The sequence below is a fragment of the Rattus norvegicus genome, chromosome 3, assembly GCF_036323735.1.
Source record: "Rattus norvegicus strain BN/NHsdMcwi chromosome 3, GRCr8, whole genome shotgun sequence".
Taxonomy (NCBI): Eukaryota; Metazoa; Chordata; class Mammalia; order Rodentia; family Muridae; genus Rattus; species Rattus norvegicus.
The window spans coordinates 92985051-93057139 of record NC_086021.1 but is presented as its reverse complement, the minus strand read 5'-3'; the positions used below and the strand labels follow the sequence as shown (position 1 = coordinate 93057139).

Below are 72089 nucleotides of genomic sequence, written 5' to 3'. Positions count from 1 at the left end.
GCAAATAGTGATATTTTGACCTCTTCTTTTCCGATCTGTATCCCCTTGATCTCCTTTTGTTGTCTGATTGCTCTGGCTAGAACTTCAAGAACTATATTGAATAAGTAGGGAGAGAGTGGGCAGCCTTGTCTAGTCCCTGATTTTAGTGGGATTGCTTCAAGTTTCTCTCCATTTAGTTTAATGTTAGCAACTGGTTTGCTGTATATGGCTTTTACTATGTTTAGGTATGGGCCTTGAATTGCTATTCTTTCCAGGACTTTTATCATGAAGGGGTGTTGAATTTTGTCAAATGCTTTTTCAGCATCTAATGAAATGATCATGTGGTTCTGTTCTTTCAGTTTGTTTATATAATGGATCACGTTGATGGTTTTCCGTATATTAAACCATCCCTGCATGCCTGGGATGAAGCCTACTTGATCATGGTGGATGATTGTTTTGATGTGCTCTTGAATTCATTTTGCCAGAATTTTATTGAGTATTTTTGCGTCGATATTCATAAGGGAAATTGGTCTGAAGTTCTTTTTCTTTGTTGTGTCTTTGTGTGGTTTAGGTTTAAGAGTAATTGTGGCTTCGTAGAAGGAATTCGGTAGGGCTCCATCTGTTTCAATTTTGTGGAATAGTTTGGATAATATTGGTATGAGGTCTTCTATGAAGGTTTGATAGAATTCTGCACTAAACCCATCTGGACCTGGGCTCTTTTTGGTTGGGAGACCTTTAATGACTGCTTCTATTTCCTTAGGAGTTATGGGGTTGTTTAACTGGTTTTTCTGTTCCTGATTTAACTTCGATACCTGGTATCTGTCGAGGAAATTGTTCATTTCCTGAAGATTTTCAAGTTTTGTTGAATATAGGTTTTTATAGTAAGATCTGATGATTTTTTGAATTTCCTCTGAATCTGTAGTTATGTCTCCCTTTTCATTTCTGATTTTGTTAATTTGGACCCACTCTCTGTGTCCTCTCGTTAGTCTGGCTAAGGGTTTATCTATCTTGTTGATTTTCTCAAAGAACCAACTTTTGGTTCTGTTGATTCTTTCTATGGTCCTTTTTGTTTCTACTTGGTTGATTTCAGCTCTGAGTTTGATTATTTCCTGCCTTCTACTCCTCCTGGGTGTATTTGCTTCTTTTTGTTCTAGAGCTTTTAGGTGTGCTGTCAGGCTGCTGACATATGCTCTTTCCTGTTTCTTTCTGCAGGCACTCAGCGCTATGAGTTTTCCTCTTAGCACAGCTTTCATTGTGTCCCATAAGTTTGGGTATGTTGTACCTTCATTTTCATTAAATTCTAAAAAGTTTTTAATTTCTTTCTTTATTTCTTCCTTGACCAGGTTGTCGTTGAGTAGAGCATTGTTCAATTTCCACGTATATGTGGGCATTCTTCCCTTATTGTTATTGAAGACCAGTTTTAGGCCGTGGTGGTCCGATAGCACGCATGGGATTATTTCTATCTTTCTGTACCTGTTGAGGCCCGTTTTTTGACCAATTATATGGTCAATTTTGGAGAAAGTACCATGAGGAGCTGAGAAGAAGGTATATCCTTTTGCTTTAGGATAGAATGTTCTATAAATATCCGTTAAGTCCATTTGGCTCATGACTTCTCTTAGTCTGTCTACATCTCTGTTTAATTTCTGTTTCCATGATCTGTCCATTGATGAGAGTGGGGTGTTGAAATCTCCCACTATTATTGTGTGAGGTGCAATGTGTGTTTTGAGCTTTAGTAAGGTTTCTTTTACATATGTAGGTGCCCTTGTATTTGGGGCATAGATATTTAGGATTGAGACTTCATCTTGGTGGATTTTTCCTTTGATGAATATGAAGTGTCCTTCCTTATCTTTTTTGATGACTTTTAGTTGAAAATTGATTTTATTTGATATTAGAATGGCTACTCCAGCTTGCTTCTTTTGACCATTTGCTTGGAAAATTGTTTTCCAGCCTTTCACTCTGAGGTAATGTCTGTCTTTGTCTCTGAGGTGTGTTTCCTGTAGGCAGCAGAATGCAGGGTCCTCGTTGCGTATCCAGTTTGTTAATCTATGTCTTTTTATTGGGGAGTTGAGGCCATTGATATTGAGAGATATTAAGGAACAGTGATTACTGCTTCCCGTTATATTCATATTTGGAAGTGAGGTTATGTTTGTGTGCTTTCATTCTCTTTGTTTTGTTGCCAAGATGATTAGTTTCTTGCTTCTAGGGTATAGCTTGCCTCCTTATGTTGGGCTTTACCCTTTATTATCCTTTGTAGTGCTGGACTTGTAGAAAGATATTGTGTAAATTTGGTTTTGTCATGGAATATCTTGGTTTCTCCATCTATGTTAATTGAGAGTTTTGCAGGATACAGTAACCTGGGCTGGCATTTGTGTTCTCTTAGGGTCTGTATGACATCTGTCCAGGATCTTCTGGCCTTCATAGTTTCTGGCGAAAAGTCTGGTGTGATTCTGATAGGTCTGCATTTATATGTTACTTGACCTTTTTCCCTTACTGCTTTTAATATTCTTTCTTTATTTTGTGCGTTTGGTGTTTTGACAATTATGTGACGGGAGGTGTTTCTTTTCTGGTCCAATCTATTTGGAGTTCTGTAGGCTTCTTGTATGCCTATGGGTATCTCTTTTTTTAGGTTAGGGAAGTTTTCTTCTATGATTTTGTTGAAGATATTTACTGGTCCTTTGAGCTGGGAGTCTTCACTCTCTTCTATACCTATTATCCTTAGGTTTGATCTTCTCATTGAGTCCTGGATTTCCTGTATGTGTTGGAACAGTAGCTTTTTCCGCTTTACATTATCTTTGACAGTTGAGTCAATGATTTCTATGGAATCTTCTGCTCCCGAGATTCTCTCTTCCATCTCTTGAATTCTGTTGGTGAAGCTTGTATCTACAGCTCCTTGTCTTTTCTTTTGATTTTCTATGTCCAGGGTTGTTTCCATGTGTTCTTTCTTGATTGCTTCTATTTCCATTTTTAATTCCTTCAACTGTTTGATTGTGTTTTCCTGGAATTCTTTCATGGATTTTTGCGATTCCTCTCTGTAGGCTTCTACTTGTTCTCTAAGGGAGTTCTTTATGTCTTTCTTGAAGTCCTCCAGCATCATGATCAAATATGATTTTGAAACTAGGTCTTGCTTTTCTGGTGTGTTTGGATATTCCGTGTTTGCTTTGGTGGGAGAATTGGGCTCCGATGATGCCATGTAGTCTTGGTTTCTGTTACTTGGGTTCCTGTGCTTGCCTCTCGCCATCAGATTATCTCTAGTGTTACTTTGTTCTGCTATTTCTGATAGTGGCTAGACTGTCCTATAACCTGTGTGTCAGGAGTGCTGTAGACCTGTTTTCCTGTTTTCTTTCAGCCAGTTATGGGGACAGAGTGTTCTGCTTTCGGGCGTGTAGTTTTTCCTCTCTACAGGTCTTCAGCTGTTCCTGTGGGCCTGTGTCTTGAGTTCACCAGGCAGGTTTCTTGCAGGGGAAAAATTGGTCCTACCTGTGGTTCCAAGGCTCAAGTTTGCTCGTGGGGTACTGCCTACGTCCTGTCCGCTGTGGCAGCAACCGGGAAAATCTGTGCCGCTCCTTCCGGGAGCCTCCGTGCACCAGGGTTTCAGATGACGTTTGGTGTTTTCCTCTGGCGCCTGGATGTGCACAGAGTGCAGTCTCTTCTGGTTTCCCAGGCGTGTCCGCCTCTCTTAAGGTTCAGCTCTCCCTCCCACGGGATTTGGGTGCAGAGAACTGTTTATCCGGTCTGTTTCCTTCAGGTTCCGGCAGTGTCTCAGGCGCAGGGGTCCTGCCGCTCCTGGACCCTCCCCTACAGGAACCCAGAGGCCTTATACAGTTTCCTCTTGGGCCAGGGATGTGGGCAGGGGTGGGCAGTGTTGGTGGTCTCCTCCGCTCTGCAGCCTCAGGAGTGCCCACCTGACCAGGGGGTGAGGTCTCTCTCCCACGGGTTTTGGGAGCAGAGAGCTGCTGCGGGCCGGGATCCGGGGGTGTGGGACTTCGGTCATACTTTTTCTTGTACATTTTTTATTCTAAAGTTATTTTTCAACCTCACCTGAATTTTTTTTACTTTACAGTTATTATTTAATTTTTTGAGAATGTAGAAAATAGGGAGGGGTTTGCTTCAGTAGTCACAGTTGCAAAAAGATATGACAATGCTTTTCTTGTTTTTTCATTATTGGATATTTTTTATTTATATTTCAAATGTTGTTCCCTTTTCTGATTTCCAGACCATAACCCCTGTGTCACATCACCTTTCACCTTCTTCTATAAGGGTGTTTCCCTTGCCCACTACACACCATCTTGCCTCCCCTCACTGACATTCCTTACACTGGGTGGAAGACCCAGGGCTTCTCCTCTGATTGGTGCTCAACTAGATCATTCTCTGCTACATTCGCAGCAGCTGGAGTCATGAAACTGTCCATGTGTAGTCTTTGGGTAGTGGTTAAGCCCCAGTGAGCTCTGGTAGTTTGGTATTATTGTTCTCATGTGGTTGCAAACCACTTCAGCTCCTTCATTCCTTTCTCTAACTCCTCCAACAGGGACCCCATTCTCAGTTGAATGATTTGCTGCTAACATTCACCTCTGTATTTGTCGTGCTCTGGTTGAGCCTCTCAGGAGACAGCTATATCTGGCTCTTATCAGCATGCCCATCTTGGCTTCATCAATCTTTTCTAGTTTTGGTGGCTGTATATATGTGGGGAAGGCTCTGAATGGCCAATGCATCAGTCTCTGCTCCAATCTTAATCTTTTCCTCCTATGAATATCTGTCTATGTTTCCCCTTTTAAAAAAGACTAAAGCATCCACACTTTGGTCATCCTGCTTCTTGAGCTTCATGTGGTCTGAGGATTGTATCTTGGGTAATTAAAGCTTTTGGGCTAATATCTGATTATCAGTGAGTGTATACCATGTGTGTGTGTTTTTTTTTTTTTCGGTTTGGGTTCCTCACTCATGATAATATTTTCTAGTTCCATCCATTTGCCTATGAATTTCATGAAGTCATTGTTTTTGATAGATGAGTAGTACTCCATTTGTTAGATGTTATCACATTTTCTGTATCCATTTCTCTGTTGAAGGACATCAAGGTTCTTCCCAGTTTCTGGCTACTATAAATAAGGCTGCTATGAACATAATGGAGTATGCGATCTTGTTGAATGTTGGAGAATCATTTGGGTATATGCCCAGGAGTGGTGTAGGTGGGTACTCAGGTAGTATAATGTCCAGTTTTCTGAGAAACTTCCAGAGTGATTTCCAGAGTGGTTGGACCAGCTTGTAAACCCACCAAAAATGAAGGAGTGTTCCTTTTTCTACATCCTCATCAGCATCTCTTGTCACCTGAGTTTTGATATTAGTCATTATGACTGGTGTGAGGGTGAATCTCAGACTTATTTAGATTTGCATTTCCCTGATGACTAAGGATGTTGAACGCTTCTTTAGGTACTTCTCATTCACTCTATATGCCTCAGCTGAGAATTCTTTGTTTAGCCCTGTGCCCCATTATTAATAGGGCTATTTGGCTCTTTGAAGTCTAACTTCACGAGTTTTTTGTATAGATATTAGCCCTCTATTGGATGTAGGATTGGTAAAGATCTTTTCCAACCTTTGGTTGCTGTTTTGTCCTAATGACAGTGTCCTTTGCCTAACAGAAGCTTTGCAATTTTATGAGGTCCCATTTGTTGTCTCTTGATCTTAGAGCATAAACCACTGGTGTTTTGTTTGGATATTTTCCCCAGTCCTCAGGTGTCCTAGGCTCTTACCCACTTTTTCTTCTATTAGTTTGAGTGCATCTGTTTTTATGTGTAGGTCCTTAATCCACTTGTACTTAAGCTGTACAGGGTGATAAGAAAGTGTTGATTTGCATTCTTTTACATACTGAACTCCAGTTGAACCAGCAACATTTTTTGAAAATGCTATCTTTTTTTCCATTGGATGGTTGTAGCACCTTTGTCAAAGATCAAGGGACCACAGGTGTGTGGGTTCATTTCTGGGTCTTCAGCTCTATTCCATTGATCTACCTGCCTGTCTCTGTACTAATACCATACAGTTTTAATTACTATTGCTCTGTAATACTGCTTGAGGTCAGGGATCGTGATTACCCCAGAAGTTTTTATTGTTGAGGATGGTTTTCAATATCCTGTTATTTTTGTTATTCCAATGAATGTGCAAATTGTTCTTTCTAAGTCTATGAAGAATTGAGCTGGAATATTGATGAGGATTGTTTTGAATCTGTAAATTGATTTTGGCAGATGGCCATTTTTCCTATATTTATCCGGCCAATCCATGAGCTTGGGAGATCTTTCTATCTTCTGAGATCTTCAATTTCTTTCTTCAGATACTTGAAGTTCTTGTCATACAGATCTTTCACTTGCTTGGTTAGATTCACACTTTAGTATTTCATGTTATTTGTGAGTATTGTGAATGAGGTGTAGTTTCCCTAATTTCTTTTGCAGCCTGTTTAACCTTTGAGTAGAGGAAGGCTACTGATTTGCTTGAGTTAATTTTATAGCCAGCCACTTTCCTGAAGTTGTTTATCAGGCTTAGTAGTTCTCTGGTACATTTTTTGGTGCCACTTAAGTATGCTATTCTATCATCTGCAAATAGTGATATTTTGACTTCTTTCTTTCCCATTTGTATTTCTTTGATTTCATTTTTTGTCTGATTGCTCTGGCTAGGACTTGAGAACTATATTGAATACGTAGGGAGAGAGTGGGCAGCCTTGTCTAGTCCCTGATTTTAGTGCGATTGCTTCAAATTTCTCTCCATTTACTTTAATGTTTAGGTATGGGCCTTGAATTCCTAATCTTTCTAGGACTTTTGTCATGAAGTGGTGTTAAAAGGCTTTCTCAGGATCTAATGAAGTGATAAAGTGTTTTTTTTTAGTTTGTTTACATATCAGATTATGTTGATGTGTTTCTAAATATTAAAGCATCCTCACATTGCTGGGATGAAACTTACTTGATCATGATCGATGATGATTTTGAAGTGTTCTTGGATTGGTTTGCAAAAATTTTATTGAGTATTTTTCTGTCGATATACAGAAGGGAAATTGATCTGATGTTCTCTTTCTTTGTTGGGTCTTTATGTGAATTGGGTAATAATAAAAGGAAATGGGCAGTGCTCTGTTTCTACTTTGTGGAATAGTTTGGACAGTGTTGTTATGAGGTCTTCTATGAAGGTCTGATAGAATTCTGCACTAAACCCATCTGGACCTGGGCTTTTATTGGTTGGGAGACTTTTAATAACTGCTTCTAATTCTTTAGAAGTTATTGAACGGTTTAGATAGTTTATCTGGTAGTAATTTCATTTTGGTCCCTTGTATCTGTAGAGAAAACTGTCTATTTCATCCAGGTTTTCCAGTTTTCTTAAGTATAGGCTTTTGTAGTGCAATCTGATGATTTTATTTTATTTTTAATGCCACGTTTCCATTATGACACCCTTTTCATTTCTGATTTTGTTAATTCAGATACCCTGTCTGTGCCCTCTGGTTAGTTTGGCTAAGGTTTATCTATCTTGTTTATTTTCTTAAAGTACCAGGTCCTGTTTTTTGTTTGTTTGTTTGGTTGGTTTTTTTGTTTCTTGTTATAGTTCTTTTTTTTTCCTACTTGGCTGATTTCAGTCCTGATTTTGATTATTTCCTGCCTTCTGCTACTCTTGTGTCTATTTGCTTCCATTTGTTCTAGAACTTTTAGGTGTGCGGTCAAGCTGCTTAGGTATGGTCTCTCCAGTTTCTTTTTGGAGGTACTCAGAGCTATGAGGTTTTCTCTTAGTACTGCTTTCATTGTTACCCATAAGTTTTGGTATGTTGTGCCTTCATTTTCATTCAATTCTAAAAAGTCTTTAATTTTTTTTATTTTTTTCCTTGATCAAGTTATCATCAATTAGAGAGTTGTTCAACTTTCATGTGTATGTGGGCTTTCTGTCATTTTTGCTGTTATTGAAGACCAGCCATAGTCTGTGGTGATCTCTTAGGATACATGGGATTATTTCAATCTTCCTGTATCTGTTAAGGCCTGTTTTGTGACCATATGGTCATTTTTGGAGACAGTACCCTGAGGTGCGGAGAAGAAGATATATTCTTTTGTTTTAGAATGAAATATTCTATAAATATCTGATAAGATCACTTGGTTCATAACTTCTATTAGTTTCTGGGTTTCTTTGTTTAGTTTCTCTTTCCATGATCTGTCGATTGATGAGAATGGGGTGCTGATATCTTCCACTATTATTGTGTGAGGTACAATGTGTTTTTTGAGCTTTAGTAATGCTTCTTTTATGAATGTAGTTGCTCTTGCATTTGGAACATAGATATTCAGGATTTAGTGTTCATCTTGGTGGATTTTGCCTTTGATGATTATGAAGTGTCCTTCCTTAACTTTATTGAAAACTTTTGGTTGAAAGTTGATTTTATTAGATATTAGAATGGCTACTCCAGCTTGTTTCTTGAGACCATTTGCTTAGAAAATTGTTTTCCAGCCTTTTACTCTGAGGTAATGTCTATCTTTGTCACTGAGGTGTGTTTTCTATATTCAGCTAAATGCTGGGTCCTTTTTATGTATCTACTCTGTAAGTCTATATCTTTTTATTGGGCAATTAAGTGCATTGATATTAAGAGATATTAAGGAACAGTGATTGTTGTTTCCTGTTATTTTTGTTGTTAGAGTTGGAATAAGTTTGAGTGGCTGACTTTTTTGAGGAATATTTCTATATGTTCAACTGCTACCATTGGTGTAAAAGGATTCAAAATGGAGTTTTGCAGGGATTTTAGAGCAGGAAAGATGTGTATACATAATTAAAATAGTCTTTTCAGGTGACTTGTTGTGATTCAATGTCTCATATCTTCCTGTGTTGTTTCTTTCTCTGGACTCAAGTCTCTTGCATCTTTGGAGTCTCCTGAGGTGCTCAGCCAAACTCAAAGAGTTGATGCTTCTTCTGGAGACAATCCCAGGTGAATTTCTCCTCTGCATCTTTCTGTTCAATGTCTTTTGTTCTATGCAACATTTCAGTAAGTTATTTTCAGCTTTGTTCAACATTAGTGGGCTTTCTTTTTCTCCAATCAAGTTGGGTGCCAAATATAAATGTAACTTTATTTCATAGATGTGATTATCATCTCAGGGGCTTACTGCTGAAGAGATCTTACTCTTTCTACTTCTTTCTGAATTCTGGTTTACTGGTTTGTCTTATATATTCGTTGACAAAACTCTTCTCCATGCTGCCTAATTCTAACTGACTTCTCAGTTAGAATTCACTGATTATACAAACTGGCTCTGAATTCCATGAATGGAAACTCACTGACAGCACTGACTTCCACGCATTCCTATGAACTCCATTCCATTGCCCTCACTTTGTCTCTGTTCTTTTCCGTATGTTTTCCTGAGAGTTGGGTATATCTTATATAATTCATTCTGCCAAATCTTTCTCAGATTCATCACTTTGTCTGCCCATTGATTAGCTGTCACTTTCAAACCTTGCTGCTTCTTTTTAAAAACAAACTTTATCTTCATAAATTTTGGTTAAAGATGTATGCTAAGGGCATATTCAAATTCCAGCCAGATCAAATTGACTTAGACTGTCTTTGGATGTGATCCTTTGTAAGAATAATTATATTGCTGAATTAAAATTCCTTTATATTTTATAAAAATATATATCAACATACATTTATCATGGGTATTGGAAAAGAGAGAGAGAAAGAAGAAGGGCTTAGGGTGGGGAAATAAGGTATTGAGACAAGGATTCTCTTTGTAGATCTAGTTGTCTTGGAGCTCACTCTGTAAGATCGGCTTACCATGAACTCAGGGAACCTCCTACCTCTTCCTCACAAAGGCTGAGGAATGATGGATATGTGACATAATACCATTGTTGAAAAGGATAGTTTAAAACCGTGTATAGAAGCTGGTTATTTAAGAGAAGTAAGAACTCTTCTAATATAAAATAGCCTTAATTTTAACTGGAACCTGATATTTTTCTTTCTTCCTTTCTTCCTTTCTTTCTTTCTTTCATTCATAGGATTATATAATTATGAAACAATCACTCATTAATGCATAAAAGCATTAAAAGTTGACTTTCCCTATTCTTTACTAATTATTTCAACATTATATTAGATTAACCATACATCCATATCATAAAATGTGATTCTATTTAAGAAAAAGAAAATATAGCCATTATTTTGGTGTCTTACCATGAAAAGAACAAAAGAAGTCTTTGATAACTCCCGTTGTTACTTTATAACTTTAATATCTATATTTTGAAATTAGATTTGCACAATGTAAGAACTGAAGTTTACATCTAATCTACTGCTTAAAAATAAATATTGATATGGTCTTGCGTGATATATAAAAATGAGTACTCATTGAAAATATATCAACATCCAAGAATATTTAAAAATAACTCCACAAGATTTCTGAAACAGAACATATTCTATTGTGGTTTATATACATAGGTTTATATGTAACAGTGAATGAAGAAAAAGGATCTGTGGATGTGCCCAAGAAAGATGGGAACTGTGCATGGCAAGGGCAGGAAGGAGAGAAGGAAGAATAGGAATTGTGTAATATTGTAACTAAAATAAGAAAATACTGTAAAAATAAATACAGCATGTCTCTTAAGTTATAACATTAACCATCTCAGAAGAAACTTTTTCAATGCAATCATAACATCTTTGTTTCTCAAACAATATATCATGGGGTTAAACATTGGAGTAACAACAGTATAGAAAAGAGAAAGGAATTTGTCTAATCCTGCTGAGTGGCTGGACTTTGGTCTCAAGTATGTAATGATACCTGATCCAAAGAATAACGCTACAACAATAACGTGGGAAGAACATGTAGAGAAGGCCTTGGCTCTCCCAATTGCTGATGGCAGCTTCAGAATGTTTGAGATTATTTTCACATAAGATCCAAGAATCAGCATAAAAGGAATGGTAACCACTAAAAGGGCAATCACATAAATCAGCATCTCTATCATAAAAGTGTCCCCACAAGCTAGGGTCAGGACTGGAGGTATGTCACAGAAAAAGTGATTCAACTGATTTGACCCACAAAATGGTAGAGAGAAGATCCAATATGTGAACCCTATATGAACAGGAACTCCACTTATCCAACATCCAGCTGCCAGTTGTATACAGAGACTATTGTTCATGATGAGAGGGTATAGCAGTGGGTTGCAAATAGCAACATATCTGTCATAAGCCATAGCAGTCAGAATAAAGCACTCAGTGGCCCCAAAGACAAGAAAGAAATACATTTGTGTAGCACAAGCCATAAAAGAAATAATTCTGTGTTGTCTGTAGAGATCTGTTAATAACCTGGGAAGAGTTACTGACACATAACACATTTCCAAGAAAGAAAAATTACTAAGAAAAAAGTACATGGGAGTTCGTAGCGAAAGGTCAACCTTTGTAATAATGATAATAAGGCTATTGCCCATCAGGATAATTACATAGATTATCAAAAACACCCAAAAAAGAAATTCTTGCAAGTTGGGAACATCAGAAAAGCCAAGTAAGATGAATTCTACTAATGTGGAATGGTTCTGTTGAAGACTGTAGAGTGGATCCATCCATGGATGATTGATTTCAAGGTTTTAAAGTTCATTTACTCCATTGAGTTCAGATTTTTTTAAAAAGAAATGAAATCCTAAAAGTGTCAAATCCACAGACACAGGAGAGATGTTCAATCATATTGATATGTGTGAGTTACTTTGAAACTTAGTCCTACTTCTTATATTTTTCTGGAATTTAAAAAAAGAAGTATATTTAAAATCTTTTTGTCCTGCAAGTTTGGCAAAAGTGAAAATGGCAAAACACAGACTAGTGACAAAAGATCTCCATAGGTCAGACTGCTTGTGCCTTGGCTAAAAGCAACTGCTATTACTGTATAGCATTAAGTCACTAAACTCCACCTTTCCTTTAATTATTTGCCTTTTTTGTCACAGAAACTGTTTAGTCATATTTTATTTTTGATAAACTTTCCAATTAAGCTAAAAACATTTTCTTGGAGCTGCATCTCAGGTAAGAAGTTGAGTGGTCCTTTAATAGAGTAATGTCCTATCCTGGTAAAGCTATCCTGGTTTCAAGAAACCTGGGCCAATCACTACGTGGGCAGGCATGTAGACAATGATAACAGAAGTAAACATCTGTTGCATAATCAAAACTCATGTCACATCTCTACAAACAAAGAAGAGGTAATATAGCACAATAAATAACATTTCCTCAAAATGTTGGTTGTGAATAAAAGTGATTTTCTTGTAGTAAATACAGAACCCTTTCATCATCCCTACTAATCTTAACAATTCTACTTAAGTCTGAGATTTGATTCCTGAAGGAATCCTTATTAAAGTTGCGAATTTCACAAAATTAATATGCAAAACAAAACCAAAAGAAATTGAATTTGATCATAAGTATTATATCAGCACAATAATTAAACTGTATATATATAATGATATATACTCTTCTATAGTTCTATAGTAAGAAACTATATATATATATATATATCAAGTGGAATAAATGTTTGTGCTTTAACTCTTTATTTCTCACTACCATATCATAGGTAAATGTCACAGTTACTACCACTTGTGTTTTTATCTTTTATCCAGCATAGATATTCAATATCTACTCCAGTATACCATATCCTAGCTATCATTTTATTTTTCTTTAAATTTCTTTTAACCTGTGTATTGAGCTATGAACTATTTCAGAGTTGTTCATTTTGCAAAACTGAAACTCTCTTGAGTTTTGTACACTGTCCTTTGCATATTATAGATCCCAAACTCATTTTCTTTCCCACACATAAGAGCTTTTCTCTCTGCTATTAAGATTCTAAGTTTCTCTGTGCATGTCACAATGGCCAATGTTACAATGATTTGTAATTTTGACTTGATGCTTAATTTTCACTAACCCCATATTTCTGGCATCAATGACCTTTTAATTTTAAACTTTGTTTTTCAATAATTGCAAATCTCCCAACATCTTCCTCATTCAAAAGAAGAAACATCAAAGATTTCAATTTTCTAGATATGTATTATTTTATGCAAAGGAATGTCAAGTGGAATTTCTAATGTCTTTAATTGCAAACTCTAGTATATATCATAATCTCTAAAATTTGTATATTTTCTTCATATTTTATTGCTTTATAATTACTTTTTTTATTTTATATCTTTGCAAAAACTTTCAATATTTACACGAATTTTCCACACGTGTACACATGCAGCACAACACTAATAAAACTTATATATGAATAAACATCTTGAACATAGAAAATTAGTTTGTTCCAGATATTTTACTGAATAGATGATTTGATTTAATATATATCATCTCTTCATGAAGAATCATGAGGCTGCACAAATTGTATGTGAAAATTCAACAAAGAAAAGAGCTCAGTTTCTGTTCCTATCAAGCTTAGAGAGTAGTACTAAAACCAATAAGATATGAAAGTATCTATAGTAAAAAAATCATAGCTATTCAACATGTCTAAGAGGTAGAGAATGAATGATTTCAAACTTAGAAGTAAATTTGAATTTTTTTTGGATCATAGAATGTCAAAAAAACATTCTGTTAATTTTACATTTTCAAAGAAGATAAAAAATAATCTCTAGGGAAAAACTTTATATTACTACTTGGTTTTTGTGTTCTAATAACAAGATAGTTGTGTTCACAGGTCAGTGTTTGATATATATAACAAAAGCATTGCAGGAATCATTTATCTCTGGCTTCAACAATAGCCTTATAAAAGGAATCAATATTGAATTACATACAGTGGAACTTAGTTCTCTTATAATATCAACATCCTCATTTAAATGTGGCTATTACCTTTTATTCCTGTATCATATTAAGCTCAAGTGGATGTTTTGTCTGCAAAAAAAAAATAGTCTATGAACTATTTGACTTGGAAAATAATTCATTTCCCCTATGTAGGGGAATGTCAGGGTGTTGAGGTGGGAGTGGGAGGGTGGGAGTAAGAGCATCTTCTTAGAAGTAGGGGAAGGAGTAATGAGAGATGAATGAAAGAGACAATATTTGAAATGTAAATTCATAAACTATCCAATAAAAAAGATAGGTGAGTATTCAAATTGAATTTTTGCATATGTTCTGAGCTTTAGAAAATATTTGCCAAGGTATCTTTAAATAAACTATTAATAATAAAAATAAAAATAAATATCAATAAAAGTCATGAGAAACAAAAGAAGATAGTATTTTGGCTTCTATAATCTTAGTAATAGCACTAAATTTCAAGCAATATTAAACTCTTTTTTCAATCACAAAAAGAAATCCTGTTAAGTATATCATTATAACAGTGGGGAGTAATTTCTTTATAGGTATCAAAACATTTACTTTGCAAGAACTTTCATTCTGTTTCATAGTTTTTGATCATGAGGCTATAAAATACACTGCAATTAGCTGATGCAAATATTGCTTACCTTTTATATGTACTGATCAAATAAAAATGTATCCCATTTTTAAGAAGAATAATCATATAATACACGTTTTATTTTCATTCGTATTATTCAAGTAACAAAACTAGACACTTTTTCTAGGTCCTTAAAGCCCATTCTTTAACTTTGATTAAGCTATAGTAAATTTTAGGAAGGAAATGACTCCTTATTCATCAAGATATACTTTCTCTCTGAGAAATACAGTGCTTTTAACCTCAGAAATATATTCATCAAGGAATGATGCACTCAGTGATCAAAGCTGTTTAGTTCTGTTGCTGGATCATTATAATTTTTGTCTCTGAGGAATATGTCCAATGGTAGTAATGTATTGGCCTTTCCTTCCACCTTCATGGCCATCCTCTTATTCTCTGGAGACTAAGCATACACCAAGTGGGACAAGTGTTGTAACCTAACTGTATTTACAAATGTATTTGGTATTGTATGTATTAGTAGAAGAAACTGAATTTTTAATAATTAAATCAATCTTTAAGTAGTGTTTATTTTGAAAACCAGAATACATACTTTTAATAGATATGATGCTTTCAAATCTGTATACATTGCACATTATCTAAATTGATATGAGTGACATGTTTATTACATCAGATACTTGTCTTGTTTTATGGACAGATTATTTACAATGTTTAATCAGCAATTTTAAGTAACACAGCCCTGTAGAATTATTTATAATTCACCAGATTATTTAATAGATTCCTTGAATTCCTCCTAGCATTTTCCTCAATCTGGTATTCATTTTCAAATATAGCTCTCAAACCTGTATTCTTTCCATATTAATTGCTACTCTCAAACATTATTTATTACCCTTAAAAATACAACTTTTGAAATTATAGCTTTATATAAAAAACTTCTTAGTCTCTAAAAATTGTTACTGTCAAAAATTATTTATTAGCTTTAAGTATGTAACTCTGAAATTATGGGTTTATATATAAAAAATATTATTCCCTAAGGCCATCTCTCAAGTCATGAATATAATTTACTTTTTTTCCTTACAAGGATATAAATGAGCCAAAAATTATCTTAGCAGAGGTAACTCAACACAAATTGAATCTCACTTTTTTATGGATAATATTTGAAAGATTGCATCAAAATTTCATGAAAGTAATAGATCTAATATGCAGTGAATTTTACGTGCAGTTATGTAGTATTGCATTATATAAGTTTTATTCACTTATTTTAAACTTCAGTCGAATGAAATTTTAGGAATTATGATGCTATAAAATTCATAAGCAAAAGAAAAATTAGAACCTGTAAATCTCCTGATCCTCTCTAACCCCACCTGCCAATTATCAATATAAACTGGCTAATAATTTCATCAGATAACATTTGACATTTTCTTTTTATTTATATCATAAACATCTTGTCTAATAGCAATTGTCAAATTCCAAAACTGGTCTATACATAGACAGTTATGTTTATTTCCCTAAGTTGGAGCAATATTATTTAATTACTTCAAATTCTTTATATGAAGTTCATCATAATATATCAGATGTAGACCATTTGAATGGAGAGCATAATATACTTTCATATGAACAAGAATAGGAAACAAACAAACAAAACACCAGGGATGTCATTGCTCTAATGATCTATTTGGAAAAATAATGGCCTGTTTAAAATGTTAATACTGTGGAAGGGATTTAAAACTATACACAGATATTATGCCCAAATGTTTTCCCTTGGTTCTCAGTTTTATCACAAAATCAATGATTTGGAAAAATCAACATAATGATTGTTCATGTCTTTCCTTTTGAGGTTGGGGTGACAACACATTATATAAAACAAGCTTATCTGAAATCTGTCACATGGTCCAATATGATTTTAAACTCATAATTTACCTGATTCAGCATCATCAAAGACTGAAATAATGAGTCTATGTCACTAACCCAAGGAGTATATATTTATGTAAACCATGTCATCTAGTCTGACTCCAAAACATCCAGAATGAATATTCTAATATCAATTATTTTATCAACTTTTTTACCTTACATGTACTTTAGTGTACACCCTTGTAATATTTTTAGTATCAAAGTACTATGCAGGATGATGGCTCAACAGACAAACTGCTTACTGTTAATTGTGAAGACTAACTTTGACATAGTGGAAATAGAACCTCCACCACGAAATTATCTTCTGGCCTTCCCATGTCCCAGAAGCCAGTCTTCTCTGCATTTTGCTCTGATAAATTGCTCTATGCTGTTTTATGCTCTGTGTTTCTACATTGTTTAACTAGAAAGAACTTAATGAACTCAGGGAGGGCTAAATATGAAGTTTTTATACAGAGGACTATGCAATTCTTGGAACAAAGTTCACAGATTTCTTTGGATTTTTGTAAGGAATTTGGGGTCCAGATATTTCTCATTCAGAAAATAAACTTAATTATGCATCACAGGACAATTGTAGCTACAGTGAAATGAGGAAGGGCTTTTTTGATACATATTTTTATGCCCCTACCCAAAATGATATGTGCATGTAGGGCAGACTTAGCTAAATGATGTAGACAGTATGACGTTATACTTTATATAGTAAACACAGTATTAATCACTAGTTACTGTGATTAGTAGTTCTTATCAATTAATGAGAAAACACATTTGTACATTTCAATTAATCTTACCTGTATACCTTCAGTGCTACATATAGACAGATTTCATCTACCTTACTCATTACTATGTGTTAAAAGTCACTTCTAGACCCTCAAGGGACTAGAAGACTAGAAAAGAGCCAACATGAAAATCGTTGGAGTTTAAGGAAATGAAAAGGTTTATTAATTCAATGTGATCATTATACCTTATATCAACTATTTAATTATTATACTGCAAACTATAACTATCCAAGAAAACTGTGCCTTAGGAAACATAACATTCTTGTAAGGGAAATCTAAAATTGTTCAAATTGCCACTAAGTTGGTGCCTTTGCTTTCATCATCTGTAATAAAACACTAAACCTACTTAGATTTGAGAAAAACTCCTTTTCTAATGTTGATATCTGGATCTATTATACTTATAAATCTTCTAATAAAACATATAGAATGTATAATATATTCACAGAGTGTAGAGTATATTAGTCATAGTTAGCTAGCAAAAGAGAACTTATAGAAAGAATAGACAGATTATAAATATTGACATACATGATATAAATATAGATAGATGATAGATATAAATATGATTCATAGAATGCAGATACAGATATGATTTATTATAATGGCTTAAAATCTGTAGTACAGCTACTTTAACAATGCCCTGTAGCAAAAGAAGATCCAAGAATGCAGTAGTTGTTAATTAATAAAGTTGGGTTTCTCAGAGGGTCTTCAGTATACACTGGAATCGCTTAGAAGTAGGCTCTAATATCAGCAAAGGAACTGACTTGCTAGCAAGAACTAGAACAAGCAGTGTGTGTGTGTGTGTGTGTGTGTGTGTGTGAGAGAGAGAGAGAGAGAGAGAGAGAGAGAGAGAGAGAGAGAGAGAGAGAGATTCCTTCTTCCTTTATTCCATGTCTTTTATATAGCCTGTCAAACTGGGTGTGACACAGATTAAAGATAGACCTACCTACCTCAAAAGATCTAGGTGCAAGATTAAGATTAAAAGTTGATCTTCCTACTTCAAATGATTTAATGAAACGTGGTGGTTTGAATATTTTTAACAAAGTGAGTGTTGGCACTATTGACAATTGGCCTTGTTGGAGGAAGTGTATCAACTCTGGGGTAGACATTGAGACCCTCTTCCTAGCCATGAGGAAACCAGTTTTTCCCTGGCTTCCTTTGGATAAAGATGATAGACCTCTCATCTCCTCCAGTGCTGTGCCTGCCTTGAAGCTGCCATGGTAATTGAATCTCTGAAACTATAAGCTAGCCCCAGTTAAATATATTCCTTTATAAGAGTAGCTTCAGTCATGGTGTCTCTTGATAACAATGGAAAACATACCTTAGACATGAAACAAAATTCCAAAAGATAGATATGCTATGTATTCACTTATATCTGGATATTTGTCATTATGTACATGATAATCAAACTACAATTGTAGACTCAGACAGGCTAGGCACAGAATAATAGATTACTGGAGACAATGGATCTCTCTGGGAGAGGAAATAGAATACATCTTGAATGTAGAGGAACTCTGGGAATGGGGACAAGAGTAGAAAAATCAGGTGGGAATTGGTCTAGGAGGTGGGATTTCAGGAGGAAAAAAGTTTGAGACATAAAGAGCATTTGAGAGGCAGGATGCAAACCTAGTACAATGAAAAATCACTGTAGGAAAAGAAGGCAATCCTAATGAAGTCTCCAAATAATGAGCAAGATGGAAATCCTATTGGCCATCTCTTGTCACCAAATTAACCTTCCAGTGTTTGAACTAGGTTTAAATCAATTGAGTTCTTGGCTGAGAGGGTCCCATGGAAATCTGCAAACAACTGAGGCTGTTGCCAAGACAATAGGTTGCTTTTTACAAGCTGACATCAAGGCCTCATTGCTGAGCATGACACTTACACAACTCTTTGATCTTGGAGAGAATTAGATGGTCCTAACATGGAACCTGCAACATCACAGACCCTTGTAGAGTTTATTACATGGAAACATACTTTGAAGCCTATCAACAAGAAAACATAAACACCAACCTAACCGTAAAACCTTTGATCTACAATCTATACTTATGGTGGCACAAATTAGTGGGAATAACCCACTAATATCTATTTTGATATAATTCCCACTCCAAGAGATGGAAGCCATACCTGAGAATACTTAGAAGACCAAGATCATACTTTATATATCCCAGACCTATGGAAAAACCAAATATTGCAGGTCTACAAGTACAGTTAGAAAATGACCCCTAATAATATTCTGTTATGCTTATGTATCAGTGACTTAATAAGCCTTCATCAAAGGCTTACTCCTGAGGCAGATGGAAACAAATGTGGAGACTCCCAGTGTCACATTACGTGGGAAAAGAAGGGGGGGACCTTGAAATACACATATATTAGCATCAGTTTCCTCCCCTCAGAATTCACGAATGGAAGGAGGAAGGAGTGGAGGGAGCCACAAGTAATGAAAGGATACTAGCACAACTAACCCTTCAAATTCTGTCCCTCATTAGGGGAAAAAAGCTTCTAAGTAATAAAATAAGATATAACTTAATATAATTTAAAATGTAATAACTTAACCAATAATACAACATGGTAACACTAAACCTGGCAAGTATAATTGGAAAACACGAATGATCAGAAGGAAAAATCTCAACAGAAGTCATAAGGAGTACAAACCCCCCATTTGCCTACTTAGGAATACCATAATAATACTGTAATGGATACTACAGTGATCTGCTACAGAAGAATGTCGATTCTATGCTTGTGCTCAGCCTACATCTTCATATTATCTTTAATCATGTTAATGTATAGGACATTGTGTTCTTGTTGTCCTCCATCATCTATGTCTCTTCCACTATTTCTGTATCCTCTTCCACAGGATTGTCTGAGTGCCAAGAAATGGATTTTTTATACAATTTTATATCTAAATAGAGTGAAGTGTTCCAAGGTTCATCTAGATGTTCTCAATGTTTTAAGTGTGCTTCTCTACATATTGTCTGCCTGTGTGTCTCTATATTTTCCCTGCTGCAGAGGAAGCTCCTTTGATGATGTCTAAGCATAGCACTTATCTGTGACTATATAAGATATCTTTAGGAATAGGTTGTATTACTACACTTTTTGGTAGAAGAGCAGTGTTTAGATTTACCCTTGGTCTTTTGGCTATCTAATATCAGGATCTTGTTCATGGCAGTTTTATGCATGGATTCTCTCTTTACTTAAAAGGCTTTCATAACAGTCAAATATATGGTAACCCAGAAAAATCTCTCTTCTTTCCCTAATAGTTTTAGTTCCACATCTTTACATTTCCTTTTTACCGAAATTGTCACAATATAAGATTTCCTAGAAGTTAGTTTATTTAAAACTTTAAGTCATGAACTTTATTTCATGTGCAGCCAATTACCATACTATTAAAATTGTATGCAAAATGAAACATAGTTATTCCACTTTATGGGGACATTTCTAGAAACAAGTTAAAGAGTTTATAAAAGCCAGGCTATTTTAAGCACTGTAAGTTTTCTGTGAAACACTAAAGTTATTAATAAAGATTATTAGAATATTCTTTTGAACTAAGTTTGTATCTGACTCCTCTAAAGGGACAATATCCCTAAGATTTTAACATGAAATATTTTTAAGTATTTTTTAAGTTTCATAATAATGAAGATTTTTGCTATTTTTTGTTTTGGGGTTAAATTGAAGATTTTTGCCTGATGTATCATAAGAATGAATCAACTATTGTTTATTTTAGATGTGCCACTAATATAATTTTAAATAAAGTGAGTTTGAATATTCATGTACAGTTTTCAGTAACAGGAAATATTCAAGAGGCACTGTTCTCCCTAAAAATCAACCTCTCTGCTGCTTACTTCATATTCTTATTTCTCAGCTGTAATCAGAGTGTTCTACATGGGGATGACCAAGGTGTAAAATACAAAAGAGCTTTTCCTTGGAGTACTGAGAGCTTGGCAGGATATAATTAAAAGTCAAAAGCCCATAAAGTAAAGTCACATCTGTCAAATGTGAGGCACAATGAGAAGGGTTTGTGCCTTCCCTCAACTGAACAGATTACACCAAGGCATGGAGGAACCAGGTCAAATGAAATGAGATGAAATGAAATATAAAATAAAATAACCCAAGTCTGGTTTATACAGTATTATAGATTGATTCTGAACTTGGTGATGCTAGAATAGTATGTTCTGTATCCACTAGTATATTGTAATTCATTGCCAAGAAATACCAAAAAATTATGATGTCAATGTATCAAGAAGATATGGTTTTTTGCAGTTCATGAGACTCCATAGTGATTCTATGTGACATTTATACGGGGAACATGATATGCTCACCTGTCTTTCACCATATTCCATCACTTATGCATGTTCTTCATTGCTAACTTGTCATATCTGGGATAACAAAACATAAATTGAAAAATTATCTATGCCAGATAAGTCTGTGGGTCTGTCTGTGGATATATTTTCTTGATTTCTAATTGATATGAGAAGTTCCAGCCATCTGTGAATGATGCATGTTTTAGACAGGTGGTCCTTGGTTACATATGAAAGATACCTTAACACAAGCTTGGACGAAAGACAGACTTAAGCAGTGTTTGTATTGTTTAGGATTACTAACTTATTACATCCACAAAAAGCAAAACGTAAGAAAAATTAGTCTCACTACAAGATGTTGCTGTGATGGAATGGAGCATGTGCTTTTTTAAGGATTATGAAAATATTTGGTACATTGGACAAGAAAAGGCACTGGGTACTTAGAGCTTATTGTGCTGTTATGGGAACCAGGAAGATCATGATGAGAGTAGTTTAGAGAGTGAAAGCTTGTGCAGTTTTAAATGCAAGCAAAGACTCTATCATCAGCATTTGTGTGATATGTTGGATTAACAATCAGTGGAAATAAAACCTGTAATTCACTGGGTCAATGTATTTTGGTCTTCGGGGTAGTAATTTTTAGAGTTAGCACAAAGAAACTGTAGTCAGTAGTTAAGAGCAGAACTCATGTCTACATCTCCAGCTAGCTGATGAACTAAGTAACATTTAATAATTTCCTACATGGCACTAGTTTTGACAGAATGAAAACTATTAGATTTAAGATGATATCAAGATAACTTGATAGTGTATATCAGGATTAGAGTACCTTAAGAAAGCCAGGAGAGGTGATTCAGCCTCATTAGCAGGTTACAGGATATTGGATATACCAGAAACATTGGCTATATGCCCATGAAATCAGCAGGTATGCATAAGAGTCACCAATAAACTACTAAAAAATATTTGTATGCTGAGGATATCAGGAATCAAAAAGTGGACCTGTCCAATTCTTTTATAGCCAGAATGTTTTGAATGACTCTAAGATTATAAGATGCCAGGCCTTGAGCTCCAAGATTTAGAGTTTACAATGCTGTACTTTGGTTTTGTTTTTTTTTTTTTTTTATTAACTTGAGTATTTCTTATATACATTCGAGTGTTATTCCCTTTCCCCGTATCCGGGCAAACATCCCCCTCCCCCCTCCCCTTCCTTATGGGTGTTCCCCTCCCAACCCTCCTCCCATTGCCGCCCTCCCCCCAACAGTCTAGTTCACTGGGGGTTCAGTCTTAGCAGGACCAGGGCTTCCCCTTCCACTGGTGCTCTTACTAGGATATTCATTGCTACTTATGAGGTCAGAGTCCAGGGTCAGTCAATGTATAGTCTTTAGGTAGTGGCTTAGTCCCTGGAAGCTCTGGTTGCTTGGCATTGTTGTACATATGGGTTCTCGAGCCCCTTCAAGCTCTTCCAGTTCTTTCTCTGATTCCTTCAACGGGGGTCCTATTCTCAGTTCAGTGGTTTGCTGCTGGCATTCGCCTCTGTATTTGCTGTATTCTGGCTGTGTCTCTCAGGAGCGATCTACATCCGGCTCCGGTTGGTCAGCACTTCTTTGCTTCATCCATCTTGTCTAATTGGGTGGCTGTATATGTATGGGCCACATGTGGGGCAGGCTCTGAATGGGTGTTCCTTCAGTCTCTGTTTTAATCTTTGCCTCTCTCTTCCCTGCCAAGGGTATTCTTGTTCCCCCTTTTAAAGAAGGAGTGACGCATTCACATTTTGCTCATCCATCCTGAGTTTCATTTGTTCTAGGCATCTAGGGTAATTCAAGCATTTGGGCTAATAGCCACTTATCAATGAGTGCATACCATGTATGTCTTTCTGTGATTGGGTTAGCTCACTCAGGATGATGTTTTCCAGTTCCAACCATTTGCCTACGAATTTCATAAAGTCGTTGTTTTTGATAGCTGAGTAATATTCCATTGTGTAGATGTACCACATTTTCTGTATCCATTCCTCTGTTGAAGGGCATCTGGGTTCTTTCCAGCTTCTGGCTATTATAAATAAGGCTGCAATGAACATAGTGGAGCACGTGTCTTTTTTATATGTTGGGGCATCTTTTGGGTATATGCCCAAGAGAGGTATAGCTGGATCCTCAGGCAGTTCAATATCCAATATTCTGAGGATCCTCCAGACTGATTTCCAGAATGGTTGTACCAGTCTGCAATCCCACCAACAATGGAGGAGTGTTCCTCTTTCTCCACATCCTCGCCAGCATCTGTTGTCCCCTGAGTTTTTGATCTTAGCCATTCTCACTGGTGTGAGGTGAAATCTCAGGGTTGTTTTGATTTGCATTTCCCTTATGACTAAAGATGTTGAACATTTCTTTAGGTGTTTCTCAGCCATTCGCCATTCCTCAGCTGTGAATTCTTTGTTTAGCTCTGAACCCCATTTTTTAATAGGGTTATTTGTTTCCCTGCGGTCTAACTTCTTGAGTTATTTGTATATTTTGGATATAAGGCCGCTATCTGTTGTAGGATTGGTAAAGATCTTTTCCCAATCTGTTGGTTGCTGTTTTGTCCTAACCACAGTGTCCTTTGCCTTACAGAAGCTTTGCAGTTTTATGAGATCCCATTTGTCGATTCTTGATCTTAGGGCGTAAGACATTGGTGTTTTGTTTAGGAAATTTTTTCCAGTGCCCATGTGTTCCAGATGCTTCCCTAGTTTTCTTCTATTAGTTTGAGTGTGTCTGGTTTGATGTGGAGGTCCTTGATCCACTTGGACTTAAGCTTTGTACTGGGTGATAAGCATGGATCGATCTGCATTCTTCTACATGTTGACCTCCAGTTGAACCAGCACCATTTGCTGAAAATGCTATCTTTTTTCCATTGGATGGTTTTGGCTCCTTTGTCAAACATCAAGTGACCATAGGTGTGTGGGTTCATTTCTGGGTCTTCAATTCTATTCCATTGGTCTATCTGTCTGTCTCTGTACCAATACCATGCAGTTTTTATCACTATTGCTCTGTAATACTGCTTGAGTTCAGGGATAGTCATTCCCCCTGAAGTCCTTTTATTGTTGAGGATAGCTTTAGCTATCCTGGGTTTTTTGTTATTCCAGATGAATTTGCAAATTGTTCTGTCTAACTCTTTAAAGAATTGGATTGGTATTTTGATAGGGATTGCATTGAATCTGTAGATTGATTTTTGGTAAAATGGCCATTTTTACTATATTAATCCTGCCAATCCATGAGCATGGGAGATCTTTCCATCTTCTGAGGTCTTCTTCAATTTCCTTCTTCAGGGTCTTGAAGTTCTTATTGTACAGATTTTTTACTTGCTTGGTTAAAGTCACACCGAGGTACTTTATATTATTTGGGTCTATTGTGAAGGGTGTCGTTTCCCTAATTTCTTTCTCGGCTTGTTTCTCTTTTGTATAGAGGAAGGCAACTGATTTATTTGAGTTAATTTTATACCCAGCCACTTTGCTGAAGTTGTTTATCAGCTTTAGTAGTTCTCTGGTGGAACTTTTGGTATCACTTAAATATACTATCATATCATCTGCAAATAGTGATATTTTGACTTCTTCTTTTCCGATCTGTATCCCCTTGACCTCCTTTTGTTGTCTGATTGCTCTGGCTAGATCTTCAAGAACTATATTGAATAAGTAGCGAGAGAGTGGGCAGCCTTGTCTAGTCCCTGATTTTAGTGGGATTGCTTCAAGTTTCTCTCCATTTAGTTTAATGTTAGCAACTGGTTTGCTATATATGGCTTTAACTATGTTCAGGTATGGGCCTTGAATTCCTATTCTTTCCAGGACTTTTATCATGAAGGGGTGTTGAATTTTGTCAAATGCTTTCTCAGCGTCTAATGAAATGATCATGTGGTTTTGTTCTTTCAGTTTGTTTATATAATGGATTACATTAATGGTTTTCCCTATATTAAACCATCCCTGCATGCCTGGGACGAAGCCTACTTGGTCATGGTATGATTGTTTTGATGTGCTCTTGGATTCGGTTTGCCAGAATTTTGTTGAGTATTTTTGCGTCGATATTCATAAGGGAAATTGGTCTGAAGTTCTCTTTCTTTGTTGGATCTTTGTGTGGTTTAGGTATAAGAGTAATTGTGGCTTCGTAGAAGGTATTCGGTAGTGATCCATCTGTTTCAATTTTGTGGAATAGTTTGGATAATATTGGTGTGAGGACTTCTATGAAGGTTTGATAGAATTCTGCACTAAACCCGTCTAGACCTGGGCTCTTTTTGGTTGGGATACCTTTTATGACTGCTTCTATTTCCTTAGGAGTTATGGGGTTGTTTATCTGGTTTATCTGTTCCTGATTTAACTTCGGTAACTGGTATCTGTCTAGGAAATTGTCCATTTCCTGAAGATTTTCAAGTTTTGTTGAATATAGGTTTTTATAGTAAGATCTGATGATTTTTTGAATTTCCTCTGAATCTGTAGTTATGTCTCCCTTTCATTTCTGATTTTGTTAATTTGGACGCACTCTCTGTGTCCTCTCGTTAGTCTGGCTAAGGGTTTATCTATCTTGTTGATTTTCTCAAAGAACCAACTTTTGGTTCTGTTGATTATTTCTATGGTCCTTTTTGTTTCTACTTGGTTGATTTCAGCTCTGAGTTTGATTATTTCCTGCCTTCTACTCCTCCTGGGTGTATTTGCTTCTTTTTGTTCTAGAGCTTTTAGGTGTGCTGTCAAGCTGCTGACATATGCTCTTTCCTGTTTCTCTCTGCAGGCACTCAGCGCTATGAGTTTTCCTCTTAGCACAGCTTTCCTTGTGTCCCATAAGTTTGGGTATGTTGTACCTTCATTTTCATTAAATTCTAAAAAGTTTTTAATTTCTTTCTTTATTTCTTCCTTGACCAGGTTATCATTGAGTAGAGCATTGTTCAATTTCCACGTATATGTGGGCATTCTTCCCTTATTGTTATTGAAGACCAGTTTTAGGCCGTGGTGGTCTGATAGCACGCATGGGATTATTTCTATCTTTCTGTACCTGTTGAGGCCCGTTTTTTGACCAATTATATGGTCAATTTTGGAGAAAGTACCATGAGGAGCTGAGAAGAAGTTATATCCTTTTGCTTTAGGATAGAATGTTCTATAAATATCCGTTAAGTCCATTTGGCTCATGACTTCTCTTAGTCTGTCTACATCTCTGTTTAATTTCTGTTTCCATGATCTGTCCATTGATGAGAGTGGGGTGTTGAAATCTCCCACTATTATTGTGTGAGGTGCAATGTGTGTTTTGAGCTTTAGTAAGGTTTCGTTTACGTATGTAGGTGCCCTTGTATTTGGGGCATAGATATTTAGGATTGAGAGTTCATCTTGGTTGATTTTTCCTTTGATGAATATGAAGTGTCCTTCCTTATCTTTTTTGATGACTTTTAATTGAAAATTGATTTTATTTGATATTAGAATGGCTACTCCAGCTTGCTTCTTCTGACCATTTGCTTGGAAAGTTGTTTTCCAGCCTTTCACTCTGAGGTAGTGTCTGTCTTTGTCTCTGAGGTGTGTTTCCTGTAGGCAGCAGAATGCAGGGTCCTCGTTGCGTATCCAGTTTGTTAATCTATGTCTTTTTATTGGGGAGTTCAGGCCATTGATATTGAGAGATATTAAGGAATAGTGATTATTGCTTCCCGTTATATTCATATTTGTATGTGAGGTTATGTTTGTGTGCTTTCATTCTCTTTGTTTTGTTGCCAAGTTGATTAGTTTCTTGCTTCTTCTAGGGTATAGCTTGCCTCCTTATGTTGGGCTTTACCATTTATTATCCTTTGTAGTGCTGGATTTGTAGAAAGATATTGTGTAAATTTGGTTTTGTCATGGAATATCTTGGTTTCTCCATCTATGTTAATTGAGAGTTTTGCCGGATACAGTAACCTGGGCTGGCATTTTTGTTCTCTTACGGTCTGTATGACATCAGTCCAGGATCTTCTGGCCTTCATAGTTTCTGGCGAGAAGTCTGGTGTAATTCTGATAGGTCTGCCTTTATATGTTACTTGACCTTTTTCCCTTACTGCTTTTAATATTCTTTCTTTATTTTGTGCGTTTGGTATTTTGACTATTATGTGACGGGAGGTGATTCTTTTCTGGTCCAATCTATTTGCAGTTCTGTAGGCCTCTTGTATGCCTATGGGTATCTCTTTTTTTAGGTTAGGGAAGTTTTCTTCTATGATTTTGTTGAAGATATTTACTGGTCCTTTGAGCTGGTTGTCTTCACTCTCTTCTATACCTATTATCCTTAGGTTTGATCTTCTCATTGAGTCCTGGATATCCTGTATGTTTTGGACCAGTAGCTTTTTCCGCTTTACATTATCTTTGACAGTTGAGTCAATGATTTCCATGGAATCTTCTGCTCCTGAGATTCTCTCTTCCTTCTCTTGTATTCTGTTGGTGAAGCTCGTATCTACAGCTCCTTGTCTCTTCTTTTGGTTTTCTATATCCAGGGTTGTTTCCATGTGTTCTTTCTTGATTGCTTCTATTTCCATTTTAATTCCTTCAACTGTTTGATTGTGGTTTCTTGGAATTCTTTCAGGCATTTTTGCGATTCCTCTCTGTAGGCTTCTACTTTTTATAAATGTTTTCCTGTGTTTCTCTAAGGGAGTTCTTCACGTCTTTCTTGAAGTCCTCCAGCATCATGATCAAATATGATTTTGAAACTAGATCTTGCTTTTCTGGTGTGTTTGGACATTCCATGTTTGTTTTGGTGGGAGAATTGGGCTCCGATGATGCCATGTAGTCTTGGTTTCTGTTGCTTGGGTTCCTGCGCTTGCCTCTCTCCATCAGATTATGTCTAGTGTTACTTTGTTCTGCTATTTCTGACAGTGGGTAGACTGTCCCTATAAGCCTGTGTGTCAGGAGTGCTGTAGACCTGTTTTACTGTTTTCTTTCAGCCAGTTATGGGGACAGAGTGTTCTGCTTTCGTGCGTGTAGTTTTTCCTCTGTACAGGTCTTCAGCTGTTCCTGTGGGCCTGTGTCTTGAGTTCACCAGGCAGGTCACTTGCAGCATACAAGTTGGTCTTACCTGTGGTCCCAAGACTCAAGTTCGCTCGCTGGGTGCTGCCCATGGGCTCTTTGCGGCGGCAGCAACCAGGAAGTCCCGTGCCGCCCCTTCTGGGTGCTTCAGTGCACCAGGGTTCCAGAGGCTTGTCTGCCTCTCTGAAGGTTTAGCTCTCCCTCCCACGGGATTTGGGTGCAGAGAACTGTTTATCTGGTCTGTTTCCTTCAGGTTCTGGTGGTGTCTCAGGCAGGGGTCCTGCCGCTCCTGGGCCCTCCCCCACGGGAGCCCAGAGGCCTTATACAGTTTCCTCTTGGACCAGGGATGTGGGCAGGGGTGGGCAGTGTTGGTGGTCTCTTCCGCTCTGCAGCCTCAGGAGTGCCCACGGGATCCGCGAGTGTGGGACTTCCGGTAAACACAGGAAGTGCCCGGTCCTAGAGGAATTCTGCCTCTGTGTGTCCCGATTTCACCAGGCAGCTTTCTTGCAGCAGACAAGTTGGTCTTACCTGTGGTCCCGAGGCTCAAGTTTGCTCGTGGGGTGCTGCCCACAGGCTCCTTTGGTTTACAATGTATGATTAGTTTAATGCTCTTGTTTTTCATGTTATGAATAAAAATATTTTTAGCTTAATACAATTTTTATAAGAGCCCACAAATAAGAGACAAAAATTTCTAACATTGAAAAATTTGAAGAATGTGAGACTTTTAAAGTTGACTATGTTTTATATTGGGATACCCAAAGATCTTGGGGTTAAGGAAGGGTTATTGTTCAACTGATAGATTTATAGCAAGTTGTCAGGTGGTAGAGTTGTTATGAATAATCTGCCTTGTCAACTTGACTATCCCATTGAAAGGGAAGGAATTTAAATATTATACTCATCTGATTATCCTGGAGATATGTCTGTGAGACATTTCACTGGTGCTCAAGAATGTAAGATGGTCAACCACACTATAGATAGCCCTATTACTAGGCAGGAAAAACGATGCCATGTAAGAAAGTTAGCTGATTGCACACCTGAAAGCAAGCCAATGAGCAATGACTTCAATGGTTTCAGCTTCAAGCTCCTTCCTCAAATTTTTGCTTTGACTTCTGTGATAATAGACTGTTTCCTATAAATTGAAATAAGCCCTTTCATACTCATGTTTCTTTTAGTCACAGTGTTTTTCAAAGCACGAAAATCCAAACTAGATTACTTGGTTAAGATAATATTTGGGGTCTCTATCAGTGCTGCAGAGTTAGTTAACACTGTGGCACAAACAGCTTTCCATATTAAAATACTGCCTGGAGAGAGCTGCTCTCTGAGGAGTGCTGTCACTCCTAAGACCATGGGTGAGAAGAAATTATTTTCTCTTCTAAATGGCCAAAGAGGGAATTGCTAGGAGACCACAGGGCTCAGGAATTGTGGAGCAACTGGGGCCTTGATCCTTCCAGTCTCCATCTGTGCCCCACAGTGAACTCTGTGTCACAGCTCTCTGGAACCAAATTCAACCAGGAAATATTGAAGATCACAGGATCAGAGGCACACAGAAGGAGCAGTCTCCAATCAGAAATATCAAGAATAACTAACATCAGAGATAATCAAATACTAAGAGGCAAGCACAAGAACATAAGCAACTGAAACCAAGGTTACTAGGCATCATTGGAACCTACTTCTCCCACTATATCAAGTCCTAGATACCCCAACACACACCACAAAGGCACAATTTGGATTTAAAATCACATCTCATGATGATGATAGAGGACTGTGAGAAGGACAAAAAAAAACTCTCTTAAAGAAATACAGGAAAACACAGGGAAACAAGTAGGAGCCCTTAAAGAGGACACACAAAATTCCCTTAAAGAATTAAAGGAAGGGTGTTGGGGATTTAGCTCAGTGGTAGAGCTCTTGCCTAAGAAGCGCAAGGCCCTGGATTCTGTCCCCAGCTCCGAAAAAAAGAACCAAAAAAAAAAAAGAATTAAAGGAAGACACAATCAAACAGGTGAAGGAATTGAACACATAATAATAATCAAGACACTAAATACACAAAACAGGAAAGAAGATTAAAAGCAATAAGGGAAAAAGTTCAAGTAATATATAAAGGTAGTACTATCAAATTATACCAGACTTCTAACCAAAGACACTAAAAGCTAGAAGATCCTGGGAAGATGCCATACAGGTCCTAAGAGAACACAAATGCCAGCCCAAGCTACTATATCCAGAAAAGTTCCCAATTGACATAGATGGAGAAACCAAGATATTCCACGACAAAACTAAATTTACACAATATCTTTCTACAAATAGAGTCCTACAAAGGATAATAGGTGGAAAACTACAACACAAGGGGGAAGACTACACCATAAAAAAACTAGCAAGAAAGTAATCTTTGGGTTTGCAACAAATCCAAATGAAGAGAGACACACAAACATAATTCCACCTCTAATAACAAAAATAACAGGAAACAACAATCACTATTCCTTAATATCTCTCAATATCAATGGATTCAATTCGCCAATAAAAAGACATAGACTAACAAACTGGATAGTTAAAGAGCACCCAGCATTTTTCTGCATAGAGGAAACACACCACAGAGACAAAGGCAGACACTACCTCAGAGTAAATAGCTGGTCGACAACTTTCCAAGCAAATGGTCCCAAGAAACAAGCTGGAATAGCCATTCTACTATCCAATAATATCGACTTTCAACCAAAATCTATCAAAAAAGATAAGGAAGGACATTTTATATTCATCAAAGGAAAAATCCACCAATATGAACTCTCAATCCTGAATATTTATGCTCCAAACGCAAGGGCATCGAAATTCATAAAAGAAACTTTACTAAGATCAAAGTACACATTGCATCTCAGACTATAATAGTGGGAGACTTCAACACCACACTCCCAGCAATGGACAGATGAGGGAAACAGAACCTGAACAAGGACACAGAGAAACTAACCGAAGTTATGAACAAAATGGATTTGACAGATATCTACATGACATTTCATCCTAAAAGAAAAGGAAATACCTTCTTCTAAACAACTCATGATACCTTTTACAAAAGTGACCTATAAGAGATCTCAACAGATACAAGAATACTGAAACAATCCCACAAATCCTATCAGAGAACCACAGCCTAAGGCTGGTCTTCAATAAAAACCAAAATGACAGAAAACCCACATACACATGGAAGTTGAACAATGCTTTGCTCAATGATAACTTGGTGAAGAAATAAATTAAAATTTAAATATGTTTTAGAATTTAATGAAAATGAACAAACAACATACCCAAACTTATAGAACAAAATGAAAGTAGTGCTAAGAGGAAAACCCACAGTTCTGAGTGCCTCCAAAAAGAAACTGGATAGAGCATTCAAGAGCAGCTTGACAGCATACCTGAAAGACCTAGAACAAAATGAAGTAAATATACCCAAGAGGAGCAGACAGCAGGAAATAATCAAACTCAGCGCTAAAATAAACCAAGTACAAACAAACAAACAAACAAACAAACAAAACTATTTAAAGAATCAATAAAACCAGGAGCTGATTTTTTGAAAAAATCAACAAGATAGATAAACCCTTAGCCAGACTAACCGGAGGGCAATTAGAGAGTATCCAAATTAAAAGCACCAGAAATGAAAAGGGACACAAAATAACTGAAATGGATGAAATCCAAAATATCATCAGATCCTCCTACACAATCCTATACTTAACAAACTGGAATATCTGGATGAAATAGACAATTTTCTATAAAGATAACAGGTCCCAAAGTTAAATCAGGATCAGATAAACTATCAAAACAGTACCATAACTCTTAAAGAAATAGAAACAGTTATTAAAAGTCTCCTAAACAAAAAAGTCCAGGACCAGATTAATTTAGTGCAGAGTTCTACCAGAACTTTACATAAGACCTAATATCAGTACTCTCCAAATTCCTGCACAGAATAGAAAGAAGGAACACTACCTAATTCATTCATTGAAGCCAATATTCTGCTTATATCTAAACCACACAAAGACCCTACAAAGAAAGAGAACCTCAGACCAAATTCCCTCATGAAAATTGATGCAAAAATACTCAATAAAATCCTTGCAAACAGAATCCAAGAACACATCAAAATGATCATCCATCATGATCAAATAGGCTTCATCCTGGGGATGCAGGGATGGTTCAATATATGGAAATCCATTAATGTAATCTACTATATAAACGAACCCAAATGGGGAATAAAGCACATGACCATCTCATTAGATGTTAAAAAATCATTTGACGAAATTCAACACCACTTCATGTAAAATGACTTAGAACGATATGAAATTCAAGGCCCATACTTAAAGAGCAATATATAGTAGCCAACATCAAAGTTGAAGCAATTCCACTAAAATCAGGGATTAATAAATACTGCCGACTCCCTATCTATTCAATTTAATACTTGAATTCCTAGCCAGAGCAATTGGACAACAAAAGGATTTGAAAATCATACAAATTGGAAGGGAAGAAGTCAAAATATTACTATTTGCAAATGATATGCTAGTATACTTAAGTTACCCCAAAAATTCCACCAGAGAACTCCTACAGCTGATAACTTCAGCAAAGTGCATGGATATAAAATTAACTTAAGCAAACCAGTAGCTAGCTTTCCTCTTTTCAAAAGACAAATGTGTTAAGAAAAAATTAGGGAAATGACACCACTCACAATAGTCAAAAATGATATAAAAATATCTTGGTGTGATTCTAACCAAACAATTGAAATAGCTGTTCAACAAGAACTTCCCCATCAAAATACCATAAGAATAGTTTTTGGATATTTTTAAATTTCCATTTCAATGTTATTCCCTTTCCCAGTTTCTTGTCCATAGACACCTTATCCTTCATGACCTCCCCAACCCCCGCTTCTTCTCTGAGGGTATTTCCCTACTCACATATCCTCTCCTTCCTGCCTCCCTGTTCTGGCATTCCAGTATACTGGGGCATTGAGCCTTGGCAGGACCAAGGGCTTCTCCACCCATTGACGCCCAACAAGGCCATTCTCTGCTATATATGCAGCTGGAACCATGGGTCTGTCTATGTGAATTCTTTGGATGTTGTTTTAGTTCCTGGAGCCTGGTTGGTTGGTAGTGTTGTTCTTATGGGCTTTCAAACCCCTTCAGCTCCTTCAATCCTTTCTCTAACTCCTCCAATAGGGACTCCATTCTCAGTTCAATGGTTAGCTGCTAGGATTTGCCTCTGTATTTTTCATGCTCTGGCAGAACCTTTCAGGAGATAGTAATACCAGGCTCCTGTCAGCATGCACTTCTTGACATCAACAATATTGTCTGGGTTTGGTGGAAATAAATATATATATATATATGGGCTGGATCCCCATGTGGGGCAGTCTCTGTATGACATTTTCTTCAGTCTCAGGTCCAAACTTTGTCTTCGTATCTCCTGTATGAATATGTTTTTTCCCTCTCTATGAAGGACTGAAGCATTCACACTTTGATAGTCCCTCTTCTTGAGCTTTATGTGGTCTGTGGATTGTATTTTGGGTAATCCAAGCTTTTGGGATAATAACCACTTATTAGTGAATGTATAACATGTGTGTTTTTTGTGATTGTGTTACCTCACTTAAAATGATATTTTCTAGTTGAATCCATTTGTCTATGAATGTCATGAAGTCATTGCTTTTAATAGCTGAGTAGTACAAACACACACACACACACACACACACACACACACACACACACACAATTTGCTATAGCTAAGGATATAAAACCAAACATTCTAGATCAGTACGGTAAGATCTGGAAAGGGTACGATATTTTATATAATAATATCTGATGGTACTAGACATTATAAAAGCTAAAATATATGTAATTTTAGACATACTTTCAAGAAGGGAAGACTGAATATGCTATTGAATATTATCATACGTATTTCTAATTTTGCCAAAATTTTCCAATATGTGTGATTCTTATTTTTAGAATGAACTGGAATTTATTAGCTGTTCCAAAATCTTTTTTCAATTTAAACAATTATCATATTTCAAAGTGCTATTTATCAATTATACAAGTAAAGGAGAACAAGAATATAAAATTACATGTTATGTGGTATCCAGGGAAGTAAAATTTAAAGTATGTTTCTGATCTTCCTCATTTGTAGCTTATGAAAATTAAACAACAATGTATTTGCAAACTAGTGAAAATTTTATGATTTTATATAGTGTAACGCATCTCAAAAGAGTCACCACTGAAGATTTTAGAGTATGTTGATGAAATGCTTTATTTGGTGTCAAAATAAGAATGAACATTTATAGGAAATACATGTATACCTACAGTAATTTTGGAGACATTTGTTTCAATTTAAGTTACTTTATTACCAGAACATTTTTAACAATCTTTCAAGTGATGTACATAGAATTACAATATCTTTGTTCTCAACACCTGCTTCTTCTTGCCATGTATTTATTGACCATTAAAACAAGATGCTTTATAGAATGTTCCAGATGATTTTAAGATGTATGTGAAGGATAGCATTTTACTTTTTCATTCTAGCAGGAAGAATTATCAACTGACTAGACACCAGAAGGTCTGACAGTTTTCTGGTTAGTTTCACACTTGGGATATAAGAAAAATGCTAATGACGATCCTGTGGACAGCTGAGACTTATGCACACACACACACACACACACACACACACACACACACACAGAGACACACACACACACAAGGGGTTACAGAGTGTTTCCCCCATAGAGTAGAAACTACCATCAGCAACCTTCTTCCAAATAATAAGTCCTTAAAGATTTATAAAAGCCAGGTCTCTATATAATGTTCATTCTTATATTATCATCAAGTAAAAGGTGCCAGATGTGTTGCTGCTTCAAGCTTTAGCAAGTTGTAAGTGCTCAGTTTATATTTAAAGATTTTGACATTTTCCTGAACACTAATGGAAGCTCATTGCCATCTGTCCAACTGAAGAAACAACACAGTCAAGAATATAAAGCATTATGTTCTAACTTGTAGGTTTGTTCTCTCTATATATTTCAAATCATATCTAATAGACAAGAGCACTATTTAAATTTTATTCATTTACATTAATATATTTATATGTTTATTTATATATTAAGGTTTTTGAATATGTTATTTACATATTGAACAAATGTATTAATTTTATTGTTACACATTTTGCTGAATATTGTAAGTACAACTGTGCATTTAATATTATATTCATGGATTCCTTTAAATATATTTAAACACCACAAGTTTAAGGACAAGACAATATATATCAATTTATATATAATATACATGATTTATTACCAATTTAATAAAATAACACAACTTATTTTTTCAGAAACATTTGTATATATTTATTGAAAAATGAACTAGAATTTTGGCCAATTGTTCTCAAAACATTTTTTACATATTTTTATAATTTTTATAAAAAAAACAGAACTTAAAAACAATTTAATATGCATTTTTTAAGAATTTCAGTCTAAGAATTATTTTCTATTTCCTTCCCTTTGTTTTTACATCCTAGTGAATGTTCATAGTTCTGACTTTATTTTTTACTTTTTAAAAACAGAATTATTTTATTTATGTATGCATGTAAGTGAATCACATGTGTATGTGAGCACAGAGGTTGGAAGAGTGTGATAACCCAAGGTTCTGAAGTTGATTTTAGGAGCACTCAGAGTCTTTGTCAACAGCTGCTCACTTCTTCCCCATGATTTAATTTGTAGTTTTGTCTCATTTACTTTCTTTTATTGATACTGATTATAGGACTTAAAAGTTTATTTAGTCACAGTGTTAAATTCTATAATACCATAAATGTTATGTAATATTTTTCTTCATATTTTTAAATTTTCAAGTATTAAGTAGTAAATATGTATTGTTTTTATGTCTATAAACCTAAATTGACATAATTTTGAATATATATAAAATATTTCATGTATAATATAGTTATTTTTTTAAGTTTAAAACATGAATAGTATATTAATCACACACACATACTTTATAAAATAGTTTTGATAAATACATGTCAACTTGCTCATATATTTTGAGGTTATATGTCTAATTGCTTGAACAGCTCTGTCCCTGCTTATGAAGGTAATAACTTGTTGATACTCATTAGCTCTTTAAATAAGATTTTCTGGATTTCTTTTTTAACTATAGTGAAAAACATTCAATGGTTCTATCTACTCTCACTGTGTTCTTCTTCATCAATGAACATGCATTCTGATTTTTGTTCTGGAATAATAAAGCAGCTATGAAGGAATTCTATATTCTTTTTAAAAGTTAATTAATTAATTTTTATACTCCAGATTTTATTCCGCTCATAGTACATCACTCAAGGGTTTCACATCCCATACCTCCCAACTCCTCCCTTCTACACAAGGATGTCCCCACCCTGCCCACCCTACCAGACCTCTAAACTTCCTGGGGCCTCCAGTCTCTTGAGTATTAGGTGCTTCTTCTCTAACTGATCCCAGACCCAGGAGTCCTCTGCTATATTTGTGTTGGAGGCCTCATCTCAGCTGGTGTATGCTGCCTGTTTGGTGATCCAGTGTCTAAGAGAACTCACGGGTCCAGGTTAATTGAGATCACTGCTCCCCCTACAGGGTTGCTCTCCTCCTTAGCTTCCTCCAGCTTTTCTTTAATTGAACCAGAGGGGTCAACAACTTCTGTTCTTTGGTTGGATACACGTATCTGCAAATGACCCTTTCATCTAACTGCCTCTTGGGTCTTTCAGGGGACAGTCATGATATGTCCTTATTTCTGAGTTTTCCATAGCCCCAGTAATAGTGTCAGGCCTCAGGGCCTCTGCTTGAGCTGGATCATCCTTTGGACTTGTTGCTGGACCTTCTTTTCCTCAGGCTATTCTCCATTTCAATCCTTGCATTTCTTTCAGAAAGGAAAAATTATGGGTCAGAGATTTGGCTGTGAGATTGCAACCCCATCCGTCACTTGGTGCCCTGTCTTTCTGCTGGAGATGGGTTCAATAAGTTCTCTCCCTCCATGTAGGGCCTTTCATCTATGATTACCCTCTTTGAGTCCTAAGAATCTGTCACTTTCCAGGCCTTTGGTACATTCTATAGGGTCTTCCCAACCTCCCTCTCCCAAGGTCGCCTGTTTTTGTGCTGGTCCTCAAGGCTTCCATCCTTTTCTCCCACCCCACACCAGATCATGTTCCTCTGTCACCGCAACCCCATCCCCTTTCCCTCCCATGTCCTTCACTCCCTCTCACTTTGTGGTTGCTTTCTTCTCCCTCTCAAGTAGAACTGTGGCATCCTTACTTGGGCCCTTCATCCTGTTAACCTTTTTGAGTTCTGTGAACTCTGTCTTGGGTATTCTGTACTCATTCTTTTAAACAGGTTTATTTGTAATGATACATCAGCCTGGTTAGATGACGGTTTCAAATCAAAATGAATGTTTTTTTAGAAGTAAATTTTTTGAGGACAGAATACTACAGTTATTAGTGTTGTGAATCAGCCCTTTATTTCTGTCAAGAGGACCAGGTCAAGTAGAGAAAAGCCCCAAGTTTAATGTATAGGCACTTAGGTTCCAGTGCACTAGGTTCTAGTTTCTAGTTATAATTATGACATCACAGAGGTTCTCCATATATTGAGGGATGATGATAAATTTCTGTATTCATCATTTTCTACTTTGAGCTTAGTGGATAATGCCATACATCGAACTTAAGCATACTGTCACCACACATGCTTTTCTCTGCTTGTATTGAGGTAATCACCAATCAAATCATCTTTTCACATACAATATGAAAGTTCAGACATAATCAAACTTTCCACTTCATTCTCCCCCTCCCCCTTCTCCCTCCCCCCTTCTCTCCTTTTCTCTCTCTCTCTCTCTTTCTGTGTGTGTTTGTGAATAGGTCTTTGGTATTAACTGGTAGTATTATACAAGGTGATGTCTTTGGTTTTCATTTGGGGATATGGATTTAAGAAAAATATACAGATGTTCAAAAGAGGGACTGTAACATTCTATGGACTGGGGTAGTTGGATTTATATATTTAGGAATGTATGTTTATGTGCCTACATACATAACAACAATAAGTTGAAAACAGGCCATGGATTTGATAGAGAACAAGCTGGGTATATAGGAGGATTGAAAGAGAGGAAAGGGAGGGGGAATGATTATAGTACATTATAATCTCAGAAAATTTTAAAAAATTAAAAAAAAATTGATGTTTAAAATGCATCTTTTTTGTCCATAGGATATAGAGAAATTGGATTCATTATTCTTCCTAAGGCCACTGATAGAGAACATAGACTGTGATTAAGGTACATTTCTACATTTTAAGAGTCTAGGCTTGTGCTGATCACTTCAATGTTGCTGCATCAATATATATCAATGTAGAAGTGTATGGAAGGCGTACCTATATCTGGACTAGTAAAGGAAATTATTTTACTGATGTCTCAAATTCCTCACCTACTGCCATAAATAAATGATGTATTAAACAGATTGTAAAATACTGTGCTTAATGATGTAAACACACTCCCCAGATAAAACAGATGAATTTACATTCATTTGTAAAATTCAATACAGGAGTTTATTTGAGTAAAAACATCCATTTTATGAAAAATTATATTTTTATACATAGTAAAAATACAAAATGGTAAAAGAGAGTGTGGAAAACAAAATACTTCTGTAAGCTTGAAATATGAAATTTCTGATCTGTGATATCTCATGCAAATATTTTCCCAATCTCATTGTGGTCACATTTCAATGACCACAGAAACAATACCTTTAATCCTCAGTATTTACTCTTGCTTTTTTTTTCATTAAAATATATTTTCATTTTCTTTAAAAAATATTTAGAACTGTCTCTATTACAGAAAATTCTACTGTAGTTGTTAAATGTAGTGTATTATTTTATTGGATCACTTCACTTTTTTTTACACACCTGAATATTTCATTAAATTTCTTGATCATGAATTTTTGATCAGTCCTTCTTTGGATATGTTGCATGATACAGACTGAATGATGCTTCCTCTTATTCTTTAAATCTCAATGGATTTAGGATCCATAAATGCTATCACATAAGGAAAAACAGAACTTTGACATGTGAATCAGAGCAATACTATGAGACAAAGATCACATTGGATTATGAAAGGAGGATTTATACATAATTCTGTTGCCCTTTCACTCTGAGAAAGGAAGGAAGCACAGTGATCAAGGCTGGGAACATTTTATTCATTTCCTAGAAGAAAGAGTCAGGTTCTGCAAACATAATCATCTGAGGCTCAAAACAGGGCACTGGATGACAAAAATTCTTCCTCTCTTAGGGCCTTTAATAGGAGTATAGCCTTGTAGTTATGTAGATTCCACTTAGAAAATCAAATAGTGCCATGCTTCCCTTTTCCACAGGGTAGGTAAAGGAATATTTGTTACTTTAAGCCACTGATTTTTCAGTGAATTCCTGTAGAACCTGAAATAAAATAGGAAATTAATACCATTTATAATATAACACTTAACATTTGTTTCTATTCCCTGTCATACTCTTAATTCTGCTAGTTATTATATTTTCTTATATCGATAGATATATTTTTCTAGAAAGATATCATCTCTTTGAAGACAATATGTTGATGATTTACATGCTCCATCTTTTCATAAAGGAGGTGATATATGGTTATGGTCAACTGTGTGCTTAAGCTGGCAATTAAGCATCTGGTGTGTGATGATTATAGGTCTTGATAGCAGTCTGGGTTTGTCTTTGATGGGTAGGTGCCTTGCTCCGTGATTTCTGTTTTCTTTTTGGTCTTCTAGTTGGTGTAACCGGTAGTTGAGCATAGGGTCGACTACCTGATTTGTGGGCAGGAACTGATTCTGGTTATTAGTGTGGCCTCTTATCAGCAGGGGTCAACTCTAAGTTGAAGGCTAGCGTAATCCTAGAAACCCGGTAAGGAGTGTCTGCTCATCAACACTGGGATAGGGTGATAAGAAAGGAAGTGGGACTTGTGATAGCATATGGAACCTATTTTGTCAACTCTCAGGCATAGGTGGATGGGAGTTGTCTACCCAAGGACAGCAAGATATTCAGGGAGCTCCATGTTAGTTCCTTACCTAGTTTTCTCTCAGGCAAAGCCTATTGCTGCGCAAGGGCTCTATGGTGTTCTGGCAGGCATGGCCTGTGGTTGGGATTTTAGGGAGTTACTCGTTTTTGCCTGAGGTCACCCAAAATGTGATGAGGCCCATGGGAAGGCTATACCTGCCAGAAAACTATCTCCTACCTCTGGTGGGGCTCCTTGCTGGACCAGAACCAGAGACATGAGTTTGAACTATGCCTTTTTTGATTAATTCATTGTTTGTTTTTGTTTGTTTTTTTTTTTGTTTGTTTGTTTTATTTTTGTTTCTGTTTTTGTTTTTGGCTTGGGGATTTTTTTTTTTTATTAAGTTGAGTATTTCTTATTTACATTTCGAATGTTATTCCCTTTTCCGGTTTCCGGGCAAACATCCCCCAAGCCTCTCCCCCTCCCCCTTTATATGTGTGTTCCCCTCCCCATCCTCCCCCCATTACTGCCCTCTCCCCAACAATTACATTCACTCGGGGTTCAGTCTTGGCAGGACCAAGGGCTTCCCCTTCCACTGGTGCTCTTACTGGGCCATTCATTGCTACCTATGAGGTTGGAGCCCAGGGTCAGTCCATGTATAGTCTTTGGGTAGTGGCTTAGTCCCTGGAAGCTCTGGTTGGTTGGCATTGTTGTTCATATGGGGTCTTGAACCCCTTCAAGCTCTTTCAATCCTTTCTCTGATTCCTTCAACGGGGGTCCCGTTCTCAGTTCAGTGGTTTGCTGCTGGCATTCGCCTATGTATTTGCTGTATTCTTGCTGTGTCTCTCAGGAGAGATCTACATCTGGTTCCTATTGGCCTGCACTTCTTTGCTTCATCCATCTTGTCTAATTGGGTGGCTGTATATGTATGGGCCACATGTGGGACAGGTCCTGAATGGGTGTTCCTTCTGCCTCTGTTTTAATCTTGGCTTGGGGATTTTATAGGAGTACTAGCATGACTCTGACTCTTGTCTGCCCATGGGATGTTTTTCTTCCTGCTGGATTATCATAGTTCAGCTTTGATATGAGGGCATATGCATAATCTCATTGCCTTTTATTGTGTCCTGTTTGGTTTATGTCATTGGGAGGCCTGAACTTATCTGAAGGAAAATGCAGGAGCTGTGTATACAGGGTAGAGAGAAGGTTTAGTGTGTACATGGTATGGTGGGAGGTTAAGAAGTCTGTGATGAGGTACATTTGTGACTGAATAATAAAGGGGAATATTAAATCAAAAATTAATATCCTTAGGAAACTAATGAAAGGGAAGAAAGAAGGAAGGGAGGAAGAAAGGAAGGAAAAAAATTACTGGCTCATAGTATTAAGGAAATCATATTATCAGCTCTTTGAGTAAGGAGGAATAATTTATTTCTCTGAGATTTACACTAACTATTCTTGTGTTGAAAATAAATAATTTTTAAAATATGTACGAAGTTCTACCTTATCTTTTTGTAAGGAAAATATATTGATAATTGAAGGTTTTAGGGTTTCACCAATTTATTTCCTCCTCAAAATATATGTTCTAGATTGTATTATTATAGTTAATTCTGAAAAACAACACTAACAATGTGCAAAAAGAAAATTGACCAAAAATAAGAAGGCAGAAATTCTCATATGACACTTACTCTAATAAATAAATTTTAAAAGAAAAAAAAAACACATGAAAACATCCATCTGTATTTTTCCAGACCCTTTATAGGTCCTGTCAATATGCTGGAATTACTCACAGGAGTCACACGATCCAGGCAAAGGGTGAGAATATATTTGAGGTGAGGTTTCTGGAAAGGGGAATGTGACATGGTATTGAAGCCAGTGTGTTTAGATTAATCAAATGAGAAATATGTAATATTTATCCACAGAATTTTGGAAGTTCCCTTGTCACAAGACTGCATCAAGTTTATATTCCATTTAGGCAAAGGCTGACATATAGGAGAATAAGACTGTTGGGTATGTCTCTCTAAATTCTAATCTCAATTCTACCATTTCAGTGCTTTGTGATAAAACAAAGGTTATCTTATCATTTTCTATTCTGAGATAATTGATGATGGGACAAAATACGTAAGTTACAGCCATTTGAGTCTCATTATATAGATTTAGTAGCACACATATGGGCTACTGTCGAGATTTCTTTTTTCGCTTCATCTAACACAGAACAACCACTCATAATAAGGCTACCAGATTCTGAAGAAAAGCCTTTTATTTCATTATTGATTAAGTCTCATGATCCTATCTTGTAACAAGAACTGTAGACTATTGACAGCATGGAAGTTTGGAATTCTACAGGTGTGAAAGAATTCATACTGATTGGCTTAACAGAAAATCCTAATTGGCAGGTTCCTCTCTTTTTGCTTTTTTGCATAATTTATTTTATCATTCTTGTGGGTAATTGTGGGATGATCTTCCTGATCTGGTTGAATGTCCAACTTCATACCCCAATGTACTTCTTTCTTAGTAACCTCTCCTTCTGTGATATCTGCTATTCCACTATCATTGCTCCTAAAATGATCATCAATTTCCTATCAGAACACAAGTCTACTAGGCTGTTTGCTTGTATTCTGCAGAGTTTCTTTTTTGCAGTATATGCAACCACAGAAGTAGTCCTCCTGTCTATGATGGCTTATGATCGCTATGTGGCAATTGCAAACCCCTTAATGTATACAGTTATTATGACACAGAGCATCTGCACTCAAATGATTCTTGCAAGTTACTTGACTGGCCTCATAAATTCCTTGATTCATACAATAGGTTTACTCAAACTAAATTTCTGTGGTCCCAACATTGTGAATCACTTCTTCTGTGATGTTCCTCCTCTTTTGAAGCTTGCATGCTCTGATTCACACATCAATGAGATACTGCTCTTAGTCTTCTCTGGTATAATTGCTATTTCTACTTTGATCATCGTCATAGTATCCTATATCCACATTATCATTGCCATCCTGAGAATCCGCTCCGCTATGGGGAGAGGCAAAGCCTTCTCAACTTGTGCCTCACACCTGACAGCTGTGGCATTATTTTATGGATCTTTGACATTTAGCTACATCCAGCCAAGTTCTCAGTACTCCATGGAACAGGAAAAAGTCTCTGCTGTGTTTTACACATTGGTCATCCCCATGTTGAACCCTCTGATTTACAGCCTGAGAAATAAGGATGTGAAGGAAGCAGCCCAGAAGTTGATGTTGGGGAAGAGAAATGCCTGTTGAATCCATCATTTCTTTAGGTGAAAACTTGGTGTGAATCTTCAAACTGGCATTGTTAAAATGTATTAGTTTCTTAAGAGAGTAAAATGGAATTTAACCAAAATGTAGTTTACTAATATTTATTTATTAAATATTATATTATCTCAGAGAAATCTTAAAATTTTCAAATGGCATAACTTTCTTGTATCCTTTACTTTCATCTATATAAAGTTTCAGTAAAAGTTGAAACAATTATATTCCAGTTTGCATATAATTGTAATAGTATGGTAACAGGCTGCATAAAAATTAAGCTCATTACATAAATTTTTAAATAAACTAATTTTAGGAAATATTTGCATTGTGTAGAATGATGTTCATATAATTTAACTATCAGATAGAACTAAAATTGTTAGATAAATAAAGAAGGAAGAGATGTTCTTCAGTTTGGCAGTCATTTGTTCCCTTTAAGTAAAGATATCATCCATTTCTGACAATGCCTAGGTAAGTAAGATCCTGAGACATACCCCAGGGACCAAGAGTAAAACCAAATACTGCAGTCCTGATAAAATAAGGTAACAATGAAAAATACTCCTCACAACACCATATGTAGTCTTAAGTGAGTGCCTTGATCACCCATTCACAAAGAGGCTTCTCACTAAATCAGTTGGGAAAAACTTTAGAGACCCAAACCAAGATAATACTTTGGGTGTGAGAGATCTTGGAATCCTTACCATTATGTGGGATGTCTTGGTCAAATTTGACTTCTCAGCGCTTGGAGAACACTGGGGAAGACAAGGCAGAAGGATTACAAGAGCCAGAGATGATAGAAGACATTAAATACACAAAGCGTTCTAAACAAACATGATCAAAGATCACGGGAACACATGGGGGCTGAGAAAGAATGTGTAGGAGATGTACTTTTGTGTTCCAAGTTATGAATTAGACCTAATACATACATACATACACACACATACATACATACATACATACATACATACATATATAATTTACAGCATATAGTTTAGTGGTTTTGGTGTTTTCCAAGTGTGTAAATGAGAGAGTCTGTAGTTCTGTATTCTGTTAAATTCATTTCCTTCTGTTTGCTTGTCTTTCTCCAATTATAATGTATTAGATTTCGTTATCATCATAGTATACTAATTGATTATGTTGTATTAGTCACTATCCATTAGAACCTGGTTAGTTTCTTATTGAGAGACAGAAATAGTTAATTTGGTGATTTGTGCACATAAATTTAAAAAAAAACCAATGTATTTCATTATATGCTGGTCAACTATTTCTGAATATAGACCAATAAACTGATATTCCCACTTGTAGCATGTATTCCCTCCTCATACAGTTCAGTTTTTAAATTTTACCATATTATCTTAGTTTCCATCCATTCATTCTTCCATTCATTCACATTTTAAAAATATATCAAAATAAAATATAAAGTAAAAGAGAAACTATCATATTTCACCTGGACAAAATAAATGCACAGAAAAAAACAAAGCCAAGAGAAGATACAAGAGTCATAGTTTAGCTCATTTGGTCACTCAGGAATCCCATAAAAACACTAAACTGAAAGCCCTAAAATAAAGAAGAGGTTCTGGTTCACACCTGTGAAGGCCTTATACGTTTTATTTCAAACTTTGTGAATTCTTATGATTTTTGCTTATAATATTGTTGGTCTAAAGGGGTGGTTTTCTTGGTGATCCCTTTTTCTTCTGGCTCTAACAATTTTTTTTAACTTTTAAGCAAGGGGCCTTGAATAGGTCCAGTTGTCTTTATACAGTATTTCAGAACATTCAAACACAGTTTCAGATTGTCCTTACCAAGAATCTCGGTAGTACTTATTAAAAATCATTTTAAATATTCCTTATTTTTTTCTAGGCAGTGATTAACCCTTTTCCATAGCTAAGCAGTACAGTATTATAATCCAAAGAATTAAGTCATAACTCAGCACTATTGAATATTGCAAGAAAAATAATTGTATCTAGTCAGACACATCTAGCTTGTGTACAGGCCAGCAGTAGATGTGAAGTTACAAAATAAAAGACAAATGGGATCCAAACAACTTTAAACAGAAATATAACCTGTATGTTTTATCACCTACTATTTCAATATACCCACTATGTATTGTAAGTTGTCTTTTATATCATAATCTGTCCTAGTTTTATAGTAATTTTTATTGGATATTTTATGTATTTTCATTTCAAATGTTATCATCTTTCCTGGTTCCCTCTTCAGAACCTCCCTCTCCCATGCCCCCAATCCCTGCTTCTATGAGGATGTTCCCCACACACCGAACCATTCCCACATCAGTGGGCTAGCATTCCCCTACACTAGGGAATCAAACCTTCACAGGACCAAGGGGCTTCACTTCCTGTTGATGCCAGACAATGCAATATTCTGCTACATATGCAGTTGGAGCCATGAGTGCCTCCATGTGTGCCCTTTGGTTGACTATTTAGTCCTTGGCAGCTCTCGGTGGTGGTCTGGTTGGTTGAAAATGTTGTTCTTCCTATGGGGTTTCAAACCCTTCCACTCCTTTGGTACTTTCTCTAACATCAAGGGTTCCCATGCTCAATCTGATGGTGAGCTACAAGCATAATCATCTGTATCAGTACTGTTCTGGCAGAGCCTCTCAGGAGGCCCATATCAGGTTCCTGACAGTAAGCACCTCTTGGCATCAGCAATAGAGACTGGGTTTGGTGACTGCATATGGGCTGGAGTCCAAGATAGGGCAGTCTCTGTGTGGCCTTTCCTTAAGTGTCTGCTCCACTCTTTGCCCCTGTATTTCCTCCCATGAGTATTTTGTTCACCGTCCTGAGAAGGAATGATGCATGCACATTTTGGTCATCCTTCTTGTTTATCTTCATATGGTCTGTGAATTATATCTTCAGTGTTCCAAGCTTTTGGGTTAATATCCACATATCTGTGGGTGCATATCATGTGTATTCTTTTGTACTTGGGTTACCTCACTCAGGATGATATTTTCTAGTTCCATCCATTACCATAAGAATTTCATGAAGTCACTGTTTTTAAGAGCTGAGTAGTTCTCCATTGTGTAAATGAACCATATTTTCTGTATCCATCACTCTGTTGAAGGAAATCTGGGTTCTTCCCAGCTTCTGGCTATTATAAATAAGGCTGCTATAAACATAGTGGAGTATGTGTCCGTGTTATATATTGGAGCATCTTTTGGGTGTATGTGCAGAAGTGCTACAGCTGGGTCCTCAGGTAGTACTATGTCCAATTTTCTGAGGAATCCCGAGACTCATTTTCAGAGTGTTTGTACCAGCTTGCAATCACACAAGAAACAGAGGAGTGTTTTTATTTCTTCCAATCCTCACCAGCATCTGCGGTCACATGAGTATTTGTTCTTAGCCGTTCTGACTGGTCTAAGGTAGAACCTTGGGTCTATTTTGATATGCATTTCCCTCAAGACTCAGGATGTCGAATATTTCTATAGGTGCTTCTGGGTTATTTGATATTTGTCAGATATAAGCCCCCTATCAATGTAGGATGGGTTAAGATCTTTTCTGAATCTGTTGCTTGCTATTTTGTTCTACTGAGAGTGTCTGTTGACTTACAGACCCTTTTCAGTTTTATGTGGTACCATTTGTTGACGCTTTTTAAATCTTTTTAATTTTTAATTTTTTTATTTTTTTATTAACTTGAGTATTTCTTATTTACATTTCGAATGTTATTCCCTTTCCCGGTTTCTGGGCAAACATCCCCCTAATCCCTCCCCCTCCCCTTCTTTATGGGTGTTACCCTCTGTCTCGCGCTACGTCTCGCCAGCAGGAACGACGTGGCACACACAGGATCCTACTGCAGAAAAGCTTTAATGCGTCTTGAGAGGGAGAGCATAAGCTTACAATGCGGAGACGCCGAGTGAGGAATAACCGTCCCTTACATAGGAAACTATCCTCGCCTAGGACGTGTCACTCTCTGACTGGTCGCTGCCAATTATGCCAGATGACGTACCAAAACGTACGTGTCCCTTTGAGTAGGGAAGTTACCAGGCGCCTGCGTATTGCCCTTTTTACTAGGTGCGTTCTGCCGGATGCCGTTGCCATCTTGTAATGGAGTTTGTGAGGACCGCTCCTCACATATGTGAGGACAGCTCCTCGAACAGCTCCTCACATCTGTGAGGACAGCTCCTCGGACAGCTCCTCACATCTCCCCCTTTTCTGTTTTTTTAAGCAAACAGGACACCCAGATATAGGAGGGCGAAGACAGAGGTCATATCCTCATACAAAGTTGGCGAACCTGTACAAGAGAGATACCCTTAGGCTGTTGTTGGGACCCAGGGCACTCCCGACCCGTCGCACTGCCATTTTTCGAGGGAGGGAAAACTGGGGCAGAAACCCTCATGTAATATGACATGCCTTCCAGGGAGCGTATTTGGTAGAACTTCCCTGTGCGATGCTAACCTCGTCACCCCTCATGGGCTGCTCAAGCCGGACACTCTAATCATGTGCAATGAACCAAGGTTCTAGGAGTGCAAGAGCTGTCCAGCCGGCGACCTGTTGCTTGAGCATGGTCAGCCAGATATCTGCTGACGCTCCTTGTTCAAGGGCTACAAGCACCTGGGTGATCACTACTTTGTCCTTTCTTGTTTGAGATCTCAATTTGCAAAGCAACCAGAGGAGTAACACTAATCCACAGCAGAGGATCACTCCAAAAAGTCCCACTCCCACCCACTCCGTGAAATAAGAGACTGCTGAGGTGATCCAGGACGACAATCCCTCCGTCAAAGACAGGTCCAGTCGGGTAGAATTTACTTGAATGATGGTCGCTCTCAGCTCTCGAAGTGTCTGTTCAAACTCCGAGGTCCAATTCTGTAACAGATGCTGTGAAAGACTCTTAGACAGATTAGCAGCTCGGGTAAATTTGTCATATTATATGGAGGTGACACAAAGGCCTGGGAGTTTTTGCTCACAGCCAAGCTGGGCCAGTTGCCATAGGATGTCTAATTGCTCTCAGACCAGATCTATACGTTGGTTGACAAGCATAAGGCCTCCCTATATCTGAGTATTGGCCGAGGCCTGTCTGTCCCGAGCCACAGAGATGGTGGCCGATAAATCATTGATAGTTTGGGTTGTCTGTACTGAATTTGACAAGGCCAATGCCGAGGCAGTAACCGAGGCAGCGACTGCTGTCATAGCAATAATGCCAGCAATAATTGCAGAAGTACCAAAATCTCTTTTTCCTCTAAATAAGGTCATGGTCCCCGAGGTATCAACAGGGATCGGGATAAAGCAAGGCATGCGGGTAACTACTGCAATATTTTATATGAGTACCTGTCCAGACAGAGGCAGCAGGTTTGATGTTCCCCATCCAGGAAAATGACAACCGTCCCTTTTCGCCCTTTCCTCCAAGTAGCATCGCCATGGGCGTAAGATCAGTGCAGCTACCATTAACACAATGTAAGGCCACCACCATAGAGAACTGTGGCGTTAGCCACAATGTCCTCCTCACCAGTTCCCCACGTGGCCTCCCTTAACCAAGCAGAAGATTGATTATATAACATAATGCAAGGGAGATCAAAAGATGTTTTGTTGAATATGCCAAAACAAAGGCTGCCCTTAAGGGGAATAGTCCTATTTTCTTTTAGTCGTTCAACCTGTGGATCCTTAGGTAAATAGGCCAACCCTAAATCCCTGTTAGTGGTACATCACCAGCATCGGGAGTGGAAAGGTTGACATTCTTCCCCATCGTAGCTCATCCTGCACTGTTGCTGGCATCCATGGAAGAAGAGTGAGGAGGTGCAGGAGTCCCAGTCCCTTCTTGATCACTTGCTGTGATGCTCCGAGTAAGTCATCCTGGGATCCATATGGGATTTTCATTGTCCTGTGGAAAAACACAGACAGCTCCCCTGGATCTTATTAACACAGGATCCGGGCCTTTCCATTCATTTGTTAATACATCCTTCCATTTGACTAATTCTTTTGTCCTCTTGGGCTCTGAGCAATGTCGCTCAGCCGCTGTTTGTCCAGCTTCATCAAGATTTTAAAAATTTAAGGTAAAAAGGACCAGAGCAGTGGCCACTCGGGGTGTTGGGGGGAGTTCTATCATAATTCCCCTTCTTTGTTTTATTAAATATGATTTGAGCGTCCGATGAGCACGCTCTATGATTCCCTGTCCTTGAGGGTTGTAGGGCAGGCCCGTCAGGTGGGTAACCTGCATCTGAGCACAAAACTGACGGAATTTTTGAGATGTGTAGGCGGGGCCATTGTCAGTTTTTACACATTTTGGCTTTCCCCAAGCACTCCATGCTTCAAGGCAGTGCTGAATGACATGTGTTGTTTTTTCTCCTGTAAGTGGGGTGGCATGTAGAATGCCAGAACATGTGTCTATAGATACATGCACATACTGTAATTTTCCAAAAGTAGAATTATGAGTAACATCCATTTGCCAGATTTGCAATGGCTGTATTCCTCTCGGGTTGACCCCAATGTGAGGAACTGTGAGGAACTGGCAGCACTGTTGGCATTAGGTGACTATATCACGTGCCTCTTTTCTAGTTATAGAGAAGCGGCGGCGTAAAGTTTCTGAGGTGACATGGAAATTGCCATGAAAGACTTTAGCGGCCTCTAAAGGAGAGGCCAGGGCCACAGCTATCATTTTTGTGGCTTTGTCAGCCAAATCATTCTCTGAACTCATTGGGCCAGGGAGTCCAGAATGGGCCCGCATATGAGTAATGTATACAGGGAATCTTCTATTTAATAGGATAATTTGGATTTTTCGGAAAATATCTGCCACCTTACTAGTGGTTTTAATTATACCGGCGGTTTCAAGAATACTAAGAGCACTAGCTCGGCCTCCTCCTCTGAGTCTAAGGTTTTATTTTCAGAGCTTTCAGAACTGTCGAGGTTCAGCGCTTCTAGCTCTTTCACAGGGTATAGGCTGGCTCCCCCTCCTGGTTTATGTGTAGAGGAGGAAGTGCTGGAATCTGAAAATTTCAACGCTCCCTTGTCTGCGGACTTACCGGGAGGGCACTTTTTCTTTCTTAGGACGTCTTTTTTCTTGCGCGCGCCCAACCTCTCACTACGTTCGGTTTCTGACAGACTTTCCCGGACTACCTCGAGAGTGGCCTGTCCTTCTACTACTGCTGCCTTACACGTTTCATCCTTTAAACAATTCTTAACCAGCTTCCATATAGCTTTTGTCCCTAGGCGCAGATCCTCTTCCGCCAATTTTCTGTCAAAGTCTTTTCCAAGTTTGTTCCATGAGGCAATCGTAAAAGAGCCTGAACAGGCAAACCAAGGCGCCACCCTCTCCACCTCCTTCACAAAGTTTTTAAGTGTTCTTCCTCCAAGTTTGATGTCCCTCTGCTTTAACACTGTTTCCAAGGCCGTGACCACAGACTGTGAGGATCCCATGATGGGCCAGGAACGCCGGCGGCTTATCTACGTCTGTCTGACAAAGCGTGAGGTGAAAGGGTAGAGACGGACGCGCTGCTCTCTTATGTACGGGAGTCTTACACGCGCCTCCCCGGACGGTGCCGCTTATCTACGTTGGCCTTATCGCGTCCTTGTTCCTCAACAGTCAAAATCGAAGGTAAAAGGGAGCTGCACGAAGCTCACTTATATACGAGAGACTGAGACGCGCCTTCAGCTGCTGTGATCGTCCTTTTAACAGCGAAAACGGTGAAAACAGAACATAAAGAGTAGGGTGGCTCCCAGGACAAATACTATAGCCTCAACAAATCCCTTCCCAAGGCGGTGACAACCCCAGACCAAAGTCCAAGAGAGGGCTGCCTCTCCGAACGTATCTACCTGCAGTTCTGAATCCTCCTTGTCGCCAAAGGATCTCCGAAGGTGCTGACGATTGCGAGGTCTTTCCCGGGTTTTCCACACCAGATGTCCCGCGCTACGTCTCGCCAGCAGGAATGACGCGGCACACACAGGATCCTACTGCAGAAAAGCTTTAATGCGTCTTGAGAGGGAGAGCATAAGCTTACAATGCGGAGACGCCGAGTGAGGAATAACCGTCCCTTATATAGGAAACTATCCTTGCCTAGGACGTGTCACTCTCTGACTGGTCGCTGCCAATTATGCCAGATGATGTACCAAAACGTACGTGTCCCTTTGAGTAGGGAAGTTACCAGGCGCCTGCGTATTGCCCTTTTTACTAGGTGCGTTCTGCCGGATGCCGTTGCCATCTTGTAATGGAGTTTGTGAGGACAGCCCCTCACATATGTGAGGACAGCTCCTCGGACAGCTCCTCACATCTGTGAGGACAGCTCCTCGGACAGCTCCTCACAACCCTCCCCACCCTCCCCCCATTACCGCCCTCCCCCCAACAATCACGTTCACTGGGGGTTCAGTCTTAGCAGGACCAAGGGCTTCCCCTTCCACTGGTGATCTTACTAGAATATTCATTGCTACCTATGGGGTCAGAATCCAGGGTCAGTCCATGTATATAGTCGTTAGGTAGTGGCTTAGTCCCTGGAAGCTTTTTTATTATTGGATATTGTTTATTTACATTTCAAATGTTATTCCTTTTCCCAGTTTCTCTGCCTAAGGCCCCTATCCTATTCCGTTTCCCCCTCCCCAACCACTGCCCTCCTGCCTTCCCCCTGATATTCCCCTACACTGGGGGGCGGGTACAGCCTTGGTAGGATCGAAGGCTTCTCCTCCCATTGGTGACCAACAAGGCTATTCTCTACATTCCCTCAGCTGGAGCTATGGATCTGTCCATATGTAGTTTTTGGGTAGTAGTTTAGTCCCTGGGAGCTCTGGTTGGTAGGTATTATTATTCTTGTGGGGTTACAAGCCCTTTCAACTACTTCAAAGTTTCTCTAATTCCTCCAATTGGGACCCTGTTCTCAGTTCAGTGGTTTGCTGCTAGCATTTGCCTCTGTATTTGACATGCTCTGGCTGACTAAGTCATTAGTGTCCTATTTAGGAAATTTTCCCTTGTGCCTATGTGTTTGGGGATTTTCCCAACTTTCTTTTTATTAGTTTGAGTGCATCTAGTTTTATGGAAGGTTCTTGATCCACTTGAGCTTTGTACAAGGAGATAGGAATGGGTCAAATTGCACTCTTGTACATGCTGACCTCTAGTTGAACCAGCGCCATTTGTTGAAAAATTGTCTTTTTCTACTGGGTGGTTTTAGCTCCTTTGTCCAAGATTAAGTGAACATAGGTGTGGGGTCTTTTCGAGGTATTCATACTGGTCTCTGTATGAATAGCACACAGTTTTATCATTACTGCTCTGTAATAAAGATTAAGTTCAGGGATGGTAATTCTCCCAGAAGTTCCTTTACTGTTAAGAATAATTTTGCTATTCTGGAGTTTTTACTATTCCATGAATTTGCAAATTGCTCTTTCTAACTCTACAAAATATAAAGTTGGAATTTCGATGGGAATTGCATTGAATCTGTAGATGGCTTTTGGCAACATGGACATTTTTTTCCTATATTAATCCTGCCAATCCATGAGAATGTAAGGTCTTTCCATCTTCTGAGACCTTCTTAAATTTCTTTCTTCAGGGACTTGAAGTTCTTGTCATGTAGATTTTTCACTTGTTTGGTTAGAGTAATACCAAGGTATTTTATATTATTTGTAACTATTGTTAAGGGTGTCATTCCCCTAATTTCTTTCTCGCCCTGTTTATCCTGGAGTAGAGTAAGGCTACTGATTTGTTTCAGTCAATTTTATACCCTGCCACTTTGCTGAGGTTGTTTATCAGGCCTAGTAGTTCTCTGGTGGAACTTTTGGGGTCACTTAAGTATATTATCAGATCATCTGCAAATAGTTTTATTTTGACTTCTTCCTGTCAAATTTGTATCTGTTGTCTGATTGCTCTGGTCATGTCATTGAGTACTATATTGAATAAGTAGGGACAAGGGGGCAGCCTTGTCTAGTCACTGATTTCAGTGGGATTGTTTCAACTTTTTCTATATTTAGTTTGATGTTTGCTATTGGTTTGATGTATATTGTTTCACTATGTTCAGGTGTACGCCATGAATTCCTCATCATTCCAAGACTTTTATCATGATGAGGTGTTGAATTTTGTCAACTGCTTTCTCAGCATCTAATGTGATGGTCCCCTGCTTTTTTTGCTTTTTTTTTTTTTGTTTTTTGAGTTGTTTATATAGTGGATTAAGTTGCTGGATTTCCATATATTGAATTATTCCTGCATCCCTAAATGAAACCTACTTGATCAAATGATTTATCCTTTTGATTTGTACTTAGACACAGTTTGTGAGAGTAATGTTGAGTAATTTTGCATCAATATTCATAAGAGAAACTAGTCTAATTTTTCTTGCTTTTCAGGGTCTTTCTGTGGTTTAGGTATAAGCATTATTGTCGCTTCATAGAATGAGTTGGGTAGAATTCTTTCTGTTTCTATTTTCTGGAATAGTTTGAAGAGCATTGGTATTAAATCTGCTTTGAAGACCTGTTAGAATTCTGCACTAAACCCATCTGTTCCTGAGATTTTTTTTTTTTTTTCGGTTGGGAGACTTATAATGACTCCTTCTATTTCTTTAGGTATAATGGGACTGTTTAGATGGTTTATCTGATCCTGATTTAACTTTGGCACCTGGTATCTGTGTAGAAAATTGTCCATTTCATCCAGATTTCATTCAATTATGTTGATTATAGGCTTTTGTAGAATGATCTAATGATTTTTTTTTAAATTCCTCACATTCTGTTGTTATGTCTCCCTTTTCATTTCTGATTTTGTTAATTTGGATATTCTGTCTTTTCCCTCTAGTTAGTCTGGCTAAGGACTTATCTATCTTGTTGATTTTCTCCTAGAATCAGCTCCTGGTTTTGTATAGTTCTTTTTGTTTCTATGTGCGTGATTTCATCTCTGAGTTTGATTGTTTCCTGCCCTCTACTCGTCTTGGATTTATTTGATTCTTTTTGTTCTAGAAATTTCTGGTGTGCTGTCAAGGTGTTAGTGTATGGTCTCTTCACTTTCTTTGTGGAATCACTCAGAGTTTTTGTTTTACTTTTAGCACTGTTTTCATTGTGTCCCATAAGATTGGGTGTGTTGTACCTTCATTCCAATTAAATATTAAAAAGTTCATTCATTATTTCTTTCTTGACCAAGTTATCATCAAACAGAGTGTTTTTAAACTACAATATGTATGTGAGTTTTCTTTTGTTTTTTATTGAAGTGTAGACTTAGTCTATGGTGATTCTATAAGTTACATGGGCTTATTTCAATCTTTTCATATCTGTTGAGGCCTGTTTTGTGACTAACTATACCATCAATTTTGAGAAGGTACCATGAAGTGTTGAGAAGAAATATATATATAGTTTTAGGATGAAATAGTCTATAGATTTTTTGGTTCTTAACTTCTGGTAGTTTTACCTTGTCTCTGTTAAGTTTCTTTTCCTATGATCTGACCTTTGATTAGATTGACATATTGAAGTCTATTATTGTGTGACTATTGTGTGTGGTACAATATATACTTTGAGTTTTAGTGAAGTTTCTTTTGTGAATGTGGGTGCCCTTGTATTTGAGCATAGATGTTCAGAAGAGAGAGTTCATCTTGGTAGATTTTTTCCTTTGAAGGTATAAAGTTCTTTATCTTTTTTGATAAATTTTGGTTGAGAGTCCATTTTATTTGATATTTGAAATGCTAATCCAATTTGTTTCTTCGGACCATTTGCTTGAAAATTTTTTCCCAGACTTTTACTCTGAGGTAGTATCTGTCTTTGTCCCTGAAATGTGTTTGCCGTATGCAGAAAAATTTCATGTCCTGTTTACATATCCACTCAGATGGTCTTTTTTTTTTTAATTGGGGAACTGAGTCTGTTGATGTTAAGAGATATTAAAGAATAGTACTTTTTGTTTCCTGTAATTTTTGTTTTTATATAAGTATTTCGTTTGTGTGGCTATGTTCCGCTAGGTTTGTTGTAAGAAGATTAATTTCTTTCTTTTTCTAATATGTTGTTTTCCTCCTTTTTTTTTTTTTTAGAATTTTCCAACCATTAAACTATGTACGGCTGGATGTGTGGAAAAATATTGTGTAAATTTAGTTTCGTCTTGGAATATCTTGGATTCTCCATCTATCATAATTGTGAGTTTTGCTAGATATAGTAGCTTTGGTTGGCATTAGTGTTCTTTTAGGGTCTGTATGACATCTACTCAGGATCTTCTGGCTTTCATACTCTCTGTTGAGAAGTCCTATGTAATTCTTATAGGTCTGCTTTTATATGTTACTTGACTTTTTTCCATTTCTACTTTTAATATTCTTACTTTGTTTTGTGCATTTACTGTTTTGACTATTATGTGATGGAAGGAATTTCTTTTCTGGTCCAATCTATTTGGAGTTTTGTAGGCTTCTTCTAGATTCATGGGTAACACTTTCTCTAGGTTATGGAAGTTTTCTTCTATAATTTTGTTGAAGACATTTACTGGCCCTTTAAGTTGGAAATCTTTGCTCTCTTCTATACCTATTATCCTTAGGTTTGAACTTCTCATTGTGTTCTGGATTACCTGGATGTTTTTGGTTAGGAGCTTTTGGCATTTTACATTTTCTTTTCCTATTATATCAATGTATTCTATGGCATTTTCTGTCCCAATGACTCTCTCTTCAATCTCTTGTATTCTGTTAGTGATGACAGAGTAACAGAATCTATGGCTCCTGATCTCTTTCCTAGGTTTTCTATCTCCACTGTTGGCTTTCTTTGTGATGTCTTTATTGTTTTTCTATTTCCATTTTTAGGTACTAGATGGTTTTGTTCAAGTCCTTATGGTCTTCTACTTGTTTACTTGTGTTCACTTATAGTTCTTTAAGCAAGTTATTTATTTTCTTCTTAAGGTCCACTGTCATCTTCATGAGATGTGATTTTAAATCCAAATCTTGCTTTTCTTGTGTGTTGGTGTATCCAGAACTTGCTGTGGTGGGAGAACTGTGTTCTCATGATGCCAAGTAATCTTGTTTTCTGTTGCTCATATTCTTGCTCTATCTTCTTGCCATCTGTTTTTCTCTGTTGTTAGTTGCTCTTGCTGTCTTTGGCTGGAGTTTGACCCTCCTGTGGGTACTTTGAGCCTGTATTCTTAGAAGTGACAGCACTTCTTGCATACTAGCTCTCTCCAAGCATGCTTACAGGTGGAGACAGGATCCTGTCCCAGTCTACTTGGTGGTTTCTGTGCCCTGAGTGCTCCTTGTGGATCCCTCTTTGAACAGTTAGTGGAACAAAACTGAGTGTCATCTCTGGGCTTAGAAGTGACAGCACTCCTGGGAGACCAGCTATCTTTGGGCAGGTTTTGTGTCTGGAGGGCTGTGGGACAGTCTTAACTCTTGGTTCAGATGGAGACTGGAAGCAATTCTAACAATTTTTAGGTCTATTCTTCTAACACTGTATATTTGACCGGAACATGAGTGTAGGTAGCAGGTGAAACTAAGAGAACAGCAATTAATATTGTTTAAAGTTGAGTTATAAAGTGAGCCATATTTCCTGTTCTCATAGACCAATTTTCCTCAAACAGAAAAGACTGAAAATCAGAGAAACTTCCTTGTGCAGCATATAGCACCAAATATAGAGATCCACAGGCAAAATTAAAAAACATGATAGATCTTGAAGCACTCAGACATAAATGAATGTTTGCATCAAATTATTCACCTCAGAGAGCAAAGAATCCTAAGGGCAACATTTTTTTTTTTTCGGAGCTGGGAACCGAACCCAAGGTCTTGCACTTGCTAGGCAAGCACTCTACCACTGAGCTAAATCCCCAACCCCAAGGGCAACATTTTTTATTACACACTGTATTTCTTGATATTTCTAACATTAGCTACTTTTAACATGATCTAGTACTATCAGGATTGTTTCACTGGAAATGAAGATTAAATTTACATCATCAGTTCTGTGTCATCAACTAGGATATTTATTCTTATAAAGATTCAGTTTAGATTTTATGTACACATTAATTATCACACTTAAGTATAATATTGATTTATTATTTTATTTACATTATTTTCTAAGAAAAAATTAAATGATCAGTGTTTCAAAAACATAGAAACTTTTTAGTTTGTATGTTTATATGCAGGAAAATCAGGATAGAAAATATTTTAATTCTCTAGTTTCAGATATTCCACTATTGCTGCCAATTTACCTGAATTTCTGCTATTAACTTGTTTCAATACACACAATTAGACAGCAGATGTCAACTTCACATTAGTGAATGAGTTGTACTTTTAGGACTGAAGATTCTGATGAACTAGTATGTTTTGATTCATATTGTTCCTTTTGGTCTATGTCATCACCTATGTCTTCTGATCCTTTCATTCACAAACTCCACACATCCATGTTCTACTTTATTCTCTTGTCCAATACTTTGCCTTCATGAATACTTGTATAACATTACAAATTTGAAATTTTTGTTACTTTAGGTTCACACATATCCACAAGTGTTTGTCCTTCTTAGATACTTCTCCATTTGTTTACATCTATTTGTTCTAACTGTATATCTAGAAACTCCACTTGATTTACTGATATTAGCTGTTGTTTTTTTTAAATATAGTCTTCAAGATTTTCTGTACATAGGTCAATGCCATTTTTTTTTTTTGTCAATGCCATTTTTAAGCAGAGGGAACTTAAGTTTCATCTTTCCAAAAGAGGTTTATAATTTCTACATTGTAATTATTTTGTCTTGCATTTCTATTATTCTATTACATAGAAATAACAGATATAACTGTCAACTTGAAGAAAACATCAGTTGTTATTTTATTATACTCAGTTTTACTGGTCGAAGATAATAAATTTTTAACTCAAAATATTGATCATATGTATTCATATTAGTGATCTTAAAATACACCTACTACATTTAAAATTTCATCGAGGTAATGAAGAAAGTCAATTAGTAAATTTTATAATTATGATTCTACATCACTGAGTTACTGACATAGTCATAATATCACCTTATGCAATGAAAATAACTCATTGGGTATGTTTTCATTATTATGACTTTGTTTGATTTTGTTTCAGGTGTTAAATGAAAAAATTCAAAGAAAGCTCTTGAGATATAACATTCAGTTGTAAATTGAATTTCATAAATTGCATTGGCACATTTGAAACCTATAAAAATCCAATGTGAGTGTGTGTGTGTGTGTGTGTGTGTGTGTGTGTGCTCACGCGCGTGTGCGCACTTCTGTATGTGTTAGTATAGGTGTTAGTATAGGTGTATATATACAGGTAAACATTCACCTGTGTTCATGTGCAAATTTAGGCCAACAATGGATGATAGTTTTTTTTCAATTAAACTCCACCCATCACTAAGTGTGAGGATATCATAGTTCAATGACGTAGGGTAACCCACAACCTCCTATAATTATCCTGTCTCTATCTGTTTAGTTCTATGATTGGAGATGCAAACCCACCACGCCAATCTTTTCAATTGCTGCTCAGGGTCAGATTTAATTTGTCCTGTTTGATTGGCAAATATTTTCTGACAGAGCTATTGCTTTAGTTTTGACCCACTATTAATCTATAGGTATCAAGGTCATGGACAGCATATTAAAGGGATTAGGTTGAAATACTTTGATAACTCTTTAATGTCATAACTTTAACAACCTGATTATATGCATATGACAGTATGCAAACTATTTTGAAACTTGCATAATTACTGTAATCAAACTTTAATCTTGAAAGTTAGAAAGATATCAATTTTCCCAGATGAACATTTAGTTTAATAGATAGTTAAGTTATCTTCTAAACTAAGCGACTAACTAGATAAATAAAGGTATATGTCCTTAGGGGAGCAGGTAGGTAATACAATTTTACAATAAAGAATAATGAGAACCTTTCCAGTTCTATTCATATATTTGTGATTATGAAGCTCTATTATGACATAATTTTGAATTCTTTCTTGAGGCATTCATTCTATCAGTATTTATCTTTAAATAGAAATATGTGGTCTGTGATACACAGTAGCCACCTGCTTTTATATCTCATTGTATTGCATGAATGAAGCAAAATATAATTTAATTTGCTATGATAAATAAAATGACCAAAGGCAACATGAGGCTGGAAGCATTTATTTCATTGAAAGTGAAGTCAGGACAGTGGAGATATATGGATCTAGAAATGTGACAGGGTGGTGACAGAATAGAAGGTAGTTGGGATCAAAACACTGAATCTGTTTCCAGTTTCCATTTGTGCCCTGGAGCTGTCCCTGTGCCACAGCTTTCTGTACCAAAATTTCTCTGGAAAGGAGCTGATCTCCCAGGAGATCACCTGATATAGCTGATATAGCTTTCTCCTGAGAGACTGTGACAGATCCTGACCAATACATATGTGAATGCTTGAAGTCAACCATCAGACTGATCAAAGGGTCCTCAGTGGAGGAGTTATGGGAAGGACTGAAGGAGCTGATGGTGTCTTATTTGGCATCAGTAGGAGGGGAGGCTCTAGGTCCTGTGAATGTTTGATGCACCCGTGTAAAGGAATGCTAGGGTGGTGAGGGAATGGTTAGGTGGATTGGGGAGCACCTTTGCAGAAGCAGGGTAAGAGGGAATGAAATAGGGAATGTGCAGAGCAGAAATCAAGAAAAATTTACATTTGAAATAGAAATAAATAACATATCCAGATAAGGAGGCTTACTGCTAACCATAGGACTGAGCACAGGGACCCCAGTAGAAGAATTAAGGAAAGGAATGAAGGAGCTGAAGGGGTTTGCAACCCCATAGGAAGAACAAAATATCAACCAACCAGACACCCCAGAGCTCACAAGGACTAAACCATCAACCAAAGAGTACACATGGAGGGACCTATGGCTCCAGCCACATATGTAGCAGATGATGGCTTAGTCTTGCTCCTGTGAAGTTTCATTTTTCCCAGTATATTGGGCGAGTGGGAGAGGGAGCATCCTAATAGAAACAGGAAGAGGTGGGATAGAAGAGGGGGAACATTTGAAATGTAAATACATAAGATATCCAATAAAAAAATGAAAAAAATGGTTTCTTAATGGAATATCTTGGATTTGCCCTCTATGTTGAGAGTTTTGCTGAGAGTATAGTAGCCTGGCCTGGTATTTCTGTTCTCTTAAGGTCTGTATAACATCTGTCCAAGATCTTCTTGCTTTTCAAATCTTCTTTGATCAGTCTTCTGTAATTCCGATGGGTCTCCCTTTATAAGTTACTTGACCATTTTCCCTTTCTGCTTTCAATATCTTTCTTTATTCTGTGCATTTGGTCTTTTAATTATTTGTTACTAGGGGAATTTCTTTTCTGGACCCACCTATCTGGTGGTCTGTAGGCTTATTGTATATTTATGGGTATGCCTTTCTTTAGGTTAGGGAAATTTTCTTCTATAATTTTGTTGAAGATATTTGCTGGCTCTTTGGGTTTGGAATGTTCACTCTCTTTTATACCTATTATTCTTAGTTTCATTCTTTTCCTGTTTCTCAAGATCGTTCTTTAAGATTTTTTTTTCTTTTCTTTTTTTTATTAACTTGAGTATTTCTTATATACATTTCAAGTGTTATTCCCTTTCCCGGTTTCCGGACAAACATCACCCTCCCCCCTCCCCTTCCTTATGGTTGTTCCCCTCCTAAACCTCCCCCCATTGCCACCCTCCCCGCATAGTCTAGTTCACTGGGGGTTCAGTCTTAGCAGGACCCAGGGCTTCCCCTTCCACTGGTGCTCTTACTAGGATACTCATTGCTACCTATGAGGTCAGAGTCCAGGGTCAGTCCATGTATAGTCTTTAGGTAGTGGCTTAGTCCCTGGAAGCTCTGGTTGCTTGACATTGTTGTACTTTTGGGGTCTCGAGCACCTTCAAGCTCTTCCAGTTTTTTCTCTGATTCCTTCAACGGGAGACCTATTCTCAGTTCAGTGGTTTGCTGCTGGCATTCGCCTCTGTATTTGCTGTATTCTGGCTGTGTCTCTCAGGAGCGATCTACATTCGGCTCCTGTCGGTCTGCACTTCTTTGCTTCATCCATCTTGTCTAATTGGGTGGCTGTATATGTATGGGCCACCTGTGGGGCAGGCTCTGAATGGGTGTTCCTTCAGTCTCTGTTTTAATCTTTGCCTCTCCCTTCCCTGCCAAGGGTATTCTTTTTCCTCATTTAAAGAAGGAGTGAAGCATTCACATTTTGATCATCCGTCTTGAGTTTCCTTTGTTCTAGGGATCTAGGGTAATTCAAGCATTTGGGCTAATAGCCACTTATCAATGAGTGCATACCATGTATGTCTTTCTGTGATTGGGTTAGCTCACTCAGGATGATGTTTTCCAGTTCCAACCATTTGCCTACGAATTTCATAAACTCATTGTTTTTGATAGCTGAGTAATATTCCATTGTGTAGATGTACCACATTTTCTGTATCCATTCCTCTGTTGAAGGGCATCTGGGTTCTTTCCAGCTTCTGGCTATTATAAATAAGGCTGCGATGAACATAGTGGAGCACGTGTCTCTTTTATATGTTGAGGCATCTTTTGGGTATATGCCCAAGAGAGGTATGGCTGGATCCTCAGGCAGTTCAATGTCCAATTTTCTGAGGAACCTCCAGACTGATTTCCAGAATGGTTTTACCAGTCTGCAATCCCACCAACAATGGAGGAGTGTTCGTCTTTCTCCACATCCTCGCCAGCATCTGCTGTCACCTGAGTTTTTGATCTTAGCCATTCTCACTGGTGTGAGGTGAAATCTCAGGGTTGTTTTGATTTGCATTTCCCTTATGACTAAAGATGTTGAACATTTCTTTAGGTGTTTCTCAGCCATTCGGCATTCCTCAGCTGTGAATTCTTTGTTTAGCTCTGAACCCCATTTTTTAATACGGTTATTTGTTTCCCTGCGGTCTAACTTCTTGAGTTCTTTGTATATTTTGGATATAAGGCCTCTATCTGTTATAGGATTGGTAAAGATCTTTTCCCAATCTGTTGGTTGCCGTTTTGTCCTAACAACAGTGTCCTTTGCCTTACAGAAGCTTCGCAGTTTTATGAGATCCCATTTGTCGATTCTTGATCTTAGAGCATAAGCCATTGGTGTTTTGTTCAGGAAATTTTTTCCAGTACCCATGTGTTCCAGATGTTTCCCTAGTTTTTCTTGTATTAGTTTGAGTGTGTCTGGTTTGATGTGGAGGTCCTTGATCCACTTGGACTTAAGCTTTGTACAGGGTGATAAGCATGGATCGATCTGCATTCTTCTACATGTTGCCCTCCAGTTGAACCAGCACCATTTGCTGAAAATGCTATCTTTTTTCCATTGGATGGTTTTGGCTCCTTTGTCAAAAATCAAGTGACCATAGGTGTGTGGGTTCATTTCTGGGTCTTCAATTCTATTCCATTGGTCTATCTGTCTGTCTCTGTACCAATACCATGCAGTTTTTATCACTATTGCTCTGTAATACTGCTTGAGTTCAGGGATAGTGATTCCCCCTGAAGTCCTCTTATTGTTGAGGATAGCTTTAGCTATCCTGGGTTTTTTGTTATTCCAGATGAATTTGCAAATTGTTCTGTCTAACTCTTTGAAGAATTGGATTGGTATTTTGATGGGGATTGCATTGAATCTGTAGATTGCTTTTGGTAAAATGGCCATTTTTACTATATTAATCCTGCCAATCCATGAGCATGGGAGATCTTTCCATCTTCTGAGGTCTTCTTCAATTTCTTTCCTCAGTGTCTTGAAGTTCTTATTGTACAGATCTTTTACTTGCTTGGTTAAAGTCACACCGAGGTACTTTATATTATTTGGGTCTATTATGAAGGGTGTCGTTTCCCTAATTTCTTTCTCGGCTTGTTTCTCTTTTGTATAGAGAAAGGCAACTGATTTATTTGAGTTAATTTTATACCCAGCCACTTTGCTGAAGTTGTTTATCAGCTTTAGTAGTTCTCTGGTGGAACTTTTGGGATCACTTAAATATACTATCATGTCGTCTGCAAATAGTGATATTTTGACCTCTTCTTTTCCGAACTGTATCCCCTTGATCTCCTTTTGTTGTCTGATTGCTCTGGCTAGAACTTCAAGAACTATATTGAATAAGTAGGGAGAGAGTGGGCAGCCTTGTCTAGTCCCTGATTTTAGTGGGATTGCTTCAAGTTTCTCTCCATTTCGTTTAATGTTAGCAACTGGTTTGCTGTATATGGCTTTTACTATGTTTAGGTATGGGCCTTGAATACCTATTCTTTCCAGGACTTTTATCATGAAGGGGTGTTGAAATTTGTCAAATGCTTTCTCAGCATCTAATGAAATGATCATGTGGTTCTGTTCTTTCAGTTTGTTTATATGATGGATCACGTTGATGGTTTTCCTTATATTAAACCATCCCTGCATGCCTGGGATGAAGCCTACTTGATCATGGTGGATGATTGTTTTGATGTGCTCTTGAATTCGGTTTGCCAGAATTTTATTGAGTATTTTGGCGTCGATATTCATAAGGGAAATTGGTCTGAAGTTCTCTTTCTTTGTTGGGTCTTTGTGTGGTTTAGGTATAAGAGTAATTGTGGCTTCATAGAAGGAATTCGGTAGGGCTCCATCTGTTTCAATTTTGTGGAATAGTTTGGATAATATTGGTATAAGGCCTTCTATGAAGGTCTGATAGAATTCTGCACTAAACCCGTCTGGACCTGGGCTCTTTTTGGTTGGGAGACCTTTAATGACTGCTTCTATTTCCTTAGGAGTTATGGGGTTGTTTAACTGGTTTATCTGTTCCTGATTTAACTTCGATACCTGGTATCTGTCTAGGAAATTGTCCATTTCCTGAAGATTTTCAAATTTTGTTGAATATATGTTTTTATAGTAAGATCTGATGATTTTTTGAATTTCCTCTGAATCTGTAGTTATGTCTCCCTTTTCATTTTTGATTTTGTTAATTTGGACGCACTCTCTGTGTCCTCTCGTTAGTCTGGCCAAGGGTTTATCTATCTTGTTGATTTTCTCAAAGAACCAACTTTTGGTTCTGTTGATTCTTTCTATGGTCCTTTTTGTTTCTACTTGGTTGATTTCAGCTCTGAGTTTGATTATTTCCTGCCTTCTACTCCTCCTGGGTGTATTTGCTTCTTTTTGTTCTAGAGCTTTTAGGTGTGCTGTCAGGCTGCTGACATATGCTCTTTCCTGTTTCTTTCTGCAGGCACTCAGCGCTATGAGTTTTCCTCTTAGCACAGCTTTCATTGTGTCCCATAAGTTTGGGTATGTTGTACATTCATTTTCATTAAATTCTAAAAAGTTTTTAATTTCTTTCTTTATTTCTTCCTTGACCAGGTTGTCATTGAGTAGAGCATTGTTCAATTTCCACGTATATGTGGGCATTCTTCCCTTATTGTTATTGAAGACCAGTTTTAGGCCGTGGTGGTCCGATAGCACGCATGGGATTATTTCTATCTTTCTGTACCTGTTGAGGCCCGTTTTTTGACCAATTATATGGTCAATTTTGGAGAAAGTACCATGAGGAGCTGAGAAGAAGGTATATCCTTTTGCTTTAGGATAGAATGTTCTATAAATATCCGTTAAGTCCATTTGGCTCATGACTTCTCTTAGTCTGTCTACATCTCTGTTTAATTTCTGTTTCCATGATCTGTCCATTGATGAGAGTGGGGTGTTGAAATCTCCCACTATTATTGTGTGAGGTGCAATGTGTGTTTTGAGCTTTAGTAAGGTTTCTTTTACATATGTAGGTGCCCTTGAATTTGGGGCATAGATATTTAGGATTGAGACTTCATCTTGGTGGATTTTTCCTTTGATGAATATGAAGTGTCCTTCCTTATCTTTTTTGATGACTTTTAGTTGGAAATTGATTTTATTTGATATTAGAATGGCTACTCCAGCTTGCTTCTTCTGACCATTTGCTTGGAAAATTGTTTTCCAGCCTTTCACTCTGAGGTAATGTCTGTCTTTGTCTCTGAGGTGTGTTTCCTGTAGGCAGCAGAATGCAGGGTCCTCGTTGCGTATCCAGTTTGTTAATCTATGTCTTTTTATTGGGGAGTTGAGGCCATTGATATTGAGAGATATTAAGGAACAGTGATTACTGCTTCTCGTTATATTCATATTTGGAAGTGAGGTTATGTTTGTGTGCTTTCATTCTCTTTGTTTTGTTGCCAAGATGATTAGTTTCTTGCCTCTAGGGTATAGCTTGCCTCCTTATGTTGGGCTTTACCCTTTATTATCCTTTGTAGTGCTGGACTTGTAGAAAGATATTGTGTAAATTTGGTTTTGTCATGGAATATCTTGGTTTCTCCCTCTATGTTAATTGAGAGTTTTGCAGGATACAGTAACCTGGGCTGGCATTTGTGTTCTCTTAGGGTCTGTATGACATCTGTCCAGGATCTTCTGGCCTTCATAGTTTCTGGCGAAAAGTCTGGTGTGATTCTGATAGGTCTGCATTTATATGTTACTTGACCTTTTTCCCTTACTGCTTTTAATATTCTTTCTTTATTTTGTGCGTTTGGTGTTTTGACAATTATGTGACGGGAGGTGTTTCTTTTCTGGTCCAATCTATTTGGAGTTCTGTAGGCTTCTTGTATGCCTATGGGTATCTCTTTTTTTAGGTTAGGGAAGTTTTCTTCTATGATTTTGTTGAAGATATTTACTGGTCCTTTGAGCTGGGAGTCTTCACTCTCTTCTATACCTATTATCCTTAGGTTTGATCTTCTCATTGAGTCCTGGATTTCCTGTATGTTTTGGACCAGTAGCTTTTTCCGCTTTACATTATCTTTGACAGTTGAGTCAATGATTTCTATGGAATCTTCTGCTCCCGAGATTCTCTCTTCCATCTCTTGAATTCTGTTGGTGAAGCTTGTATCTACAGCTCCTTGTCTTTTCTTTTGATTTTCTATGTCCAGGGTTGTTTCCATGTGTTCTTTCTTGATTGCTTCTATTTCCATTTTTAATTCCTTCAACTGTTTGATTGTGTTTTCCTGGAATTCTTTCAGGGATTTTTGCGATTCCTCTCTGTAGGCTTCTACTTGTTCTCTAAGGGAGTTCTTTATGTCTTTCTTGAAGTCCTCCAGCATCATGATCAAATATGATTTTGAAACTAGGTCTTGCTTTTCTGGTGTGTTTGGATATTCCGTGTTTGCTTTGGTGGGAGAATTGGGCTCCGATGATGCCATGTAGTCTTGGTTTCTGTTACTTGGGTTCCTGTGCTTGCCTCTCGCCATCAGATTATCTCTAGTGTTACTTTGTTCTGCTATTTCTGATAGTGGCTAGACTGTCCTATAACCTGTGTGTCAGGAGTGCTGTAGACCTGTTTTCCTGTTTTCTTTCAGCCAGTTATGGGGACAGAGTGTTCTGCTTTCGGGCGTGTAGTTTTTCCTCTCTACAGGTCTTCAGCTGTTCCTGTGGGCCTGTGTCTTGAGTTCACCAGGCAGGTTTCTTGCAGGGGAAAAATTGGTCCTACCTGTGGTTCCAAGGCTCAAGTTTGCTCGTGGGGTACTGCCTACGTCCTGTCCGCTGTGGCAGCAACCGGGAAAATCTGTGCCGCTCCTTCCGGGAGCCTCCGTGCACCAGGGTTTCAGATGACGTTTGGTGTTTTCCTCTGGCGCCTGGATGTGCACAGAGTGCAGTCTCTTCTGGTTTCCCAAGCGTGTCCGCCTCTCTGAAGGTTCAGCTCTCCCTCCCACGGGATTTGGGTGCAGAGAACTGTTTATCCAGTCTGTTTCCTTCAGGTTCCGGCAGTGTCTCAGTCGCAGGGGTCCTGCCGCTCCCGGGCCCTCCCCTACAGGAACCCAGAGGCCTTATACAGTTGCCTCTTGGGCCAGGGATGTGGGCAGGGGTGGGCAGTGTTGGTGGTCTCCTCCGCTCTGCAGCCTCAGGAGTGCCCACCTGATCATGCGGTGAGGTCTCTCTCCCACGGGGTTTGGGAGCAGAGAGCTGCTGCGGTCCGGGATCCGCCGGTGTGGGACTTCCGGTAAACACAGGAAGTGCCCGGCCTTAGAGGAATTTTGCCTCTGTGTGTCCTGAGTTCACCAGGCAGGTTTCTTGCAGGGGAAAAGTTGGTCCTACCTGCAGTTCCAAGGCTCAAGTTTGCTCGTGGGGTACTGCCTAAGTCCTCTCCGCTGTGGCAGCAACCGGGAAGATCTGCGCCGCTCTTTCCAGGAGCCTCCGTGCACCAGGGTTCCAGATGGCGTTTGGTGTTTTCCTCTGGCGCCTGGATATGCACAGAGTGCAGTCTCTTCTGGTTTCCCAGGCGTGTCCGCCTCTCTGAAGGTTCAGCTCACCCTCCCACGGGATTTGGGTGCAGAGAACTGTTTATCCGGTCTGTTTCCTTCAGGTTCCGGCAGTGTCTCAGGCGCAGGGGTCCTGCCGCTCCCGGGCCCTCCCCTACGGGAACCCAGAGGCCTTATACAGTTGCCTCTTGGGCCAGGGATGTGGGCAGGGGTGGGCAGTGTTGGTGGTCTCCTCCGCTCTGCAGCCTCAGGAGTGCCCACCTGATCAGGCGGTGGGGTCTCTCTCCCACGGGGTTTGGGAGCAGAGAGCTGCTGCGGTCCGGGATCCGCCGGTGTGGGACTTCCGGTAAACACAGGAAGTGCCCGGCCTTAGAGGAATTTTGCCTCTGTGTGTCCTGAGTTCACCAGGCAGGTTTCTTGCAGGGGAAAAGTTGGTCCTACCTGCAGTTCCAAGGCTCAAGTTTGCTCGTGGGGTACTGCCTAAGTCCTCTCCGCTGTGGCAGCAACCGGGAAGATCTGCGCCGCTCTTTCCCGGAGCCTCCGTGCACCAGGGTTCCAGATGGCGTTTGGTGTTTTCCTCTGGCGTCTGGATGTGCACAGAGTGCAGTCTCTTCTGGTTTCCCAGGCGTGTCCGCCTCTCTGAAGGTTCAGCTCTCCCTCCCACGGGATTTGGGTGCAGAGAACTGTTTATCCGGTCTGTTTCCTTCAGGTTCCGGCAGTGTCTCAGGTGCAGGGGTCCTGCCGCTCCCGGGCCCTCCAGTTTCATTCTTTTCATTGTTTTCTGGATTTCTTGAATGTTATGAGCTAGAAGCATTTTGCTTTTTGTATTTACGTTGACTGTTGTGTCAATGTCTTCTAGGCCTGAAATTTCTATGCCTGAAATTCTCTTTTCTATTCTTTATATTCTCTTGGTAATGCTTTCATCTATGACACCTAATCTCTTTCCTTGGTTTTCTATCTCCATGACTGTGTCCCTTTGTGATTTCTTTATTGTTTCTATATTTCATTTTTATATCCTGAATGGTTTTGTTCAATTAATTCACCTTTTTGGTTGTTTTTCTATATCTCTTTAAACGATTTATATGTTTCCTCTATAAGGACTTCTACCTATTTACCTGCGTTCTCCTGTTTTTTGTTAAGGGAGTTATTTATTTTCTTCTTAAAGCCCTCTATCATCATCATGAGATGTGATTTTTCAATCAGAATCTTGCTTTTTCAGTGTATTTGGGTATCCAGGTTGCTGTAGTTCTGACAATGCCACATAATTTTGGTTTCTGTTGATTAGGTTCTTTTGCTTGCCTCTGGCCATCTGATTATCTCTGGTGTCAGTTGGTCTTGTCTGAATGGAGCGTGTCCTTCCTGTGCACATATGAGCCTGTGATATTAGGTGTTTTAGCACTCCTAGGAAACCACCTCTTTCCAGTCAGGATTTGGGTATGGAGAACTGTGGCACAGGGTTAGCTCTGGCGTGCAGATGAAAACTGTAAGAATCCTTTTCCAAGGCTGCCCAGTGGTTCCTGTGTCTTGTGCACTCCAGGTGGGTTCCACCTGGGCCAGGTATAGGAGCAGTAGTAGTGGTCTCACCTCCAGTTTTAGTTTTTTAAGCACTCCTGGAATATCAGCTCTCTCCAGGCTGGATTTTAGTGTGTAGAGGTGTGGCACAGGTTTAGTTACAGCATGCAATATTATTATTTTCTATTAGGGTCAAAGGTATACACTTGGTTCTGATTCATAAAAAAAGATACCAGAAGCCAGTTTGCTAGGAGGACAGATACAAGTTGGATTATAGGCTTTCCTGGACTTGGGATCTGGAAGAGAGGAAGAGGAAATCCATAATACTTTAGGAGAGTGTGAAGAGAGCAGACAGAGAAGCATGGGAAAGAGAATGAAGGAGAGCACTGTGGGTTCTGGGCCAACAGAACAGAGCCCAGAAAACTACACAAGTGGGTTCAGAAATGCCAAGATAGAGCATAGTGATTAATAAGTAGTTACTCAGAGTTATTGACAAGAGGTAGATTCTAACAACATAGAGGGTAGGCAGTCCCATATCTTTTGGGCTACCTAAAGCATATTAAAATATAAAGACTCATTTTGTCAATGTGGTGTATTGCCAAATTGGGGTGAGAGTTGGTAGGTGGGGGTGGGAGCATCCTTGAGGAGGTATTGGGAAGGGGGAGGCGTATGGAAAAGAGGGTAAGGGGTATAACATTTGAAATGTAAATACATAAAATTTCCAAGAAAAATAAAATTTAAAAAACAAGTTAAAGTTAAAATAAAAAAAAAAAGAACATACACAAGGGCTGACAGCTTTCTGACTAGTTTCACACTTGAGAGAACAGAAAGGTGCTAATGACTCAACTGTGGACAACTGAGACTTACACAAACACATGGGGATACAGATTCGTTCCCCAGTAGAATAGAAACTACTTCAGTATCCTTATTCCAAATAATAAGGCCTTAAAGATTTGTGAAAGCCAGGTCTTCTACAGTAGATGTGTTCCTTTGAGGTTCCTTATCTTGTGAGTTAAGAAGTATTAGTTTTCCATTTAAAGATTTTTCTATTTTCTGTCATTTCTGAGCATTATCAGTAGATAATTGCTGCTGTCTATGTGTAACATCACAGTCAACAATTTAGAATATTATGTTCTAATTTGTGGGCTATTCCCTTTTCAATCCTCTACATGTCACAGACAGGAGCATTATTTATATAATATACACAAATGTATATTATGATTATGTTAATCATTATTGCATATGGTAAGATCAATTATCTTTCTGTAAATTAATACTACATTCATACATGATCTTAAAGATATTTGCAAACGTATTCAAAAGAGAAAACTACACAATTTAAGGTAAAAATTTGTACATAATGTATAGGATTTCCAAATAATTTAATAAAATAATAATACTTTTAAACAACTTAAAACTATTTTTCATTAATTTTATACTTGAGTAAAGGCTATGTGATATTTTTATTATATTTGTCTTTTAATTTTCAACTAAAAACTCATCAATGTTTGTTGTTTTAGTGTATAAGCATATCTATATATACATATAAGCATACCTTTGAATTTCTACATGTAATAATTTATATTTAATATGTTTTATATATTCACATATATGTTTCTTTTTAATAATTGAAATCCTAATAATATCTTTTGAGGTATTTTGTCTGCTTACATGAACATCTCTGTCCCAGTGTAGAAGATAACCAATGATGATAATATTTATATCACTTAATAAATTTTTCTGAGTTTTTTTTGACTGAAGTTAAAAGAAAAATAATGGTTGTGACTATATTAATATTTGTTTTGCTCATTGATGAACATGAAATATGATTGTCATCCTGGAATCAAAAAATGACTATTTATGAATAATTTTATTTAAGTAGGTTAGCTTGTGATATATCATAGTTAGTATGTAAAGGCTACAAAATTAATTTTGAACATGTCTTTGGGAGTAAATTTTTTTAAGGTCAGAATCCTTACAGTTCTGAGTATTTTAATTTAGTCTTTTATTTTTATCAACAGGACATTGATTTGAAAGAGGGCACATATGATGACATAGGAAGGATTAGAGATAACAAAAGGAGCAGAGAATTGACCTAATGATGCCTTAATCTTAAAATTAAAGGAAATAACTTTTTAAAAATTATTGTTGTTTTCAAATGATGGCCTTGTGATTATAAACTGATCACTTTAGTGTTGACAGATCAATATCCTTTGATATAGAACAGTATTCCAGGATTCCCTATATACTGACTGGAAAATGTGAGATACCAAATATGTTCTTGATGTTTCAAATGCATTACAGGCTTCCTTAAATATACATACAATTCCTTGAATATGAAAACCAATTGTAAATTATGCTTAATGAGGCAAACGCATATGCCATAAAAACAAATATAGATGATAAAACTTAATAGAGGAGTTGAGTAGAGCCACTTCTGTATTGTATTAATATTCCTGTGTTTTGTATTTCAAAAGTAAGATTTATTCTTTTGCAAAATACTTTTGTAGTAGTTCAAACATGAAATGCTAAAACGGACCTACCAAAAGTAGTTAAATACTTTGCAAAACATGATGTATTGTGCAAATGTTTTCCTTATTTCATTGAGAGTTTTAAAACATAATTCAATTGCCACAGAAACAATATATTAAGTCATCAGAATCTTCTCTTGCTGTACTTTTGAAGTAGGAACCTTTAGAAGTCCTCCTATCACAAAGAACTCTAGATTTAGAACTTGCTTTGTTCTCTTCTTAGAACACAAAATTTTACACACCCTCATATTTCAGTGGATCATATATAGTGTCCTTTTTTGGCCATCTTAAATGTGACAGACTGAATAACCTCTATTGCTGTTTAAATCGTAATCTCTAGGATCCATAATACTACTTCATATGTAGTATTCAAATAAGTTATGTTGACATTTGAGTCAGAAGAAGAGCATGAGAGGCAAAATACCTTGGATTATTAGTTTTGAAACTGTACATAATCAAGTGTCCTTTCAAGGTGACAAAGGTAGAA

At 37.6% G+C, this 72089-nt stretch overlaps 2 protein-coding genes and 1 pseudogene across 3 annotated transcripts; 1 reads left to right on the top strand and 2 right to left on the bottom strand.

Moving 5' to 3' along the window:
* Positions 1-10563: 10563 nt before the first annotated feature.
* Positions 10564-11514, bottom strand: Or12e1 (olfactory receptor family 12 subfamily E member 1). The gene has a single exon (NM_001000323.1). The coding sequence runs from the start codon at positions 11512-11514 to the stop codon at positions 10564-10566; it is 951 nt and encodes a 316-aa protein (NP_001000323.1).
* Olr553-ps (olfactory receptor pseudogene 553) lies at positions 20832-21122 on the bottom strand (annotated as a pseudogene).
* On the top strand, positions 37855-43569 carry Or5aq7b (olfactory receptor family 5 subfamily AQ member 7B). 2 transcript variants are annotated; one of them, XM_039105638.1, is made up of 3 exons: positions 37855-37979; positions 38472-38538; positions 41994-43569. In XM_039105638.1, exon 3 carries the CDS (start codon positions 42567-42569, stop codon positions 43503-43505), a length of 939 nt encoding a protein of 312 aa, XP_038961566.1. In that variant the 5' UTR covers positions 37855-37979; positions 38472-38538; positions 41994-42566; the 3' UTR covers positions 43506-43569. The 2 variants fall into 2 exon arrangements, with proteins under 2 accessions (XP_038961566.1, NP_001001055.1); NM_001001055.1 differs by lacking the exons at positions 37855-37979; positions 38472-38538 and having other exon boundaries at positions 42567-43505.
* The last annotated feature ends 28520 nt before the right edge of the window (positions 43570-72089 follow it).

Bases quoted from the DNA above. Each gene is read 5' to 3' on its own strand.
- Or12e1 (NM_001000323.1), bottom strand. From the start codon at position 11,514: ATGGATCCACTCTACAGTCTTCAACAGAACCATTCCACATTAGTAGAA.
- Or5aq7b (XM_039105638.1), top strand. From the start codon at position 42,567: ATGGAAGTTTGGAATTCTACAGGTGTGAAAGAATTCATACTGATTGGC.